General features: G+C 37.7%; 1 protein-coding gene across 2 annotated transcripts; it reads right to left on the bottom strand.

The window, feature by feature from the left end:
* Positions 1–28,447: 28,447 nt before the first annotated feature.
* LOC149932299 (uncharacterized) lies at positions 28,448–70,262 on the bottom strand. 2 transcript variants are annotated; one of them, XM_090155689.1, is made up of 8 exons: positions 70,120–70,262; positions 47,447–47,652; positions 31,620–31,755; positions 30,689–30,822; positions 30,401–30,620; positions 30,203–30,336; positions 29,480–29,711; positions 28,448–29,340 (listed from the first exon to the last, which is right to left on the bottom strand). In XM_090155689.1, the coding sequence occupies exons 1-8, from the start codon at positions 70,154–70,156 to the stop codon at positions 29,252–29,254; spliced, it is 1,188 nt and encodes a 395-aa protein (XP_090011815.1). In that variant the 5' UTR covers positions 70,157–70,262; the 3' UTR covers positions 28,448–29,251. The 2 variants fall into 2 exon arrangements, with proteins under 2 accessions (XP_090011815.1, XP_090011816.1); XM_090155690.1 differs by having other exon boundaries at positions 30,407–30,620.
* Positions 70,263–72,089: the final 1,827 nt, after the last annotated feature.

Below are 72,089 nucleotides of genomic sequence, written 5' to 3'. Positions count from 1 at the left end.
ATGTTGCCCTGGAATAGTTCAGCCAATGCCTAAGAATGAGTTCATAAACTCTTTAGTGGGAGAGAAAACGGATCCACAGCTGAAGCGGGGAGGCAACATTTCAACAATATGGCCAAGGTTATTTTATAAAGATAACTATTTGGCCGAAAATGAGCATTTTCTCAGTCCTCCTGTATATTTAATACAATATCTCAATCACCCTGTCGTTTAACATAACTAACGCACTAAACATTAACAACCAAAGAATAATTCAAAGAAAAATCCATAACCACGCTTGATTAATCACCCTGTCAATTAATTATGAACAATATTTCAATCACCCTATACATTAAATTGATAAGCGTGCTATAACAACCTATGTGTGAATTTTACCAAAATGAGCGCTGTATTAATCACCCTGTAAAATAACTTAATCACCGTGTCCTTTAACATAATACTAATACTTAACAACCGAAGAGTAACTTTAAAACCAAAAAATAATTAAAACGCTTCATTAGGAACAATATTTCAATCACCCTGTATATTAACTTGATAAGCCTAATATAACCATCTAAAAGTCATTTTTACCAAAAGCAGCACTTTCTCAACAACCTATAGTGCGTTAAAAACGATCCTAATCACATTGGCATTCATAAAGTTAAAAATACATTTTTTTGGTATGGTAACAGATTTGTAGCCCGGTGTACCGCCAACAGAGTGCACACCACCGGAGGTCCTCATCATAATGCCCTACGCGGCATCCACAGCCCGGACAGCTGACAGTTGATAATCCTACCGCTGACCGTCTCACCTTCGACGCAAGCCGCTCAACCCGGCGCACAGTGGGGCAAACTGAGCCCAAACCTGGCCAAAAGTCAAAAAAATAAATCACGCGTATGAATTTTATTTTAATTTATAATATTTGTTTATAAACCACCGCACACTTTACCGGTGTTTGATTTTTGACTGCAAAATTATATTCTCCGCCACGCTCCTTAGAAGTAGTAGATTTTTTTTAGAAATTTTAAGTAGGAGTTTTGGCATAGTTTTTGGTATACATTCAGGCTTGATTTAAAAGGTAAAGATATTTTTTTGCAGACTTTATTTCTGGAAATATCAATACCAAGTAGATATCGATATTTTCCAGTTATGAAACTATTATACAAAGCCTCGTAATTCAAATAGTGTGAATTCTGGAAAACGACTTTAAAGGTCTTAAACTAATATATTCCTTTTAGAATTAATGTGACTTTTAGTTATGAATTCAGGTAGATTAAGTTACAATTTTTGATTTAAGTTCATGAATGTTCATTATTTATCACAATATCGATTAAAAAATTTGCCAATATTTGTCTATTTTCTATTTTTTGTACAGATTTTCAAAAGATATGAAATTAAAAAGGCTGTCCAATATAAAAACGATCCATGGCGATAACATCAAAACCGTTTCCTGTGCTAATTTAAAATTTTTGTTGCACTTAACACGTGTTGGGGTCAATTAAAAATGGTAACATCGATGACCTTGAACCGTTTCTTCAAGGTCATTGAAAAATTATCTCGATTACCATTAGATTTAGAAACATACTTGATGATCAACTTGTTTTTCGACTTTCAATTGATCAAATGAATTCGGACCAACATTATTTAGACATGAAATATGATGAGGAACAACTTTCTAATTGGAACGAAGTTTCTAAATTTAACGATTCTCGAGATGATTTTTCAATGACCTTGAAGACATGGTTCAAGATCATCGATGTTATCATTTTTAATTGTCCCCCAACACGTGTTAAGTGTCACAAAAATTTGAAATAAGTACAGGAAATGGTTTTTAAGATATTAATTTTGACCAGGTTTGGGCTCCGTTTGCCCCACTGTGCGGCGGAAGATGCAACAATGGGACGACCAACCCCTCACTTCGCACACAGCAGTGGGAATTGGTAAAGTAATAAACACCCTTTATAAGTAAATGTGCGCTAGTAAAAAATAAACTCCGAAAGTAGCCTTCATCATGTACAGGAATTTAGTCCGACGCAAATTTAAAATTGTCGGCGGCGGCGTTACTCATTTTTACGAGCGTTCAGTGGCAGCGCGCCTCGGCGCCCAACCAACTAGTTTCGGCGGCGGCGTAGGTTATTTCTGTTCAGCGGCGGCGGCGTTTGGCGGCGTAAGCCATAAAAATGCATCGAAGAATGTAAAAAATTTAAATAGTAATTATAAGTAAATACACGCCAGGAAGTAGGAACTGAAACACGCAGTCTTTATTTAAAAGAAATACTAATAAAAACAATACTAGAAATAAAAGTAACCCGAGATTTTAAGCTTTGGAATAATAGAATTGTCTGGTTTTTTGGGAAGAAATTTGAAATATCACGGCGTCGCGCCTAATAAACCACGGCGGCGAAGGCGTGGCACGCCGAAACTGAGGCGTCGGCGTCGGACTCTAATAGCAATATCCAATATATTATTACATAGCATAGCCAACACCTTATCTAGCAATATCCAAGATAACATAACGTAAACGTAGAATAGCCAGCACACTGTATTACAAACGTGTGGTGCCCTAAAAAGTACGCCGTAAGTATCCCACGCCCTGAAGAAGAAAATTTACAAAATTCATGGAGGTTTCCATTGTCAAACATCAAATATTTGGAGACCTATCACGCTTCTATTCTAAATCTTGAATTAAAATATCACATTAGTGCGTACAGAATTTGTGGGGTCCACGAAAATTAAAATTTATTGATGCCACCATAATGTAGTAGCCAGCTGACGAGGACTATTGATATCATTTTCAACAAAATCGAACTTATTTTACGAAAAGTATATCGATTCCAAGCCAAAAATCCAAAAATGGGGAAATGAACCACTTGTAGGTCTCCGACCATCAAAATACACAATGAGTATCGACGACTTGATTTTTTCCATCGATTGACATATCATTGAACTTTATAGACCTAATTGTTAAAGAGTTATGTAAATTTCGGAGTGATAATTGGCCGCATCGGCGGCTACACTGTACGTGAAACTAATACACACAAATCCCTTAGGGAGAAGCTAGAGGGCTGAAGAAGTTCACTTTAGGTTTTTATATATATTTTTGGAATAACCCTTTCTCGCGTTTTCGTACTTTCAATTTGCATTTCTAGAGCTACATTCTAGCGACATAATTATAATTAGAACTAGAGAGGATTGAAGTAACGTGCACGGGCTTGTGTTTTAAAAATAGCTAAAATTAAGTGAAATAACAGGTAATTGTAGCAAACTTGTATTTATTAAGTTTAACGCGAACAAATACTCAAAATTGATGTTAAAAATATGAATATATTCTGTAAGAAAATTAATAATATAAATGTATATAGAATATTTTTAAGTATTAAATAAATCATGTCTATGATTCCGGAGACACAACCACTCATTTGTTCCACCATTAACGCTCTAAAGATTTTTCCTAGCATTCCGGTATATATCAGAAATATAGTCGTTTTTACCTCTCCGAGGGGACAAAGTCCCCTAGGAGGGGTTATACAACGACCGTGTCTGTCTGTGGGTGGGTCTGTGGGTGGGTGGGTCTGTGGGTGGGTCTGTGGGTGGGTCTGTGGGTGGGTCTGTGGGTGTGTCTGTGGGTGGGTCTGTGGGTGTGTCTGTCTGTCAGGACTGCGAACGCGTTCGCATTTTCGGTGCAAAGTGTAATCACTGCGTACGCAGTTTCTCAAAGGGTTGGCAAAACCACCGTGTGACGGTGAGCGTTAACGGATGCATTTGCGGTTTGGTTTGGATGGTGTTTTTTCGCTCACCGTCGTGACGGTTTGGTGTATTACGTTTTTGTAATGTTTATGCGTAGGTTGTGAGTGTTGAATTTGTTGTGTTTGTGTTCTGATGGATGTGCATGTTGAGTCTGTTGTGTTTATATGGGCGTTTTCTCTCCAACTTCTTCTTAATGACTTTGGGACGGACCGAGTGCTGAGTGTAATGCTACCTCTCAACGTTCAATGGCAGGGTTTCCACCAGTTGTACACGGTATTCGTCTTAGTATCAATTTGCGATCGCATCGGGCGGGATTTGAACCCGAGACCTCCTGATTGACAGGCGGACGTTCTACCACAGAACCACCGACACTTGTTACGCCTTATTGAAAATTAGACCTTCAGCTTTATCGGAAGCGTATTTAATAGAGTACGAAATTTTGGTTTAATTGAAATAGAATTGAAATTGAAATTATTATTCTAATTTAGCGTTTCTCTATTGATTAAAAACAAATGCGCCACCCAGGTTTCGAACCCAGACCATTCGGCTTGGCAGTCGAGCGCTCTACCACAGAACCACCGATAGCTGCTTAGATTCACTGAAATTAAGACAGGCATCGTAAGCATAATAGGTAATAAAGTCTTTTTTTATTAATGAATTTATGAAGGCCTAATCTGGTATTTTTTAAAGGTTAAATCTTGTTTTAGCGCAGTCAGCCGAGATTAGAGGGTTAAAGGGTAGACCCTGTGGGTAGTCCACTTTCTTAACGACCTATATATAGTTCTGTTAATTCAAAGGAGATAATTTAACGTTAATTGCTTTAAAAGCTGGCGGTTAGTCAAGTGGCTCTCTGTGCTTTGTTGATGGTAAGGTTTTTGCTTCTTGTAAATACATTTGGTGTGGATATTTGGATATCTACGATTTCTTGGGTGTGCGAGTCATTATATGATATTGGAAATTGGACGGCATTGGTCTTTTTCATGTGGTATGCGTCACAACGTCAACAGGAAGTGAACGAGTCGTCCACTACCAGATATCTACGGTATCTTCATCAAGGGCGAGTGTTGAAATAAAATGAGCGTTAAAGATGCGGCAAGTATTTCGTAAGCGAGTAATTCCAAAAAGCCTCTGTAGATATTTCTTTCATTAAAATTTGCGTCGTATTATATTTAACTGATAAACTTGTTCTGTAAAAGGGTTTAATTCAATTGTGCATTGTTATAGTACGTCTAACGTACTGTTGTAACTACTTAACTTATGATATTCTGAATAAATTAAAATTGGTCGTTTCGTCTCAATTATTTTAATTATAATTAAAATTTTATACCGGGCGGGATAGAAATGGGTTAATATTTTTAACAAATAACTCTAAATTGCGGAGATATATCTTTAAGGGTTATCTCGAGAAATTAATACCACTAGGGACAATTCTACCGAGGAGAGGTATATTTTGGCTTGCCAACTTGTTATCTTTTGTTTTTTGAGATTATTTTTTTCCACGAAAACATCCAGTTTTGGAGGAGACTTTATAGTGTTAACGTCGTGTTGGTTAGCTTATCCGGTTTCATGATAATAACGTCGAAATATCCTGTTTGTTAATGGTAAGGTGTCTCACTGACTATTCCGTCTACGGTCATTTATTGATATACGAGCTGTGGCTTAGTCAAGTGGCTTTCTGTGCTTTGTGATGTTAAGTTTTTCGCTTCCTGTTAATAAATTTTTTATTGGTGTGGATATCGGACATCTACGATTCCTAATGAAGTCATTGATTTCCTGGGTGTGCGAGTCATTATGTGATATTGGAAATTGGACGGTATTGGTCTTTTTCATGTGGTATGTGTCACAAAGTCAACATGAAGTCTACAAGTCGTCCACTACCAGATATCGAATATAGCTATTCAACGGTATCTTCATCAAGGGCGAGTGTTGAAATAAAATGAGCGTTAAAGATGCGGCAAGTATTTCGTAAGCGAGAAAAATACAAATACCCTCTGTAGATATTTCTTTCATTAAAATTTGCTTCGTATTATATTTATCTGATAAACTTGTTCTGTAAATAGGGTTAAATTCAATTGTGAATTGTTTTAGTACGTCTAACTCGCTGCTGTAACTACTTAATTTATATTATTCTGAATAAATTAAACTCGGTTGTTTCGTCTCAATTATTTAAATTAAAATTAAAATTTTATACCGGGCGGGATAGAACTGGGATTACGTTTTTAGGAAACACTCTGAATTGCGGAGATATCTTTAAGGGTCGTCTCGAGAAATTAATACCACTAGGGACCATTCTCCCGAGGAGAGGTATATTTTGGCTTGCCAACTTGTCTTTATCGCGGCTGTGCTGAAATGTGCGACCTTAAGTAAATCACAACGTTTTCATGGAGGTAGGAAACACGGAATTCGGAAAATCCCGATTTCGCTCTGGACGGGGTGGTATTATAGATTACCCTTTTATTATTTCCTTTGTATATACTTTGAATTCTCCAAAGAGGTTGGACAAAAATATTTTTTTTTACTATAGCTGATCTAATATAGATTTTGGTATAATCGCGATCGTGCTAAAATATACAAGAGTTGGGGTGCGCCTTAGACCACGTGACGAAAACAGTCACAAAAATAAATGTTTATGGGCGCGTTCCAGTGCGGGAATAAAACTAAATCACGTGCGCTGATGGGAACTTAAGTTTTTTCATAAAAAGTTCGAGCTGGAGGAATTTTCCAGATTCAATAGTTGGTTTTTATTCCAAAAACGTTAATAAGTAGAGTTTTGAAATTCTAAGAGTATACGTAAGAAGTAGGAAACTACCTAATTTCAAAATTGCAGAAAAATTTCAAAATATTTTAATATTTCCAAAAATGTATGGTTAAATTAGACTGTTATACTTGAAAACGTACTAATAAAGTTGGTTCGGTTGAAAAAGACCGGTTACCCACAAAGAGGTCATGAAAAATAACCAGTTAAAAAGGAAGGCATTAGCCATTTTTAAAAATGTTGAACTTATACTTGATGTGTGCTTAAATTGTAGCTTATCAGCATAAAGCATTTCATTAGTATCGTTAGAGATCAAAGGTTATAATTTTCATTATTGTCAGACAATTCACATAAAAGTTTCAATAATTAGTGATGAGGCCGTACTAGCGTGAATTACTCCGGGAGGGTGAGCTACTATTGAACCACTTCCAGAACTCGTACTAGGAATTAACGAACTATTGGCGGAATTCATAGTTCTACTATTTCTATTTATTCGGCGTGTTTCCCGTGCTAAAGCCTGCGATTGTTTTCTATTATTTATGCACTCTACACAACTAGAGTAATAACCTAAAACAGGATTGTACTTCGAATGATCGACCTTATTACTCATAAAAAAACTCCTAAATTACGATACCAACTTAACCATCAATTAAAACATCTAGGGAACTATAGACAGTCTCCGTACAAGTTTATGACATGCATAGGGAGAGCTATCCCGGCCCCCATTAATGTAACAACTTTTCCGTAGGTCCACTAACTACCTGCAGTGGCCATCAATGCCAAGCGTTATCATTAAGTTAATACTACACACTACAAGGCTTACAACTAAGAGTAGGCGGATAAGGTAAATTTCAAAGGTGTCATACCAAGAGTGGGTTTAAATTACTTAATAAAAATTATTAGTTATTATTCACATAATCAAAATTATAACACTTCATAAAACAATTAATTAAGATACTAAACTTATGGACATTGCTACTATTTATCCGCGAGCATTTCCCCAAAATAACATGCTCATGCACATCCTACCAAAACGTATGTTCTAAAACATTCTCTACTAAAATTACCAATGGATCAACTAAATAAAAAAAAGCGTTCTAAAACGTTTACTACTAAAATTAATCAATGGATCAAATAAATTGGGATGCCAGGGTTTACTGAAAGTTACGAATTTACGGCCAGCGGCCTACAATTAGTCTATGGCGTTTAATACTCATCGGGCTATTCAGTCCTGTTCACTGCGGCGATGATCCATCGAGGTCGTCAGAACATTCGGTGGGTGCGGTGAAGTTTTCAACTTACCGGTTTTGCGTGGTTGCGACTATTTTCGCGGGTAGCGTATGTTTTTGGGGACCATACATGTCTCTCTTTTGGTTCCCGACTTTTTCGGTTTTGTTGTCCAACACTTCTCTGTCTTTTTCTTTTCCGTCATCCGTATAAATATCAAAGAGTGGGAGGATGGGTTTTAACAAACCCCCCAAATTAGAGGGGACCCAATCAAGTTAGGGACGCTGCATCCTGGGTCTTCTTGACCCCACCCTTGACGAGGTGTCACATTTTGCCGTGAGATTCACCAAAAGAACTCGCGCACAACGATTTATTTTCCATTGACACTCAACTTTTGGAATATTGCTATTTCTAAGAATCGTAGAGATACTCGTTTATAACCCTGGCATCGCAACTAATTGTCAGGTTTATACCCGACCCGGCATCCCAAGTAATTTAACAAAAATATATACGTGGTAAAATTAGGGCATGCACACAAAAAAAGATAAGAATAAGAAATAGGTCGGTACAATTTAACTCAAAAGTTCAAAAGTCTATAGTCACCCCTAGAAAATGGGTGAGGGTTATAAACCATTAAGATTGACAGGTAATTGGGCAGGAGTTAAAAAAACTCCCGACCCTTACTCTCGGTATGACCATTGTCCGAAAGAAAATAAAAGAGGGGACGCTTGGCTCGGACCGCCAGAGGCAGCGGTAGGTATTTCCCAAAATCCCATAAGTGGTTTCCAAGAATCTAGGATCGTTTTTAAATTTGGGCTACTATGTGCTAGTGCACGAGCATAGGGGAACTAAAAATATTCGTTACATCTGCAAAACCAGGAGCTTGATGTGTTGGGGCTTCGTCACGTTGGAACCATAGACTTTTGTAGTTGGCTAAAGGGATGTTGCTTAACACGTCCGCTACTTCATTCTGCAAGAGGTCCAAGTAGTTTTGCCCGTTCAGACGTTGTAGCAGCAAAAAAGGACCAACAATCCTATCCCCGAGTAGATCAGCCAAAACGTTGAGCAGGAGTGGGGCACAAGGGGCACATGCCCCGAAACGTATGGTCGTACGTTCAAATCTTTTTATTTTTTACTTTGTTTCAATGGTTCCACCCCCCCCCCTTCCTGACCAAAATCCTGGCTACGCTCCTAACGTTAAGTCAGAATTGCACTTGGAGGAGATGAGGTTGTTTTGGTGTTTGTAGCGGCCATCTCTATAAAAGGAACACTCGTCGGAGACAAAGAGCTGATTGAGAAACTGGTCGTTTGCTTCAGACAATATGCTAAGCCAGTTGCAAAATCACATCCTCGTTCCATACCATCATTAAGAGTTTGATGGAGGGTCGCTCGGAACAAATTTAAGTGGTGAGGGCGAAGAATCCTCCAGACATGGTCCCTTATTGTTAAACCTCTCTTGCGCGGTTAATGCTTGCTTCAGGGTATGCAACAAAGTAAGCTAGTATAGTGTTGTCTGCGGAATCTGGGATTGACATTTCAATTGTTGTTGAAGTCCCGAACGGTTCGGAGAATGGCGTTACAACTTGGTTTTTTGTTAGGATAGCGATTTTGAAACCATTGTGTAACTTCCCTTGACCAAAGAATAATGCGACCATTAAAGAGCGCTCTTGGTATACTTGATTGAAATGAGAGACTGATGACGGTTAACACTAGTGTCACTTTAAATACTAAATTGAAAACCAACCTAGCCATAACGATGTAAAAATTATGTAAATCCGAGTTCTACTTACAATTAGAGTACCCGAGGTGTTTATTGCCGATTTTGTTCAAAGTCGGGCGTAATGTAGACCTATATGAGATATGAAATTTCCCAAAAGGAGATGTTGCACTACCCATTCGATTTGCCATGGCAACCGAAAATGTTTTTGACCACTTAAAACAAAAAATCTCCATTTAAAAAAGCATGGGATTTTCTCGGATTCACAGGGTTTTTCCTTATTTTACCCAAAAATGTTCCGACTTGATGAAATTTATCTAAATGTGGTCCCAATTACCCATTTCGTGATTTTCAAATTTCTTAAAAAGCTTCGTGGTTAGGACCCTGTGAAACCAAGAAAATCCCGTGCTATTTTAAAAGGAGATATTTCTGTTTTAAGTGATCAAAAACCTGTTCAGTTACCATGGCAAATTGAATGGGTAGTGCAACATCTCCTTTTGGGAAATTTCATATCTCATATAGGTCTACATCACGCCTGGCTTTGAACAAAATCGGCAATAAACACCTCGGGTACTCTCCTTGTTAGACCATAAACGGTTTTACAAACTAATAAACGTTATGGCAGCAAACGGAGGTAATATTGAACCTTTGATTTCAAACGAAATGCGTTATGCTGATAAGCTACAAATGGTTCTTTTCAACCGAACTTTATTTGTACTTTGTCTAGTATTCTCTACAACTTTCTTATTGCCAGTTTTCGTCTATCAACTACAGGTCAAAATATACATTTTTTAAAAACATGAAAATATTTTTTAATTTTACTTAAATTTAGAACTTAGATAGTTCCCTACTTCATACGTATACCCTAAAAGATTAAAATTTCAAACTATTATAGTTTTTGAAATAAATTCTTTTTTCCGAGAAAAATCAGACACCTTGTATATATTTATAACGCTACAACGATAAAGCTACGTCTACACTCCTACAAGTTTATCCTACACGTTTTCGAGGGGTAGCTTAACCCGTCTAGTCTAATTGGATAATTAAATAACACATATTACTTTTAAAAACGTATTAATTAATACGACATTAAGCAAAGGTTTCCAAAATAAGTTTTTATTAATTTCGCGCGATTATATTCGAAGCAAAATATAAAATAGATTGTAAGAAAACAGTGTTGTTTCTTCAATTTTGATTTTTATTGATTTAAGTAATTTTACAGGTCTCACACTGTCTTTGAAAGTAAAAATAGTCCACTTTAACGTGACCACCGGATAGAATTCCCCTATTTAACCTCGTATAAAGTTGTTGAATAATTGAAAAGGTGAAAAGGGAAATCAGACCGAAAATTCGAGAAATCTAACGAAATTCGATGATTTTACAAAAGCTGATCAAATTGATTAAATTTCAAAAATAAATACCAAAAAGTAGCAACTGACAGGAGTTTAGACTTTGGTCGAATTTGATTGAGTTGGCACCCCTGCAGTCTTGCTTTGGTATTTTATTCAAGCCTTCGTTAAAGAACTAAACTGAAAAATCAAACAATATAGGAGTTAAATTATGGGCATAAATTTAGATTTGGGAATATAGATAATTATTTTCAAAACAATGTAAACCACATTTCCCAAGGTTTCTTATGTAAATTTTCTTTGGTTTTGTAAAACTAGGAAATGTTTGATCTGAAAAGGGGTAATTTTAACGAGGTTAAAGTGAAATCTCAATTTCACGATCTGGAATCACTGCGTTGAGAATTATCTCTCCAGTTACGACTTGGGCTCGTTAAGAAAGGGTCTCAAGAAACTATTCGACAAAATAAAATTTTGGTCTTCCAAAATAGAATAAGTTTAGCTACGACATTTTTCAGTCGGTTTTGTTAGCTTAAAATGAGGTATCTACCCAAGAGCGCAAACCTAAAAATTAAAACAACTTGAATTTCCATTGGGAACACTTCCTACCCAAATTTTGGAATAAATTCTACGAAATATAATGCGGAAATATTTTAACATATTACGGCTCAGTACATCATACGGTCTATTATAATATAAGAACGAAAGCACCGTGACCCCTGGCGGCGGAACTAGCTTCCGTGAAAGAATATCGAAATTAGACTAGTCGAAATTGAAATGAGAGTGGAAAAACTCGTTTTAGTTCATGTTCAGAAGGGTATTTCTCCAAAACGCGCAAGTGTCATCTGGAACTTTTATCAACAATTTCAAGAACACTGCTAGAGCATATCGCCGATTTGATTTGGGTTGGTGGCGGCGTTTGGCGAAAATCAGCCGGCGGAGACACGGTGCTTAGATTTTTGAAAAAACGTCGCCGGCGTTGATTTTTTTCGGTGGTGGCGGGTTGGCGGCGCGAAGGGATTGGTGTGGTTAGCACTTTCGCCTCGCAGCAAGAGGAGCCGGGTTTGATCCCAGCTTGTGGCACTGGGTGAAAACTCGGAACAACTCCTTCCGCGTTGAGTTTGCAAGTTCTCTCCCCACTGGTTTAAGGGGTTTTCCCCGAGTTCTTCGGTTCCCCTTCCATAAAAACTTGTCGAGGTTAACGGTAATAGTTAGTGTAGGGAGCTGTTGGCTCGATCTCGTGGCATGCAGGGCTTGCCACAACCATCCTACGCATTGTAACCCGGCCACCTGAATTATTGGCTTCAAAAGTCGCTCGATGACTTAGGCCTAAGGTGGTGCCTTGGGTAGTAGCCTAGCTGATTATTATTATTATTATTATTTATGCCCATTTGAAAATAAGAAAAAAAATCCCAAAATGTTTTTGAAAGAAAAATATAAATAAAATAATTTTAAATAATTTAATTAATTTAATTTTAAACAGGGTTCATACAACTATTGGGAAGCCAATTTCTCTGATATTTCCAGTTTTCCCCATGGTTATTTCCCGGAATTTTCTGTCGCAAATCTAATTCCCTGATTTTTCACGGATTTTCCTGTTAAATAACTTAATTTATGTAATTTCAAATAATTTATTTATTTAATTTTAAATGAAATGAAATGAAATGAAATGAAATGAAATGAAATGAAATGAAATGAAATGAAATGAAATTAAATTAAATTAAATTAAATTAAATTAAATGAAATTAAATGAAATTAAATGAAATTAAATAAATTGAGTAAAATGTTGTGAAATAAAGGAACTTGATAATTTAGTAAAAGCCATTTACTAGGAAGAAACAATTGAAACAATACAGCAGGCAAATGAGGAATTGCGTATTGAATGACTTTCTACCGGATGTCATCAGGCAACATATTTTGTATACGAGTAGACAAAGTTAGGTTAAAATTGAAATCTAAAATAGTATATTTGAGAGCGATATTTTCCTGAAGGCAACGCGTAGTCTGGGATTAGCGGAAACTCGGCAGGTATTACAGTCGATCCGTAAATGATTTACGGATAGCAGAAATCGGAACGTAGGACTAAATGGTCGTGGAGATTTAATTTAGAACGTCGAGATCTGTCCAAGACTGACGTGAAATATCCATGAGTAGCGCGATGTATTCATTCAAAAAGCGCAATTCCACTTGAAACTTTATTGAACTGGCTGCGTTTACCGAATGTGTCGTCTCGCTTTGGTCGGAGCTGGGCTTATTTCCCGCGAAAGGGATCCGTGTTTACAGAGAAGGCGATGGAAGTGGTGGGATAGAGCTAATAAGAATCAATGCCGAGCAGCTTTCCGCGGCGTATATTCGCGCTTGAGATAGATAAGATAGGCGAGGAAGCCTTTAATAAAATGCCGGCAGAATTTTAATTAAAACGGATAGAGTACAAAGAGGCGCCGGAGGATTCTTTCTTGGCTAAAACGGCCGATGAAAACTCTAATATTAGCTGGAACAAAGGGAGGCCGACCGCGGAATCTGGCGCGACCATCCGCTTAAGCCGAGGCCCGCGCTAACGTCCTTCCTTCGAAAGAGGAGCTCTCATTCAAACAGACGAAGCGACTATAACAACGCGGATGGAAATTATTTTCGCGGCGGTAAACATTGAAGTGGGTCGATCCAAACGGCACCTAATATAACGTTCAGTGTGTCAGAATTATTGGCTTTCGCGAGATAAGTACCTATACGGAAAGTAACGGCGTTCGTACGGACGAAGACGGTGGCTCGTTCTTTTCCCTTCTTTGTCGTGGCGACTGATTACGTTACGGCTCCGCCCTTTACGGCAAAAACAATGTAGGTAGTGGCATTAGCTTTTATCATCATTTGTTATCAAAGGGCAATTACACCGATTACAACCGCGCCACTGAGACCGGCCTTCCACGTCCGAGATTGAGGACCCCTTTTAACATCAATCCTTGCCTACTAGTTATCGACCCATTTTTATTGGCCCCTAAGCTCCGTTCTTACGTCACTTCGGACCCGGGTCCGCTTCCGATGTCGTCCGTTTTATACATTCCGCCTAGACAAAAGAGAGAAAACCTTGTTCCTTTTCGAAGATCCCGAACGACGATTTTATTGAAAATAAAGTAAACTCTCCTACTATCACGATTCTTTGGCGGATTTTATAGAGGAAAAAGAATCGTTGAACTTGGCGTTTCGAATCCCGAAGGATATAGATGAGTCGCTCTAAGAAATGCCGACAAGAACAGTCGACGGAATTAGTCATAGTTGGCTTTGACAGAAGGTCAAACTAAGTCGTAACGGTCTAATCCCGTCGTGCTCCTAAAGAGTCGATACCGTCTCCGAGAAGGACTCTCTCTCCAGCGGGTGACCTTCTCGGAAAGCTTACCTAGCGAGAATAATAATTACGCTTAACGTTTATCTCTATTTTGACGAGATTCATTTGGTCGATTTTGCGCGCGCCACTCGTAATCTGGGTACATTTCTTGGGTCATTAACGTGGTAACTCTGGCCCACGGCCCATTTACTTCGAATTAGTAGCGGAACCGAGCGTCCTCAGCTGGATCGCGTAAGTTCTCGCTCGTTCGCTTTAAATACCGCTTCTCTCATTTGAGAGAAAAGAAATAACTTGATATAAAATCGCCGTGTACGAGGGTATATCAATAACGGAGAGCTTAATTTGGAAGGATTCAAGAACGCGCCATTCTTATAGCCAGATACAACCCTGACGAGAAACCCTATAGCTAGCTATTGTTCGAAGAAAAACGCAAAAAAAATGATTTATGTATTTTAAATCCCGTAAGCTTTGGGCTCTGGGATGGATAAACTCTCTTTTTATGTAGAAACCGCCATTTGCGCGGCCCGCACTCGGTCGATGGTGCTGCCCCCTGTCTCTCTCTCTCTCCTTTTCTCTTTTCCAGGAAATATCTTTTCCTCGTTAAAAATATCGCCTTTGTATACTCGTCTCGACTTCACTTTCGTCTTCTCGCGTAATTATATCTCGCCTAATAGGCGTAAATGATTTTAATTTTGACGATGTCAGTATAGGCAAATAGCCGAGATAACCCTTTAGCCACAGTTGGCTCGCTTCCCGCGACTTCTTAAAAGCGTGATAAGGCTTATAAAGCGAGAAGAAGAGGCGAGCGTTGCCTTTTGCGTACATTTGTTCGAATCGATGCCCCGCGGAGTAGGTGGGCCGTGTTAGACAAAGCAGAAAGTAATTCGTTTGTGGTAAGACACTTGCCCCTAATCGATGCAATTTTCTGGCTTGTAATTCGATTTGTCCAATGGCGGTTTTCCGCCTCTTAGAGAATGAGGACCCTTAAACAAACTAAAATACAGCCGCTATATGCATACATCGAACGACCCATTTTGCGCTTACGATGAAACACGTATTTTCAATATACCGATGTCAAAGCGATGCCCAAAATTAAAATTGACGTACCAAAAATGTCACACAATCCTAAGGATTTGCCTGTATTAGTCTCACGTACAGTGTAGGCGATGCCGCCGGGTCGCGCATATCTCTTCAACGGTTAGGGCTAGAAGAGTCAATGATATTTCCTTCGAATGTACATACATCGCCATTGATAGCCTTCTTAAAGTTTTAAAATCGGAGCCCTAGAAGTTGGGCATTTGCCCAATTTACTATTTTCGCTGGTTTCGCTTTATGTGGTTGATATTTGATTTAAAATTAAGTCCGATAATGTTAAAAAAATATTATTGGATAGGTAAGGATTCAGCGGACCTACAACTTCGGTTATATCAGTAAATATTAAATTTAAATATAGTTTTCAGGGTAATTTACGGGACCCCAATTTTCGTGTGTTTATATTTTCGCCTAAAAATCTGCATAACGTTCCTTAATTTAAGTCCGACTTTCATGAAAGTTATATTTTTGAATAGCTGTGGTTTCCATATAACCTAGAATTGTAATTACGTTGCTTAAGTTTAATTCTAAGTTAGGTTTTTGGAAATACGCGTGGTTATAAAGACTATACGCGAATTTATCTCTGGCATTTTCCAAGGCCGTTCTAACTTGACCAAAAGTCACAAATAAGTGTGACACTTATCGGAGAAATACGCTATGCTTACAACGTATGACCTGAAGTAACAAATAAGTGTGACACTTATCGGAGTAATACGCTATGCTTACAACGCATGACCAGAAGTAACAAATAAGCTGAATAAGAAATCTTCGATGCTTTCAAAGTATGACTTATAGTAACAAATAAGTGTAAATACAATTAGGTGTGGCCGTGGATATATATTGGTTGTGATACCGGCGTTGCAGGTTGCTGTGATTAGCTCAAACAAACTTAACACATTAGAAGGATTGTGTGTATTCTGACCGTCGTACGTCTTGTTATTATAAAAATAAAGTAATGTATTTTAAAATACGTTTCTGTCATATTAAATAAATCCCAATAAAAGCACCGGATAAAACCCAGATATTAAATGAACATTTTCATTTAAAACAGACGTTTTGTGTTTTACAATTAAAAACCGTCTGTTTTGTGGACGAACATCCAGCAGCTAATCGAAGTACTCTGTGTTCACTGAAAGACCTAATTGCTTCCCAACAAAGATTTCTTCTGGGGATTTTTGAATTTTATATATATATATATATATATTAGCAATTTTCATAATACACGATTTTTAATAGCGAGGTCCTACAGTAAACTTGTGTTGATCGGGGAGTTTTAAATTAGTGTATAGTTTTACATATCGATGAGATAGAAATGACTATCATAACACCTTAAGAAGAGAGGGGTTGGTTCATTCGCTTCTGATTAAGCTCTAGACACGTTCTTTTGTTCTGGGCGTGGGAGGACGCGCGCGTCGCCGGAAAAGTCTCCGCTAATCTCTGGCTTCACGCTGCTCAAACCGAAAACTTTTGTCCGCTTTCAGTTGGTACTATGAAAAGGAGAAAGAATTTTAATTATACAAAATATTGTAAGCGACGCGATGGATGGTTTGCTGGGGCCCTGTCGCGCGCTCTCCGCGCCGGGGCCCGGGCCAAACAAACGCGCGCTCTTATCTCGCCAGCCGTAGTTTCCTTTCAATAAGTCCATTATGTTGCTGGATTTCTAGCTAATTTGTATCCTTAAATAATGATAATAACGGCGCGTCACCGCGGCCAACTGCGAGAGCCTCTTTATGTTCTTCTTACAAAGAAAATTAATTAGACCTACTAAGATTAGTACGAAGCTAAGCTTCGAACCATCCGATATATTTGCAAACTCTTTGAATATTTGAAAATTGTATATTGGTCTAATTAATTTTCACTCTGCCGCTTCATATTTCTATAATCCTTATTCTCTAATCGAATAAGACGCTCGCGCCATCGATCCCTCGACGCCATTCTGCCATCATTATTTTCTAATAAACGAACAAAGGGATTCGGCTGAGGGTCCCCGTATACGCTCACTTTCGCAACAGGTAAATCGACAATTTTGAAAAGGAAGCCGCTTTACCTATCAAAAGTGGCGGAGTTAGGGCCTAATAAGTTGGTACATTTTTGTATTATCTGAAAAGTATCGTAAGTTGCAGTCGAGTCTTTAAATTTTGTAGCTCGTTAAATAATAGGCTAAATTATTAAAATGTTCAATTAGCTAATGAATTTTTACGTTGAATATCTAACTGTGGGTTAAAGGTGAGTGGTAATTTTTTACTTCAGTAAATGAGGAGATGCGTGAAAGAATACGAGTTCAAAATCAGTTTTCGATTTTCGAAACTTTCCCAAAATTTCGCCCGATAGCCAACGAAGAAAAATTCTTTTAATACTTGGAAAAGTACCCGTACAAATGTGAAATTTGTTAATTATCATTAACAAATGTGTATAATATTAATATTTTGATTTATTTTTGTTCAATAAAAAAGATACGTATTAAAAATGTATGACATAAATTTGGCACTAAGCCTTGGCAATAAAAATTATAAAGTTTCAAATAGTTTGAAATAGTTACCATCGTTACAACACCGTGAAATATTCAACCTGTTACTCTTTAACTTTGATCCCAATAACGTTTGAGGATATAAATATAACGTTTTAGTGTAGCTCATACTTTGGAAAATATCTGGATGGGTTTTTAGATAATTAATAGATAATATACGTTCGAGTGGGTTGGCGTACTTGGATAAAATCGAAAATGGCCGGGCAGATTCCTATAAGCGAAATCTAACGCTCTCACGTCCCTCTCTCGTGGCACTGACAACAGCAGGGATACGACTAATGAACCCGCCATCTACGTTCAATATCTTCCATTTCCTTTCGGAGCGACCTTGTATCATCTCGATGCCGTTACTAACGACTAAACGTGTTTTTACCCACCGGAAATACGATCGTGGAATATGAAAAGGGTTGCCACTTTATTTAGGCAAATCGATCACCTCTCCTTCTCTTTCATCCCCTTTAATTAACATCCCGACATCAGACAGAAACGATCTGCCTAGTTTCAACCGGAATTATTGGCCAACGTAATTTTCCTGGCTTTTCCAAATATCAGCTTATTTTCGTTTTTAAAGTTGACCAAAGTCCCAGTGAAGAACGAAAAGACATTTAACTACCAAATACTATAAAATATGCGTCATTTTATGTTAATTCGAATTCTCTACTCACTGGACGGATGACGCGAAAAACCAACGTGATAAACCTATATACGTTAGTACTGACGGGCGCGCGCTGCTGGCACGTGCTACTCCACGCGGGCGCGTAGCCACCACGATTAGCGACGGAACTCGGAGTACGCTAGTTTATTTTTCGAATAAGTTTCTAAGGTGAAGAAAGTCAGATTTTTAAAATTCACTTAAAACAACAGCTTAATATTTCTTAACGCGTTTTCGCCATAAAATTGAGTTTAAAGCTGGTCGCTTCCCCTTTAAATCGGAATTTCGAAGAGGTTTGGGTCCGAGTGCAGTTTTGACTCAATTTTGACGAGGTGAAAACCTGCCCCGAAGACTATAGCTTTCGTACCGATATAGCTCTCGCGTTATACAGAGTGTTTCAAAAGGTTATGCAAAAGTTTTAAAGAGATGTAGGGGAAGAGTTGAGAAGTATGCCTGTTTTGTTCCCATTTTCCTACGATGAGTTAAAAGAGCGCCAGAGAGCTTCGAAGTGAGGTCAACTAGCCCCTGGAAGTAGGCTGCAACAAGCGCAAAACCAAGCAGCAGGGAAATGCGAACATTCAGGTTTGGGTTCGTGTGTAAAAAAGGTAAACAAATCGAGGTAACCAGCGTAAAAAAGTAAACTTAAACAGTATTTAAAGTCCCCGCTGCTTCTATTGGCTAGTAGGCCACACTTTGAAGCTATCTGGCGCTTTTTTCACTCGTCGTAGGAAAATGGGGAAAAAACAGGCATACTTCTCAACTCTTCCCCTACAACTCTTTAAAATTTTTGCGTAACCTTTTGAAACACCCTGTGGTAAAAAATTGGATGACCTTCGAGTTTTTGAAGACTAAGATTAAAAACCGCGTCGTGAGTGATTATCTCGACCATCGTCATTTGAGAGGCGAATTTAGAAGCGCAGTCAAATTCTCGGAAAATAACCGCAATTGTTAAGTCATTGGACAGACAGTCGATTCCGGTCCTGGGTCCCACGTTGGCGGGAAATGAAAGAAAAGGCGCGAGTGAAAGGGGTCCTTCGGCTCTAAAGCGTTTTCCGATGGCCAGAAAGAAGGGCGGAGCTGATTACAAATGGCAATCAGCAGTCGGAGGCACCTAATTCGAAATAAATGGCGCGTTAGAACGAGACTCCCTTTCCTTGATGACTCGCGCTTTTGCCGATGAAGATGTTTAAGCAGAATGGGCCCCGCGCGTATGGCCACACGCGCCACTCTCCACGTTCCTTTTAAACGATCTCCCATCACGAGTAATTTGTGAAAATGATCGTTAGTATTATTGCGGAACCTTTCGTCGCTCCCTTTTGACCCGAAACTTTACTTCCAAGTTTCTTTATTATAATTTGGGTGTCATAAAGCGGCCCTGAATAATTACGCCATGAGGTGAAAGAACAACGTTCCAATTTCACCAAACCGCCCAAACGAAACTCATTTCATCATTAAGCGTATTATCTAACGGAATATAAAGACCATTTAGGGAGCGCTTCTATTTTCTACTACGCCATATGACCGACAGACAACAGTTTGGTGATCCCAAAGTTGAAAAAATAGCTGGGTAAGCGAACCAGACACTATGGGAAACGGGAATTTATTTCAACAGTGAAATGGACTTCGTGATACACTTTATCACTTGGAAAATATAGTCCGAATTGTAGGGCGGCGTTTTGGGCTCACAAATCGACTTGAGTGGGCAAGACAATTTATACATAAAATTTTTCAAAATTTAATTTTTAATATAGGGGGCCCACAATTGAGAAAAATCTCTTCTCGCCGCCCCTGATATCAATCCCCATTTGGAATTTTACCAGTCCGAATTCCGGAGACTAGCGTGGTTTCGTTGACCTTTAAGAAGCGGTTTTGGCGTCTTTTTAAGTAGCTGATTAAAGGGGTTTTCCTCTCGAGTTCTTCGGTTTCCCTTTACCATAAAAACGTGTTGAGGTTAGCGGTAATAGTAAGGGTAGAGAGCGTGGTTGGCTCGCGTGGCATGAAGGGCTTTCCACCACCCTCCAACGCATTGTAACCCGGCCATCTGAATTAAAGACATTAAAAGTCACTAGATGACTTGAGTCTGAGGTGGTGTCTTGGATATCAGCCTAGCTGATTATTATTTTTATTATTATCATCTTTGTATTCGGCAAATTACAAAATTATCTTGACGCTAAAGTCAATACGAACGCGACTTGGTTATCAGCATTTCAAAGAAACCCCGCGCGGTGGATATTGCTTATTGAAACCGAAAAATATTTCTATTTTTTTTCCCCGGACGAAACAAAAACTCTCTCGGCACACGAGCAACGTATCTCTTATACGGCTCAAGACGAATTTCGGGCATCGAAGATCCGTTTGGGGGGAAAATAGAGAAACAGAAAGAGAGAATATCTGTTGGAAAAATTCCATTCGACTTTTTCTGTTTGGAGGGATATCCTCGCGCGTATATAAAGAGAGACCGTGATATATATTCCGGGAAGAGGACAAGACTCGGCCAGTTGTAGAACCTCTATGGACGGCAGATTGAAAGAATGACGGCCAAGAGGTCTCGAATAAACCCGAAGAAAGACCCATCCGCCGAGTCCTGTCGTTGGCAGAGGGACGGGGTCAACTGAAACCCTGTCTCCCGCAAAACTGCGACCAAAAATCAATAAGAAAAAACCATTTGTCCTTCTCTTTCAGGGACCTTTAAGAATTACTTTTATAGAGATCGCCTTCTGCCAGATTTACTATAATCCTTCGCCTCTCCCCAAAGAAATCCTTTTTTCTATCTTCGTTTCTTTCTCCGTCGAACTATTATTTGAAAGTTCTTCCCATGTTCCGTATAATAGCCTCATCTTATAAATAATTATCCGTTTAAGAACGGGTGTCCCGCTCGTAGTTACCACGCGCTCGGCAATAAGAACGAGTTCTCGATTCCTTTCTTTCGCTTTTTAGGAAATTCCAGTTTACATTCTTTCCTCGGAGACGTTTCAACTGATCAACTAAATCTTTTTGACTTACTAAATATTTCCAGCCTAATAGGTGATTATGAAAAATATCGGTGGTCACGTGATTTGGTTAAGTACTACCAAGTTGAAAGTATCAAAATTGGCCCTTTTTGTAAATTCGTCTGGCTAGTTGGGCAAGGGTTAGCGAGATTTCTATAATTTCATTGTTCAATCGAAGGTATTTTTCGTTTTTCGTTTTGAGATAAGTTTGCAAAGTCGTTAAATTAAGGTAATTGATTTATTAAATGAAATATTTTTAAATTCTATCCAAATAGATTTTAATTCATTTTCAGGAATAATGGAAACATGTATGTAAATATAACCTTGTGTCTTCTATTAAAATTGGGCTTGTTTCTTTATCAATACTTGGTCTAGAACTATAAGAAATAAAAAAAATATATAATAAATTTGTTAACTTTATGTATTTTTAATAATTTTAGAAAAATACAAACTTTTCAAACAATCAATCCATGGTTGGTGCTTTTTACTAAACGCGGACGACCGTGGGCCTCGGTAGGTGCAGACGAATTTAAGCAACCGACGCTTTGTCAAAAAATAACCAACTCCCGTGAGCCTCTGCGCGCAATTCTTTTTCATAATCACCTATTATAAATTTTAATCGAATTAAAATTTATATTTTAGCTCGTTCTTTCTTAAAGTTGATCCGAGTTGAGAACATTATAATGTATCAACTTTATTCAGTAATTTATTTTTATAAAAGAAATATGGTACTAAAAAATATTTCGCCAACTGGCCGATTTTGGATTTCCGAGTTTCTCTCATCAAAAAAACATTACTTTGTCCCTGATTTTAAACTACTATTTTTTTTATTCGGCCTTAACAAAATCAGTCGTCTCCAACTATTTTCTTATTTAATCGCGTTTTATTTACCCCTTGATCAACAATAGATCATTCTATAAAATACTACTTATATGGTTATTTACTTTTCTGACGATTTTCTTACCCCCTCCCCACTCTCGTGCCAGGCCAATATTCGACCATGATGTCCTCCAGAAACGTACAATAGACCATTCTATAAAATACTACTTAAGTGGTTATTTACTTTTGTGTATAGAGAGGCAGAAGGTTTGGCCCGATTTTTCATGAACCAGGGCTGCTCAAAAAATGATTATCTGGCAAACCTAGTTGTCTGGATAAATAGTGAATTTTTATCAAAAACCTATTTAATTAACGGTTATAGCTTAAAACAAACCTTTATAAATAGTTGATTAACTATATTACATTGATTTTGTAAATAGTTCAGTTATGGACGTACTATGTTGTGAAATATACTATCTTCACGTAGGCTACCTTAACTATATTTTGGAAATCGACTTTATGGGTGACGCTTCAAAATATACCAACCAAATAGGAATGAGCGTACGCAATAATTTTAAAACCAAATAATAAATAAGTTAGCAAGTCCTACTGAAGTAGCGCTATGTAATTTTTGTCAAAGTGTTTTCCTGATTAGCTAGGAATTTATAGTAAGGTCTAAGTAACTTTAACTTTAAATAGAATCAACCTGTTTTTTTCTAAACGCGTATACGCGTATGTTATACTATATAACGTACATGCGGCTGATGGCTTTATAATAAAGGCCAAAGCGATATACTTGTACGCCGGAATTATATCCATGATTGATATAAGAATAGTGGCGCGGCTATTTCTTCTCGGACTTTTGTTTTAGGGTTAGGAATATAAGCCGAGATTTCGGGTTGCTTTTATTAGTCGAGATTTTTCCATCTAAGATCAGCAACGTTTCGAAATCAATGGATCGGGGATCCGAGGGAAACCCTTTTATGGCAAGCCTCGTAAACCAAACAGGATAATCGAAGTTTAAACAGAGATTTATTTCCCTCGAAAAGATTGGATGTGGACGCGAGATTATATGGGTCTCTCTCTCTCTCTATCTTTGGCCTCGCGAAGAAAGCAAGATGGAAAACATGTCAGAGTTCTTTCGCGTATACGCCAATACGGGGAACCGGGTGCATCTGCATTTCAGCTAGCTCGCGGAAAACGAATCCTATCGAACTCTTTACGACGTGTCTATGCGCCTGCTCTTCAAATATACAGAGTTCAAAGAGTTCATTCTAACGGAAAATAACATTTGGTTATCACCGCCATCTACGTTTATTTATTTATAGATTAAAAAAGAACCCGATCAACATAAATATATCCTTTTCGATTTAAATTCCAAAAGCAAATATTAGTTCGTAATATTTGAATATAAGCTTTTCAAATTAACTAAATTCGGAATATATCAGATATTTATTAATGTATTGCCTTTAGCCATCCTACGAATACCATTTTAGCAGTAAATCAGTCTTAATACCTTAAAATAACACATTCAGTTTTGACATGTATGTAGTTAAACTATTTTCTCGGGGCGTGCTTAAATTCCCAATTTTTCCAAAATTTATATATTACAAAAGGTTGTTTTAGTAATTGTTTACTCGCAACGATTCGGATAGGGCCTCAAGTGTTGCAACGCCCAAATAGCTACTAGCGTAGAAAGATTTAATGTAAAGGTTTACATTTTATCGCCATTCTTATAATAATAATAATTATAATTATTATATTATAATAAAAAGCTAAAGCGATGCGGAAGAATTGAAACTTCACAGATACTGATTAATACGCTACATTAATGTCACTAAAAACAAGACCTTATTTAGGTTACCGACAGGGGCGTAGGAACCGGGAGGGGCAGGGGGGGCAATGCCCCTCCCTAGAATTATGTTTGGAGGGGCAACTAATGTTATTGCCCCCTCCAACGTTTTGGTCAGTTGAAATTTTCAAAAGGCTCAAATTATCTTTTTAAAAGCATATACAGTTTAAAGAACCTCAACTGTGTTTAAATTTCAGTCTTTTCCCACCAATTCACATAGTAGTAAACAGTACACATGCATTCGGAGAAGCTACACCCCATTAAAAATTCAAAACCATTCTCCAGACCACTTTTCGTTTCTCTTTGCCCCCTCCAACTTCTAGAACGTTCCTACGCCCCTGGTTACCGAGTCTGTATAAGTCGATCCGTTTAAAGTAGCAAAATGCACTACCTAGGCCAGACTGAAAATTAATAAAACAAAAGCGCCATCTCTTGGGGACTCACTCTGAAATATCTTTCAAACTGTGTTTCTATTTATGATGAATTCAAACCAACCGTTAACTTCACCTTAAATTAAAGTAAAACGAATTCAATTGAATAGTTAATTGGAAGTTTTTATATAAATAACATTTCCGTAACAAATTGTAGAAATTTTTTCGAAAAATAAACGATTACATTATAATAATAATAATTAGCTAGGCTAATACACAAGGCACCACCTTAGACCCAAGTCATCTAGCGACTTATAATTCCTTTAAACAGGTGGCCGGGTTACAATGCGTAGGAGGGTGGTGGCAAGCCCTTCAGGCCACGCGAGCCCACAGCTCCCTACACTAACTAGTACCGTTAACCTCTACAACTTTTTTATGGAAAGCGGAAACCGAAGAACTCGGGGGGAAAACCCCTTAAACCAGTGGGTAGAGTACTCACAAACCAGTGCCACAAGCTGGGATTGAACCCGGCTCCTCTCGCTGCGAGTCGTGATACAATTTGGAAAAAAATATAGAGAGCGTAGGTAGTAGATCACGCTGAAGGGTAGACTCGTACGTTCTCAATAACAAACCTAAATACGTTCTCGTTCAAAGATATTTTCTATTTAGAAAGGGGAGGGGGGACTTAGGCTTTTACGTGACCTCCGCGCCCCCTTTTTTCCTTCTTCTTTAAGACATTAATGTTCGAGTAAAAAATGTAGCCACTTGAAAAGAGGAAAAAGATGGTTTGGGAAGGAAAAAAAGCGCGAAAGGAAAGGGATAGGAAACCTCGTTGGCGGCTGGCTGGTGTAGTTCAAACCCCTAATGTCGTTTCGATATGAGCTTAGAAAACGAAACTGTTTTTTCTCTCTCTCTGGATTCCGGGCGGCTCGTATTGATCCCTGGAGCGGAGCGGCTAGAAACGACTGATGTTGAAGTTTCGCAACTTCAAGCTAATCCATATATTATCCAGCCCATTTATTTCAATCTTAAAATGCTTAGAGTACACCGACTTTTTCCCGACAAGCCCGCCGTTCCCCAGAGCTCACGCCACCTTTCGGGTTTCTCTCACTATTTAGGGATCTCTTTTCAAACGCGAGTTTCCGCCTCCAATATTACATCCTTTCCCGAGTCCTACTTAGGTAAGCCGAGCCCGTCTTATACGGTTATTTTTCCGCTCCCTCCACCGCTCTCTCAAAGTCCAAAACTATCACGCCAAATGTGTCCTACCTCTCGACGACTCATTCTTCCAAAAAGAGCCACTCGAAACTACCACCAACCTCATTTTTAAATAAATGTACCGTCACGCTTAGACATTTTAGGGGGGCAAAATGACCGTAAAAGTGACCCCGTCCCAAGCTGACGCGACTAGGTTTTTTTGATGCCGATAGGCTCTCGGAAGCGCCGCCCACTTCGAGTCGAAGCCTACCATTAACGATGTCACCAGATTTCTTTTTTATTCTGAAATCGGGGAGATCCATTCCGAATTGAAATGTTATATATTAAGGATTCCATTTAAGAGCCGTCCTCCGATTCTTCGCTTTCTTTTTAACGCGTTCATCACCTTACACGAGCCACTTTTTATTTTTATAGTCGTACAAGACAATGGAGGAGCTCGAAATTATAATGATACGGACTTATGATCTTACGCGTTATAAATCAGCCATTTGAAATCAACGAAAGCTTTAGAAATGGATGAAAAGCTAACTCCGTTGCCATAGTTACACGCTTGCTTAGCGTTACGGAGTTGCCCATTTAGCGTATTCCGAACACGACCTTGCGACATCTGAGGTTGTAATTTCAAAATTTTTACATTATCTTGTTTCACTCCATTTTGAATCGTGTACCTTCTCAAGCTCCAGCTGATTTTTCAAAATAGTTCTTTGAATAAAAATAATTTGGGGGGAATTCTTACTATATTAACTTTCTGAAACTATTACGGATAAGCAAAGATAATATAAAAATCGTACCCTAAATAGATTTGAAATAACTGCCTCGCGCGTAGTCAATAGCGTTTACCCACTTCTTGCCGGAACTCAGAAAAAATAAGTTCCTTAGTTACCACGGTAACCAACTACAGATAAGATCACGGCCAACTTTGATGACGCACTGGCAAGGCCTTTTTAACCTTTCCGTAGGCCTTAGGCTAAAATCTCTCATTTACCAACTTTCCGGACCTTCGTAGGCCCTATTATATGGAATCCTAAAATGTCCGTAGGCCCTAGGCACTTTGCCTAGTCTGCCTTATGGCTAAGCCGGCCATGCGCGCTGGTTGTGCAACAGCGTGTCATCAAAGTTGGCCCTGATAGGACAATACAGTGACCGATGGAGGTCGATTTTTCGGAGGTCACGGGCCGGAAGTGTGTAAGCGCTTTGTTAGAAAACCGTCAATCAGAAAGCTTTCACAATTCAATATTATCTTTGAAATAAGTAAACACACATAAAAAGTATAATTTTTACATTTTACATACTTGGGCGCAGCACGAGGTTGATTTGAGCCGTTACGCCCCGTGTACACATCCGCGATTTGAAAAGTGCCACGAGTCGCCGAACGTACATGTTTCATTATTAGCACGTAGATGGATAATTCACAATTTTAAGCTATATTGAGTAAAGACTATACTTAATACCTACTATCAATGCGCCCTTGGCTTGTAGACGATCTAACTTCTTAGCTGCTGGGCATCTCCATCCACTTTACCAACTAATGTGGTGAAGCACCTTCGTGGTAGCGTATTGTCAATGAAACGCTGCTTTAAGGTTATAAGTGGCCAACTACAACGGTTAGGTGATGTACGCTACAGTTAGCGTTCTTAACCGATCTGTAGCTCGATCTAAAGAGCTCGCTCGTAGCAATTAAAACAGCTAATTGAAAGATAAATTAAAGACACTTATTTTTGTAGAAGAGCAGCGTGGCGAACTAAGAAACTCGTTCTTCCGGCCTTAATAAAAAGAGAGTTACGGTAAAAAGAAGAGAGAGATAGAGAGGCAGTCAGGTCGGGTAATCCAACTTAGATTGTTGTCCGTTGACCCGCATTGGCTGCGAGACCAAGAGTGACATTTCAATAGTGTCTTTCACGACAAAATCGATAACATGGAATCTGGAGAAACTTTTAAATTGGTAAAAATCTAAAACTCGTACACGGAGCTGGCCTTCTTAGGTATAACTCTAGCAGAAATAAAATAAGAAACCCCAAAGAAAAGAGGAAAAAGAATAGAAGAAAGGCGAGCGAGAAGGAGGACCCGGAGTGGAACGACAAGACAAACACTCAAGGTCCTTATGCCCCATACATTTCCATATAGAATGGCCGCGTCTATCGATTCCGGACGCCGCACCACCAACCAGTCACATCTTTCAACTTTGCCAAATACATTTTCAAATATATATATGAACGGCGGAGTATCGAAAGACGAGGACCCTCCACCCCGCGATATTCGCTTCGATGTTAAAGAATAAAATATGAGCCAACTAGCGTTAAAAGTGTGGGTATTAAAAATACAGTAGATATACGCCTATATCAGGTTTTTCGGCTTCTTCGTTTGGTTCCAAAAGCGCGTGGTATACGCTTCTCTATAGTATTCCGTACTCGCATCGAATCAATAATTCTTTTCGGTTAGCGGAGCTGTTACGGGTACGGATATGGCGAGATTACTCTTTACGAGGAATTCTGTACTTTGCGGCCAAATTCGCTCAACTAATCCATTCGAAGATTTACTATCGCGTGATACTGGAGATCGAGGTGAAATTGATATTCGCTCGTGAAATCACCGTGTATATCTTCATACGACCATCGCAAATTAGACTTCCAAAATTAATTTGGAACTGTCATTCTTATAGCCGTATAATTCCCTTTGACGTCATTGCAAACATTTACTGGTAGCACTGGCTTCCCTATAATGTCCGACCCGCCCAAGCTATGACCAAAATAAAATGTGAACAAAACTCGTCAGAAAGAAACCTTTATTTCATCCTTTGGCGTTTTCGTGTAACTCGATAGCATTTCATTAATTTCTTCCCTAAATAACATTTTAAAAGCTACACTTTTTTTAATATTATTATTTGTTTTATTTATATTTGAGATCCGTATATCTTTCTTTATTTAAATTTCATGATAGTGGTAATATTAGGTTTTGTTTTGGAAGGAATTATTATTTTTTTGGTTCACGTTACACGTTTCACGTTCACCAAGAAGGTATTTGGTATATTTTCCATTTTCAGTGCCTATACATACCGTCACAATTTTGCAAATAAATATTTATCGAACCATATTATATATATATATATATCACCATTTGAAAGAGCAAATAGATTATTTTTTACATATTTTTATTTTTAAGTAAACGGTTTTCCAAACATGAATATTCAAATTAATGGTAGTTTTAAACCGAAAATTAGATTATTTAATAATGACAAATTTCAACCGTGATAGAGTCACTTCGTCACGACGTCACGTCAGTTCATCCACAAAATTCTTCCCCCAAAATGGCAGCCTCATCCATATAGGTACGAGTGAGAAGTTTCTCGTAGTTTGAAACGTCACTGTTTAAATCGACGAAATGAACTTTTATATTTTTTACGTAAGCCTGAACCGAGGTTTTAATATAATAGCCTGATTCTCAATCTCGTCGCTCCGTCGCTTTGAAAATCATAATGTTTTTTCAAGAAATGTGAAAGGAAATACGCTATTTAGAGGGCTCAGCTTACATTGTTAATATGACGTCATCGAAACAAAATTGCACGGGACGATTGGAGGTTGTCTCTTATTACTTGTCTTTATTTTATATAACATCTTGTTAATCATTCAATGAATTGCCACGGAGAGAACATCAACAGCAATAGAAACCATTTGATGGTTGAATCAACACAGTGCGTAGCGCCGTTTGTAGCTGAAAAAGAATCGTTTCAAAGATATATCTCGTTCGTTTGACAATCATTATTTGATATTGGTTTAAAGGCTACGTTAAATCGTCTATTGTCGGAGAAACTACGGGCTATCGCGTAAAAGTCATAGAACAATTCGCTTACTGGGTCCCATCTTTTCGTAGATATGTAGCAAGGAACTCTGTTGACTACTTCCCAGAACCATTTCCTCGTTACTCATGTTGATGACTTTGGAAAGCGTGGCCGTGCATTTGAGTCTCATCTCACTGTGATCGAAATGCCAGGGAAGAACTTCGAAACGAAGTCCCAGAACTGATGATTTTTGACCATCTCTGTAGCTAATTGGGGGATAATAGACGTAGTGATCTATAGGCGCCTGTACGCGCGACGAGGGAAGAAAAGAATGAGTGACAATATTGTCGCGCCTGTCTCTTAGAGACGTTACTACCAGGGTTGGACATCACTTGAGTTACGTGACTTTGGCCGATCACAATATTTTCAAGACTTAGAGTCTTTGACTAGTTTAAAATATTTTCATTGATAATATCATCAAATGACGCATTAACTTGAGATAGAGATTCTGAATCAGATCTTGTATGAGGTGCAATGGACTCTCGGGACTTTTGATTGTCTACAAGCATGTTGCGATATTTTTAAAAATAAAATAGGATTGATGAATGATGAATTTATGATACGACATATTCGCCATTATTTATGAATATTTAGGTTAATTTTTCACTAGTCAAATTGACTAGTGAGCCCCCAGATTTCGATTAATTTTAGCATTCAGAGCATTTATTTTAGTAGTCAAATGCCGTGACTAGTGCCTTATGTCCAACCCTGGTTACTACCGACGTTTCACAGTACCTTTTTGTCGTTAAGATACCACTGCAATTCCGCGGGTGGTTTTGACTTTGACGCTGTACAATTTACATTAACTATATCTCCTACTTCGTACCGAGGTAGACCACCGGATATCGTGGGACCATCTACGTCTTCACCTTTTATTTATGGAAGTTCAACAAATTAAAAATCGGCTGGTTAAAGGTAGTGGAATAGAACTACCCTCACTGTATTGGACTCCGTTGGAGACGCCACTGTCTCCAACGATAATCTCTTCGCTACTCATCGAGTAGGCTTCGGATATGACCGCCGTACAGCGCAGTTTCATCATGCCATTGACAAAATGATCCGGTGCCACCTTGAACGTCATTCGAAGGACTGATCCCTCTAGCCTTTCTATCTGACGTATGGGCTCCAAATGGTGTTCCCATCTAGTTTGAGCCTGACAAGGTTCAAATACCTTTTGGTTCACTATTACAGGTGCGGCTTTCAACAAAAATCATATCTTACTCTTTTTCCGTTAATGTACCATTTCAGAGTAGCTGTTGGCTTAGAAGGGCCGGATGTGCACGTTGTATTCACTAAATCTCCCACTAAATATTGAGGAAGGGTTCCCGTAATTAAGGGTCCCTCTTGTGGCAAAACTGAAATAAAAGAATTGACTCTAGTTAGGCCTACCCATTAAGCACGTGCCCGTGGGTGTCAGCTGGCTAAAAATTATGGACGTTTGGTTTCGCGAATGGTCCATTTAAAAACTCGAAAGTGAGAAACATATTCTAAAAATAATCGATAATCTTAATTAAGAGTCTTCATTATATTGTATTGTATATTATAGAATCGTTTATACTGACATAGACACGGAGAAAACTAACAGCTAGATTTGGTTTTCGGAGATTATACCCACTGGACCTTTTGGTGGCCCTCTGAAATTCAATACTGTCAGTTTATGCTCTCTAAAATAAATTTTGATGTCAAATGTGGATTTCCGAATCGATAAAAAGTAAAGTGAAATCAGCGTATAGCGTATTTTCATTCAATTATCGTGAGAAATTTTAGAGAACTACCAGAGGCAGATTAACCATTTCGGCACCTTTAGGCACATAAAAATTTGGCGCCAGCCAAGTACTTAGAATTTGGCTCCCCTAGAAAAATGTCGCCCTATTCACGTGCCTACTCTGCCTAATGGTTAATATGCCCCTGAGAACTACGTAAAACAACTTAAAAGATTTTAGAGCTACGGATGTTAAATGTATCTTTTGTTTAATTTTAAGGTGAAAATGTTTGGGCCTATGATAACGGTCCTTTAAGCTGTGTACGAGTGTAAAATTAAATCGTAAAGATTTAATAAATTTTCAGTACGATTTTTCAGCGTTGATTCTTTTAAATATCGATTATGGCTTACATAGATAAAAAATGCCTGAAAAAAAAAACATCAACTTACCAAAAACTGTTAAATCCTTACTCTCCCGGACTGTTTGGAAAGAGGGAGATTCTGTGGAAACTTCGCATCTGTACTTGCCTTCTGTACTCAGACTCGACGTGCTCAAATAAATATTTCCCAGGTAAGATCTTTGTAACTGAAATTAAAAATGATTGAAATTAGGTTTGCTTTGGCATTTCGTTAGCTTGATTGGCTGATCACATCCCCTACAAAGTGTACACGCTTCCCGCAATAGACGGGTTAAGAAACCACACAAAAAAGTGAACGGGGAAGCTTGTAGGATTGTAGACATAGCTTTATTGTTTATTGCGTAATCTCGGCGCAATATGCCTACTCAGCGTATTATCTTTTGTTACTTTTTTTTAGAAGTGTTAAATCTTTTAAATATATTTAAACTTATGCGAATAATCAATTTTATAGTCGATTTATATTGCACTCTATCGCACCACAGGTTTGAATTCTTCATATACAAAGTAAGAAGGTTACTGTCGGTGATAATCGATATTTTTGAGATGGCTACGATTACTTTTTGTAGGGGACTTTGGAAACATTTGAGGAGGGCTATAGCCCCCAAAAAGGGTCCAACGACGCCACTGCTCCGCGTAAACTACATAGAAAGAAAATTGTTCTGTAAAAGTTATAGAAAGTTTCTGGCAATGCCTGATTCCAGAAAACCTCTGTATATTTTTAAAAAAATCTGTCTGTGGGTTATTCAGAACCATTATGTAAAATTGCATATTTATCAATATTTAAAAAAGCAGACCCATTTCTGTAAATTGTACAGTTGTCATCTGTGCTTTTAGTATATGTATTTTTTACAGAAATAATTATAAATTTACCAGTGTCGTTCTGCATTGAAAACCTAGAACTTTAACAGAAACATTTTACTGTTTTTCACTGAGAGAAAAACACTCGAAATATAACAGAAATTTACTGGCAGTACATGATGCCTGACCATTCCAGAAAGATTTACAGGTAATACTTCTCGTAGAGTTTTAGAAATTAACTGTAAAATGAACCGATATATCCTTATCGCTAATTACTGAAAATTTTCTGCTAATTTTACTATGTATTTTACAGTTTTTCATGGTATTTCATTGCTTTGGTTTGTGTTATGTGTTTTTACCGAAAAACCGATAGTTTTTAAAGCTATTATTTGGCTATATGAGTATAAATGAGCTGGCCATTGTAATTTATTGTGAAATGTTTCACAATGATTGCCTGGCGTTTCGATATTCATCGACCAACTTTTATGCTCGGGCATCAGTCGAAATCCGACGTTCAGATAAATGTCTCAAAGTCAAAATTTGCAATGGACCTCTAATATAGGGCAATATTGTTGTATTTTAGTTCTACTGATACCGGCATTTTCCGACGATAGTCTAAAGGGCGGAACCGGTCTATTATTAGAATGACTAGCTGAAATTTGGACTTTGTAATATTTATACGAACATCGGATTTCGACGGATTCCCGAGTATAAAAGTCGTTTGATGAATATCGAAACGCCATGCAATAATTATGAAGAATTTCATTATAAATCGCAATGGAACACTCACATTTATGGGAAACATAGTTATATATATATATATATGTTTTACATATTGATGAAAATATGTCTAAATATATCCAACTTATAATTCCAAATTGACACAAAATGAAATTATGCTTTATAAAATTATCTTCTCACACGCAACGAGGATGGTGAGATATTTTATTGGTATAAATAATTCAAACCACTTTTGGGAAATATTTTCATTCGTTAAATTATTTTTACGTTGTTGATCTGTAAAATTTTCAGTTTTTCTTAAATAAACAGTTTGTCAGCCAAGCATTTCTGGGACATTATCGGAATAAAACTGCATAGCACAGATTACATAAATAGTCCGGTAATTTTTACAGAAACTGTCAAATTTACAATTTCACTAGTAATATTTACTGACGTGATTTGTATTATATTAAAAACGACTTTATTGCTTTTCTTTTTTACAGAAAGCTATGTACATTTCAGTACTGTAAAAATCAACTGTAGGATGTACCGAAATTTATCTCATCAAAATCTTCACGTAATTTTGGGATACTCTGCGTAATGATAGTGTACTCCACATATTCTTGGGGTACTCCCTAACACGTAATCGAAATAACCAAATTCTAAGTTCCTATTCACACGAACAAACATTTTTGAAAAATATTATTGTGAAAACCAAGTTGCTCCGTGCGAATGGCGAAAAGATTTCCACAATGTGTCGGCGACACTAATAGCTCTTAATAGCACTAATTTGACTCCTCGAGATTCGCTCCAAATCCGTCGCTGACATAATTGATCTCACTCTAATTGACAAAGAAATGGAACATGTTTCGAAAATTCGCGCGTATTAATCCTGAGTTGAAAAGGAACACCCGAAAAATAGTGGACCGAGCGCGTTGGGAGAGCGACCTCAACAATTTTTTAATAAATGAAACACGTGATTATTTATCGGAGCTAATGCGAGCACGCAAATGGAATATGATAAGTTGATCGTGGGATCTTAGAGCAATCGAGAGCAATAAATGGAACACGCGTTTACTGATTGGAGCAAATACGAGCACGCAAATGGAACATGATAAGTTGATCGTGGGATCTTAGAGCAATCGAGAGCAATAAATGGAACACGCGTTTACTGATTGGAGCAAATACGAGCACGCAAATGGAACATGATAAGTTGATCGTGGGATCTTAGAGCAATCGAGAGCAATAAATGGAACACGCGTTTACTGATTGGAGCAAATACGAGCACGCAAATGGAACATGATAAGTTGATCGTGGGATCTTAGAGCAATCGAGAGCAATAAATGGAACACGCGTTTACTGATTGGAGCAAATACGAGCACGCAAATGGAACATGATAAGTTGATCGTGGGATCTTAGAGCAATCGAGAGCAATAAATGGAACACGCGTTTACTGATTGGAGCAAATACGAGCACGCAAATGGAACATGATAAGTTGATCGTGGGATCTTAGAGCAATCGAGAGCAATAAATGGAACACGCGTTTACTGATTGGAGCAAATACGAGCACGCAAATGGAACATGATAAGTTGATCGTGGGATCTTAGAGCAATCGAGAGCAATAAATGGAACACGCGTTTACTGATTGGAGCAAATACGAGCACGCAAATGGAACATGATAAGTTGATCGTGGGATCTTAGAGCAATCGAGAGCAATAAATGGAACACGCGTTTACTGATTGGAGCAAATACGAGCACGCAAATGGAACATGATAAGTTGATCGTGGGATCTTAGAGCAATCGAGAGCAATAAATGGAACACGCGTTTACTGATTGGAGCAAATACGAGCACGCAAATGGAACATGATAAGTTGATCGTGGGATCTTAGAGCAATCGAGAGCAATAAATGGAACACGCGTTTACTGATTGGAGCAAATACGAGCACGCAAATGGAACATGATAAGTTGATCGTGGGATCTTAGAGCAATCGAGAGCAATAAATGGAACACGCGTTTACTGATTGGAGCAAATACGAGCACGCAAATGGAACATGATAAGTTGATCGTGGGATCTTAGAGCAATCGAGAGCAATAAATGGAACACGCGTTTACTGATTGGAGCAAATACGAGCACGCAAATGGAACATGATAAGTTGATCGTGGGATCTTAGAGCAATCGAGAGCAATAAATGGAACACGCGTTTACTGATTGGAGCAAATACGAGCACGCAAATGGAACATGATAAGTTGATCGTGGGATCTTAGAGCAATCGAGAGCAATAAATGGAACACGCGTTTACTGATTGGAGCAAATACGAGCACGCAAATGGAACATGATAAGTTGATCGTGGGATCTTAGAGCAATCGAGAGCAATAAATGGAACACGCGTTTACTGATTGGAGCAAATACGAGCACGCAAATGGAACATGATAAGTTGATCGTGGGATCTTAGAGCAATCGAGAGCAATAAATGGAACACGCGTTTACTGATCGGAGCAAATACGAGCACGCAAATGGAACATGATAAGTTGATCGTGGGATCTCAGAGCAATCGAGAGTAATAAATGGAACACGCCTTAAATGGTTGGAGGAAATATAAGCACGCAAATTGAATATGAAAAGTTGTTTGGGGGAATCTCAGAGCGTTCGGGAACAATAAATGGAACACGCGTTTACTGATCGGAGCCAATCCGAGCACGCAAATGGAATATGAAAAGTTGATTGGGACGATCTCGAGCGCTCGAAAGCAGTCAAATGGAAAACGCTATAGCATTTTTGTTGATGAAATTAAAAAAAAGTCATTTTTTTACTGAGGTTTAGTTTAAAATACTTAAATCTAATAATTTTCGTACACATCCGTTTAATTATACAAAATTAAATGATTATATCAATATTAAACACCTTTAATAATGAAGAGGGTGGTGTTTTTTGAAGAAATATTCGCCGCTTAAATCGCAAAATCTCAGTAACCTTTGGTGGATTGTGCAAACGAAAACGTGATTTACGAACTCGATCGGGACGAAAGCGGTGTTCGCGAACCAATTTGGGCAAAAATGCCGTCTCGCGTGAATAGACCTCGGGTTGAAGATTTTGTGACTTTTAGAGTTCCATGGGTAGAAATCGCTGTTAAAATGGTGGATAAGGGTGAGCGTGTTTTCCTACTTTCTTCGTCGAAATCCCAAGATACTTCTATCCTATATTTGGGGCAATGTCCTAAAGTGGAGACAACTTAGGAGGGACCTTAACAAGGGGCATTTCCTTCTTGACCAGATCCCGACTTCGGATCTCGTAAGTTAGTTCGGCCGCTGATATAAATCAAATTGATAAAAACATGGAGGCTTTAAATCGACTTTTTAAGAGTTTGGCTTTTTATTATCATTATTTAAAGAGCTGAGTGCAATTCGAGGTTCCGCGGTTCTAGGGCGAACGCTACGCTCCTAATTTCTTATTTAGCCGTTCAGCCTTTTTTTCCTTCGCCGGGGCTAAAACGTCCTCTTTTTGGAAACAATTCTACGCTTAGAGTGAAGTGTTTTTCAGCGCAAAAGAAACAAGGCTGATTGTAAGTGGCAGGCAAGGGTCTGTGTCTAATTCGAGGGAAATGGCGCGGTAAAAGCAGCTGCGCGTGTGCCTGGCTTGATGACCGGGAGAGTGGCCCGACCCCCGCGTACCCGACCATCCTTCGCCGCGACCGACCGCTCTCTACGGCCGAGAATAAAACTCGCGAGCAGCCACGAAAGAACGTCTTCGAGAACACTTCTCATTAAATTAATGAAGTTAAATGAATAGAAGCGGAAAAAACCCGAATCATCTAAAACTGAAGATCTTTCTCCGCGTTTATTGGGGTTTGCTTGATCTTCGGGCGTGCTCGTTGGCCCACTCGATCGTCCATTTGTCAGTAAATCTATTCCCCGTGTGACCTTGCCTAATTACTCGAGTCCAATCCACGCTCGAAGTTATGTAGGCGCGTTCTAAATCAAGCTATACTTTCCGAAAGTATATTATTAAGTTTTGGAGGTCGTATAACTAAAAATACTCCTTCCAACTGTTCGACTTCGTCCTACCTCAACCTTTTATAATGCCCCTAATTAATTTAATTAAGAGCCCGGACGAGTTTCGCTAATTTTTTTGATCCCGGGGAGGGGGAAATCGACCAGCAACGCCCCTTAGACCGAATAAATTAAAACGTACCCGCATTAAAAATAAACTTGTTAATGTTAATTACCAATTAATTAGCTCGCAGCCTGCCTACGGTTTTTGGCGTTGGTTAAATCGATAAAGGTACGCGCGGCGTTGGAAACCAATATCGGGTTTTGACGAGTCGAGCCCCGAAGCGAAAACTTCAAATTGGAAATATATTCGCGTCTAATTTATACGCGAGGGCTTTTACGTACCCTACATTACTAATAATAGAGAGGTTAAGCCCCTAGCGTTATAAACGGGAACTGCTTGGCTTAAAACGGTGCTTTGTCATCTACCGTTGTTGGTAGGGCAGTCGAAACATTCTGAAGTTGCCGCTAAGCCTTCTCCGGGGCTTTGCTTAACCTCTTTATCTCGAAGATGCGTTAAACTAATCTTTAGAAAAACAGCTATTTGTATCGCCGTGAGCGATATTTTGCTATGGTTCCAATTACATTTAAAGTGTTGGTTGCACGAAATTTTAGCTATGGCTAATTAATGGTTCATTAGAAAGAGCAAAAAATTTATAGCAAGTACAGAAAATTTCATCAAAATCGGTTAAGTGGTCTTTGAATTATTATAAAAAGAAGTCGAAATGGTGGAAATCGAGTTTTTCGGCGATTTTCCAGACTTCTAAAATTCTTTTCGGCACCCATGACGTCAGAAAATGCGAAGCGTATCTATCATTGGCTAATTGTCTGTAATACATTTCTTTACATCTGGGATTAAAAGCGGGTTGATTTAACACCCAGGAAAAAGTCCTACGCGGTAGTAATTGAAATAGGCATACACAAGCCTACGTAGTAGAAAACGATATGAAACCGAAGGCTCCTTGTAAATTCTAGCGCGCGCGTAAAAACAATATTTTTTATTTCGATAATAAGCCTAATATTATGATTAAAAACCTCTGGTTTGAAAACTTCTACAAGTAAACAGAATCCCTCAACTTCAGTTCCTTCTATTTTCGGAATAAAACTGCAGCTTTGATTTGCCCCAAATTGCTCGTGCTACGGAGGAGAGAAATTTGCCGAAAATTTCAGGATTTTGGGGAGCGAAAAAGGTCAGTTTCGGACTCAAAGTTAATACACTTAGGCTTGGAAATTGGTTTCGACAATGACATTTTTGGAAAGAGAACGTCCTGGGCTTCAAAACCAGCCCGCATTCATTCGTTTTTATTACTATTGATTTTTCGTACAACTAACACTTTAAGTACTTTATACTTTATAAAAATATACCTAGAAATGATATTAATCGCGAGCCCCCTTAAATTTATCATTACACCACAACAAAAATTAAAAGAAATTGAAATGCCATAAAAATCCACTTTGGAATAGGAAATAAAATGACATTATTTTCTAATTAAGTCTCAACTTATTAGGACCAGACACTAGATGCGTATTGAATAATGAAACGACTACAATTCCGTCATAAATGTTTTGGTCCAGATAGATATTTTAAGCTTTAATGTTTGTTGCTGGTCCTTAAAATGTCCTTAACAAATCTGGATATGGAAACCACCAGGTAAGTCAACAAAGGTGGGAATTGAAGGGGAGCCGGAGTTTTCACCGTTGTAAATAATATTCAAAACTTTGTCAAAACTGCATTAACACAAATCTGAAATATAATGCAAAAATGTATTAATTTATGTTTTGGGAGAATGACGTCATGTTGAGACGGCACGAAAGGGGGGAAGGAAAAACGTCACCAGCGTGTGCTACAATCGCGTCTTAAAACATAGGTTTCAGGAAACCAATGAAGGGGAATGGGGAGCAACGCTAGAAATAGTCTAATAACAATAATAATAATAATCAGTTAAGCTAATACCCAAGGTACCACCTATAGGTCCAAGTCATCTAGCGACTTTTAATCCCTAATAAATCAGGTGGTCGGGTAATAATGCCTCATTCTCATTAAGTTTAAACAAATACATTCGTTTTTTGTCTAATATTACGACAATTTTATCACAATTCATTTGATAGATATTAAATTAAAAAAAACTAATTTTTATTTCTTTTATTTGCAACTCTTTGAGTACATAATGGTTTATCTGTCAGTTGCTTATCGCCTATAAAACCCACGATAGTCTGGATTTTACAAATGTAACATTAAAGGAACCACCTATGGACTGCATAGTTTTTCACTCGAAGACCTATTTGGTCCGAGTTTCGCGTCTTTTTGTTTGCTCGAAGACCTATTGGTACGAGCTATTTGTAAGTTTTTAATTTTCTTCAAATTTGTTGAGAGTTTAGCTTTTTTATCCCTTTTCATAATGGACTAACCTACTTATTCGCTAATATTTACATATGTTATTTTTTCTCCCAGCTAAAGCGTATAAAATAGGCATTACTCAGCGGAAATTAAAATCCGATTATCTAACTGCAAATTCGTTTTATATTCGATTAACCGCATTTCGATCGTATGAAATTGGAACAATGAAACTCGTCAAACGAGCTAAACTCGCTCTACGCCTTCGATCTAACTAAAACGTCAAGGTAATTGGTATTTGCGTATAATAACTCATCCGATAGAGATATAAATCGACCAGTAACTCTGGATAGACGAAGAAGGCCTTTAAGCCGCGCTAGTTGAAGCTCAAGACAAATATTATCTCTGGCTAGTTGTGACGTAATATTTCTTCACTCATCACGGCCACTTGGCGGCCATAGTGCTAAAAATCTAAGAGCTGAATAATGCGAAGCTAAGGAGTTTGGTGGCGAAAATGAGAGAAGGGGGAAGATAGAACTATTGATTCTCGGGCTATCGGAGCGCGTTAGAAAAGGTCTTTACAAGTTCCTCGGGGCAAACTTCCGACCCCGCGCCAGCATTATTCATTTTGCTCTTTAGACCAACCATTTCCATTCCATAACTTAGGCCAGCCACGAGCCTTAGATATACGGCTCAGGGACCAATCTTAAGAGCACCAATACCACCGAAGGAAAATAAGCTTTTCTACCACTCCGCCGGCATACTTCCGAGTTCACCAAAATTATCTTCGAATAACCAATATATTTATATACATATGGAACTTCAAATATGGAATGAAACAGCTGCGGCTTTACTAAACTTATTATTATTCCGAATTCCTGCACGTGGAGAGAAATGACTAAAAAAGTTTATAATATATTGGTAGCCAAGTGATTTATTTATATAAATTTAATTAAATTTTTAATACCTTCATTTTAAAGTGCAGGGTGCTTTTCATAAGTGTGGCTTAATTTTAAGGACGTGTTCTTGAGTGTAAATGTTTAAAAAACCGTATCCCTCAAACGAACCACTTTTGAAACACCCTTCGTTAGATATATTGTTTAATGTTTGCAATCTTAACGAAAACATTATTATACACCCCACAGAATTAGCACCAGGTTTTAATTTAAATAGATTTCTTCGTTTAAAAATTAATATTTAAATTTCCCATTCCGGGTAAATGTTTTTTGTAACCATACTTCGTAAATAAATCCAAAAGTGTTATATCATTTCGAAAGCAAACTAGCTACAGACAATCTGGCGGCCTTTAGCGGGCTTACATCACTCCGGCCACCATCTGGCGGGGTCTTTTAGATCAATTGAATAAAAATAAGACGCTAAACGGAGGGAGTTCGAGTTCCATATTTCAAAAACGCGTCCGTCCCACCCTCGCCCGGCCCGATATCAAATCGGAAACGATTCAGCGGGAGATTCGCGGTCGCCTCCAGTTCAATTGGCCCGAGTTCTCGAGATTGCGGGAGAGGAGTTTTATACAGAGAAATACGTATAACACACCGGTCACAGATCGAAGAGGAGCGACCGAAAAAAGATAAAATAAAATATGATTGTATATCTACGGAGAGAGAGAGAGCGGCGGAGCAGGTGTGGCAGTCGAAATCTTTACGTTGCACTCGGCGTAATAAGGCACCGCGGCCACTTATCCGTGCATCTCCGATTTCAATGAACTAAATATCTTTCTGTCTTGGGGGGGAGCGGTGATTCCGGGCGCGTCACTGCTAATCGGCCCTACGTGTAACGTAGCAGGTGTTTTACGGGGAAAAGGCGAGTCCGCTCCTCGCTGGGGAGAGTATGATACGTAATGCGCTTAGGAAGTAGCTTCTCTCCTCTCGCCGCCGCGCTGGCCCGATGTCGGTGGCGCACCTGAGAAATCGATTGCCCAAGACGGGTGAAGCGGAGCCCCCCTCCCCTCCGAAGTTTGGAGATTAATCTGGAGGTGTAATAACCTGGGCGAGCCTCGTAACTCGCGGTTTTTGGCCGGGCAATTTGGTGGCGAGCTACCCTACCGCCGATATGGCCTCCGTTCGTATTCGCGGGAAGCGAGATAAGGAGTGCTATCCGAATGAGGAAAGCAGAGCCGCGATGTTCGTCACTCTCTCGTCACTCTCCGTGGGAGTCTACTAGAATGAAACTTTCACGTGATTTATGTTTGATTACCGAAGAGAGACGCCAACTATAAAATCCGCTATAAAAACTTACCTCGTCTTCAATTCAATTAGACCCAATTCCAAATGAAGGGCTTATATAACATTGCCTTCCTCTTTTCTCGCGTTTTATACATTAGGATTTAGTCTAACAGTCTGAAAGGATGTCTAGAAAACGTACTTACCTAATATTAATACGTAACAAGTTGCTTCGAAGCAAAATGGACTTTTGAGATCAAATAATAATAAAACAATCAGCCTAGATAAAGAATGAAGTCTAAGGTTTAAAAAAGGGAAAATCAACGAATGTACAGGATTTTCACTGTGTTTTAATAAACGTTGGAAGAAAAACTATTTTTAGGTATTTCAAAAAACTGAAATTTTGAAGAGGTTGAAGAAAAATTGTAAAATAATTAAAACGATAACTTTGAAACTACGTGGGTTCTTTTTTCATAAATAAATTATAATTGAAGCTTCAAATGCTCTTTCGAAAAACAAAAAATTAATTTAACTTAAGTCAAGTTCAGAATTATGGTATCGAAATGTGGGTGCCACCATTTTGAACAAAACATGACTAGAAACACTGCTTTTATGGTAGTATATTTTCTGTGCACGCAGCTTGAGCAAGAAAAATACTATTACTTTCTTCATTTTGTATTTTCTTAATTGGCAGCCTTGACTTATTTTTATAAGGCTTAGATAATTAATATTTCAAAATACGGAGAAAATATGAGTGTAGTTATAAAAATAAATTTAATATAAATTCAATAATTAATCATCAATACAAATATAGATGTTGCTCCAATAATCAACAGCTTAATTAAAAAACGGTACAATATTGTTGAACTTATGAAGAAATTAAATATAATATAATTTAATATAAATTTAATTAGTTCTCTTCACTAAATATAGATAATCTTCCAATCATAAAAAATTTTAATGAAAAAAGAAAAAAAACACGGAAAAGCCAATCCAGCCAGCCAGTCAATCTTGGTTAAATCTATTACTTTTATTTAAAAAATAAAAAAATATTGAATGAACGCGATCTATTAATATATACGTTCCCAAAAGATATAGTCATTTGACCAAACGTATATAATACCTCTCTAGTGAAATAAGTATCCATCTAAGACGAAACATGTACCTTCACAATCACGAGGCAGTGTATGATATAAAAGCATATTTCACTGTCTAGAAATATTTTTAATAGATATATTTATCTTCTCGATTTAATTTGTTTTAGAAAATCAATATGGCGGATTTCAACCCTAAGCAATTTTTCTTCAAAAAACACACTTTGAAAAATCGGAAGGAGCCTGCAAAGGTACACGATTCAACCATATAAAATTAGCAATATAGACGTTGTTTCGAGCCATTGCCGCCATTTTCCCTCACCATGTCCAGCATTATTCGGGGGGATTTTGGAAAATTCCTACCGTGTTCATCCTACACGAAGGGCCGTGTTACTGACTAGGCAATATAGGCAATTGTCTAAAACGCCTGCCGTTTCCTTACAACAAAAATGCTAGATTCTTTAGGGGTTAGAAGACTTTGCCTAGGGCCCGCAAAACTGATAACGCCGCTTTGCCTACAGGCTTCTTCAAAAGTGCCTTCTCTCTTTTGAATTTGAAGGGACCAGAAGGTTGGACCAGATTTTGAATCTTACATTTATTGGTTAAATTTTCAAAATAAACTTTTATAGACAAAGAAATAATGATATCTCTGTTATAATTTATAATAATTTTATATTTATATGAAAAAAATACTCAATTCACCTTATACGAAAAATCAACCCAAAAACATTAAGTGATACTTTTCTTGCTGTTACTAGATTCAAATAAACTCATAATCAGCTAGGCTAATACTCAAGACCCCACCTTAATGCCTTTAAATCTGGTAGCCGAGTTACAACGCGTATTAGGGTGGTGGCAAGCCCGTCATGCAACGCGAACCAACAGCTCCCTATAGTCACTATTACCGTTAACCTCAACAAATTTCTATGACAAGGGAAAACTGAAGAACTCCGGGGAAAACCAGATATTATTCTACCTACTTTTGGCGCGAAACAAAGGCTACAGAAAGACAAATACTTCTCTCTACGGGAGGTATTATTTACTTCTGGTGAGACTTTAAAAAGTCATAATTACGAAAGTAGTTGTAGGAACTCTATTACCTTTTTTATCCGCTCAAAAAAGATGAAATACGTTAGCTTTTCGAAAATAACGATAAAAGCGGCGATATCGCTTTATCAAATAAGATATTATTCATATTTGAAGATTTCGTCTAGCCGTCTTTACAATCTATCTCGAAATGTATCGATATATTTTTCATTTTTCTTTAAAAATGATTTTAGTCGGCGCAGCGGCCATTAATTTTATTTTGAGACAGTCATTGATTTTCATTTTATATTTCGACACCGCCGGCGTGTGAGACCGACATTTTATGTCGTCTGCTGAGAGGAGAAGGCTCCGGAAGAAACTTTTGTATTAACAAAATTGGAGATCTAATCTAGCTTCGTAAAAGCGACGTAAAACGGACAAAAAGAATTAAAATAAATAGCGTTCGATTTTTCAAAGAGCATTATTTTGCCAAAATAATTACCGGTTCTTTTGATTTTTAAATAACAAATGTCAAAAAATAAGAAGCGATTTTTCATCGTTTAGTGGCGGTACTCGCGGTGCGCGAATCTAATCATGAAAAATATGACAATCCTACTCCGATTTTCCGCGTCTTACGACAGATGTGATTTTTTATTTTAAAATGTATTTCAGTTTATTATAGACTTTCTTACCATTGCAACCTTCACTATGTCCGCCATTGTCCCTCCCCTAGCAGAAATTGTAGACGCTGATTTCGCAAAATTCCTCCCATCTTCCTACAGCCATCTCGTAGATGCGAAAGTTTGACCAGATTTTAATTTTATTCATCTATCATTTACTTGTGAGAATTGTAAAACAAACTTTTGTAAACTATGAAATATTGATATTTATATCTTGCCTTAATTTTTATTTTAGAACACAGTGTGAAAAAACACCTTAGCTATGTAGGAAAATTCGGCTTCCTGACTGCGAATTTGGAATTCAATAGTATTTATTTTGATGTGACAAAATGCAAAGGAAATATACTGCTCACCTATAAATACCAAGCTAGTCATGATTACAAAATAACGAAAAAAAATCCAAAAACCTACTACTACGACTACAACTAATACTGTCGATCTGGCGGTTGTCCTAGTCATTTTTACCTCTCCGAGGGAACTTTGTACCCTAGGAGGAGTTATAAAACCACCGTGTCTGTTTGTGGGTCTGTCTGTAAGGCCTGCGAACGCGTTCGCATTTTCGGGGCAAAGCGTAATCACTGCGTACCCAGTTTCTTAGAATCAGGGAAAAGGTTTTTCCAAAAGCGCCCTCTTTTTGTCATTGGGTGTAGTATAATTTTTTAATCGGCCGGGATTCGAACCCGAGCCCTCTTGAACGAAAGGTGAGCGTTCTACCGCAGAACCACGGATACAGTTAAGCTTCACTGAAAATTAAAAACTCTTCCGAGGAGAGGTATATTTTGGCTTGACAACTTGTTATTATTTATGATGTGAGTAAACTTTAAAATCAAGAGGGTGACCTTAAACCTACCGTATACGAGATTAATTATACGGGGCGATAAATTTAATAATAGGGGTACAGGCGGCTATATTCTGGTCGGAGGCTAACGCGCGAAATAAGGAAGTTTTCCATAACAGGCATTTCCATTACTTAGAGATCGGCGGGAGGGAGGGGATGTCTTTTCTTTCGGGTACGCCGTAGATCGCAAATTGCTAAAGCTAGTGGCTCCCCTTCTTTCTGATCATCTTTTTCTTATCCAAGCTCTTCTGGCGCGCGCCGGGGTCTCTCCGGAGGAGGCTACCGGACCACTATATACAATCCATATTTTCGCTCGCAATGTTTTGGCAGCGTAACGTTCAGGTGTTTGGCTATATATAATTCGTGCCGCTGCCACTGACAATCTAGCCCGCGTTGATCGATGACGTCACGTTTATAGGACATGCCTCGAGTTATGAATTGCTCGCCAGAAGTGCCACGGACCCGAAATTTATTGCCACCGCTCGACTCTCGCGCGCCGTGTCCCGAGAAAATACCTTCTTCGCGAGGTATCAACAACGAAAAGAAGAAAGGGGCCCTCTCGAGGCTCGTCTCTCGAGTTGGCGTGTCGTTCCAGGGTGGCCGCGAAGCCCGTTCCAGGCAAATGCTTTGAGAGAATGGCTGCCTGATAGAGCCGTCGAAAGATTGGCTTAATGTGTTAAGCAATTAAGTGAGCGGACCACTCAGCCCCAGAAACTAAGATAGATGGCAAAGTAGCAGACCGTGTATTTTTCAAATTTATCCGAGAAGAAACTACTTTTTTTTTAAGAATATCGCGTATACCTGGGCCCCTAGCTTGGCCGATCACCGCGATAGATTTTATAAATCTATGTGGTTTTCAGTAGACTAAAGAGGTGATTGAATCATTTTCATATTTTAGTGACATCGGCTGACGAATGAACTTCCGAGTATTGGGGCTCCGATCTCAGACCCGCTTAAATTCATTGAATAAAAATGGAAAAATGGTCCGCTACTGACGAAATTTTTATAAACCATAATTTTATTTACATTGGTTATTCCACGATATATTACCTTTCCAGGAAGAAAGGGAAGTTTCGGGATGAACAATCTTTTTAATTTTTAAGTTGGTTAAGAGATGTTCTGATGTATTCAATTTTAAATTAATTCAATCGAATTAAACTTGTATCAATACATTACATTTAACGTCAAACTCAATCTGCCGTCTATGCAACTAAGATGTCTTTAAAATTGTAATCAATTTGGGACTGAACATTTCGCAAAGAAAACAGTGTAATAATAATCAGCTAAGCTAATACCCAAGGAACCCCACAGGCCTAAGTACACTAGTGACTTGTGTAGCCAATTAGCGGTGGCCGGGTTATATAGCGTAGGCCGGTGGTGACGAGTCCTTGAAGCCACGCGAGCCAACAGCTCGCTACACTTACTATTACCGTTAAAATCATCAAGTTCTTATAGAAAGGGGAAACCGATGAGCTCACGTGAAAACCCCTCTAACCAGCAGGGAAATAACTTATAAACTCAACGCGGAAGTGGTTCCGAGTGTTCACCCAGCGCCACAAGCTGGGATCGAATCCGGCTCCTCTGGCTGCGAGGCGAGAGTGCTAACCACTTCCGACCCCTCACTATTAAAAGGAGTTTATCAAGTTATAAGTATTTAGCTGTCGTTTTGTCGTAGACGAATCCAAGCAGACGGACTACGTCACGTAAATAAATACGCACGTACGTTTGGAGAAGTAAAGACGAAACTCAATGGACGCGGAAAAACGTACGACAACCAATGAAAAATAACAGGAATAAAAATAACCTTTAAATTTTTTAATTAAGTGACAAGTCAAGACAGTCGCAACCACAAGTCGGACTCCCTTTTGATTTACCGCCCCCTTATTTACATATTTTTAATTTTGAACGGTGCCATCTGCGATAGACGGCGTGAAAGGTTCTCCCATTTTGATGAACTCCCGTTATTATAAATCATTTGATGTTTTACTCTTTTTCAGTTTAAAATATGCAAAGTATAAGGAAGTGAATTAGGACGAACCAATTCCATCAGAGCCGTAAAAATATTTATCGTTGGTCTCCCTACAGATAGAGGATCCATCTATCTATGGTAAAAAGAAAGATGAAAGAGAAATGGACTTACATCGACGACGACGCCTTTGAGTGTATATTTCTGAGCGGGAGGTTTGTCCGTCGGGAGGTATCGATAAAATTCGACGTTGTTTTTATACCACTTGACCGAGTAGAGCGAGTCCCCTTCCAAGTTGTAAGTGCAGTTGAGCCAAAAGGGGTTCCCCAATATCACCGCCGTCGGCACGTCGATCCGGATCAAGCGCAATCCCGAGATACCTAAAAACACACCAAACAAATATTGAAGATGACCGACAGCGAAAAAAAGAAGTCATTTACCACTTATACGCGCCGTGCTACTAGGATCTATTAGTCTACCGCGTTTCTCTTAATCTATTTAGCAGCGGTACAGAGTTCAACAGACCTGATCGCTCATTTTTCCGAAAAATAAAATACGCTACGTAGACGATCCCGCGTTCGAGACTTCGCGACGGAATACAGGGTGTTTCATTTTCTAGATCGGGCCATTTCTCAAAAATTTTAAATGGTAGAATTCTTAACTTTTAATGGATAATAATTCGCCAGTTTCAGTAATGTAAAGGTATTTTCAAATACTACAAGTAGAGCTTTTATTTTATCGCAATTGACGGCTTTTAAAATTCATTTTGCGCGTGGAAATACCTCTACATGTTATGATCAAAAAAGCACGCAAAGAAGCCTGTGTGCCCAAGACATGTACCCGTAGTGTCGCGCGCTAAAACGTCATTTCAAAATCCGTCAATTGCGCGTGACTAATTTTATGAACGCGCTGCCTTATTCGGTGCAAATGTTTTGAAACCGATAGATGGCGGTAATGTTATTGAAACTGGCAAATTGAAAATTAAATTTAGATTTTATAAATAGGTTATTATTCGTATAAAACGAATAAATTAGGCTACTTGCGTGTATCGTACATAATAAACAATTAAAGATTTATTATTCAGATTTTATATTTCAGTAAAAAAAATTATTATTCCTTTGCTAGGTACCGTAGACCAATAGTTTCAATTTGAAGAGCAAATCAACTTAAGCCTAAGAAAACCGAAAAAGCTAAATCTATTCCTTTTGGATTGAGACAACCTTTAGGTACACTGATTAAATGGTTGATACAATAATATATTTATTTATTCAAAGGTAGAATGGTTTTATTGCTCCCCTCATGCTGGAAGAGTCAGCCGTTAACAAAATCAAATCAGCCCGGCGATTGAAGTTCGCGCCGGTGACGATTTTCTTACCCACTCTCGTGCCAGGCCAATATTCGACCATGATGTCCTCCAGAAACGTACAATAGACCATTCTATAAAATACTACTTAAGTGGTTATTTACTTTTGTGTATAGAGAGGCAGAAGGTTTAGCCCGATTTTATCATGAACCAGGGAGGCTCGAAATCGGATTATCTGGCAAACCTGCCAGCATAGTTGTCTGGATAAATATAGATTTGTGATCAAAATCCTACTCATTTAACGGTTATAGTTTTATACAAACCATGATAAATAGTTAATTAATTATATCACATTGATTTTCAAAATAGTTTAGTTATGGACTTAATATATTTTGAAATATACTATCTTCACGTAGGCTACCTTAACTATATTTTGGAAATCGACTTTATGGGTGACGTTTCAGAAAATAGCAATAAAATTGGAATGAGCGTAAGCAGAATTGTTAAAACCAAAGTATAAATAAGTTAGCAAGTCCTACTGAAGTAGCGCCATGTCATTGTGAAAATGTTTGGCCTGTTTAGCTAGGAATTTATAGAAAGGTCTATAGGGGTTCTTTATTATTGTGTAGATATTTTGGAATTTCCCTAACGGTACTATATTTTTTCTTGCGTAGAATATTTTATTTTATAAATTTCGTCTTAAGTATAAGAAAATATTTTCATTAAAATGTTTTTCTTCTGATATTCAGAAAATAAGGGAAAACTCCCGACTTTACGAATGAATAATAATAATAATATTAATATTATTAGTATTATGAATATAGTTATCATTAAACGTCGAGTGTCCACTATGACGACACTCTTATATAATGAAGTGTTTTTAATCAATATCTCAAAATAGGAAATTTAAAAACTAAAATTTAAATAGTCTTGGATAAAAGGCAGTCGAAAGTAGCTCTAAAAATTTAAATGAAAAACTTAGTACTATCAAATCGAATCAACTAGTTGAGTCTGAAAGGATGGACACGGTCTGAAAATGCCTTTACTTGAGCACCTCGCAGAGAGGTATAATTCCAATTTGTATGGAGAAATACGGAGTGTCTCGAGGCGGGATGGGGATGGTCGATTTAAAACCTCCGAAAGCCTGGTAATAACTTATAGCGCGATGAAACTATCCCGCGAAAGAACAGTAGAATAAAATGAGAGGGAGGTGGGGTGGAGGAGTGGAGGTAGTTGAAAAGGTTCCTTTTCTTTGTAAATCCTGATTTGATCCAACTTTAAGCCCCGGTCGGAATGGAAAAGACGAATTTTCGGCGGCTCCCCGAAATCAACGATAAGCATTCTTGAGAAAGGAAGACGATGTAGTCCCAAGCGGCGGCCGCCGACGTCGCTTCTTCTCTTTCCGTTCTCTAGCTAGTCTGGAGGTTCGATTTACAAAATAGCACTAAAACAGCGAATAGGCGCGTAAAAATCCCTCCGCTCTATTACGGGGCATTGTCTTGGGTGCGGTTCCTCGGAGAACAGGCTGACCCAGCGGACGCCGGACGCAAAATGTTCTCGCGCATTGATATAAAAATAGAAAGGGCGCGCTTATTTCAGCGCCGCGGCATTAACGGCAATGTTCTCAATTTTGCAAAGTAAACAGGCTTTTGTGTGTCGCTGGCCGGATTAAATCATTTTCGGGCCCATTCCATTTATACGAATTCGGCTGTGTTTATTCGAACACAATGCCGCTCGAACGAGAGCTGAATTATTCACGATAAATTCCCCTTTGCCGAATTTTCTCCGAGATCACTCCTATAAACGGATGATTATTTTATCGTATTATAGCCGCGGCCATTCCAAATTTAGGTTAACCAAAGATTGTTGCTAGGCCTATATACGCTATTTACTCCACATATTAATACGCAATAAATACATTGTTCGCCAGTTTCAAACTTGGCTCGATTTTTATTTCAAATTTAATACCAGGGCCCTCTCTATAATGCAATGCCATGTAATTTAATGTAATGTAAAGCTATGCGATGGAATGCGATGCGAGACGATGCGGTGTGAGGCGAGGCGAGGCGATGCGATGCTATGTAATGCTATGTAACGTTACGTAATGTTATGTTATGTTATGTATTGTTATGTAATGTTATGTAATGTTATGTTAGGTAATGTAATGTAATGTTATGTTACGTTATGCAATTTAATGCAATATAATTTTATGTTACGTTATGCAATTTAATGCAATATAATTTTCTGTTAGGTAATGTAATGTAATGTTATGCAATGTTATGTAATTTTATGTTATGTAATGCAATGTTATGTAATGAAATGTTATGTAATGTTATGTAATGCAATTTAATACAATGTAATTTTATGTTATGTAATGTTATGTAATTTTATGTAATATAATGTAATTTTATGTAATATAATGTAATTTTATGTAATATAATGTAATTTTATGTAATATAATGTAATTTTATGTAATATAATGTAATTTTATGTAATATAATGTAATTTTATGTAATATAATGTAATGTTATGTAATGTTATGTAATTTTATGTAATGTTATGTTATGTTATGTTATGCAAAGCTATGTAATGTTATGTAACGTTATGCAAAGCTATATGTAATGATATGTGATATAATGATATGCAAAGCTATGTAATTTAATGTAATGTAATGTAATGTAATGTTTATCTAAATCCAGGAGCAGAAGAACGTAGTTGGCATAGGATAGAGAAATTCAGAGAATGTATATCTCTCAAAACCACTCGTATGAAACGTGTTCACTACTTCTCTCATTCAATTTTCTGCTCTTTCATTCGCTCAATATCGGATTGATAACAGCTAAAGCTCTCTCACGCTGAGCTCAATAAAAATATAATACCTTTCGTTCGTATTAACAAATAGCTAATTGAACATGGAAAACTAATACAGTTCTTTAATTATACTGAAAACTTATTTGAGTCATATTACCTATTTCAACAAAAAATATATAAATACAAATCCCAAATAATATAAAATTCCCAAAAATCCACTTAAAAGTGTATAATTTTAAAGAAACATAATACGCTCCTCTCAGTTTGTAGAGGGTTTAAGAGTAAAATGATAACTCCGTTCTCCTCTCGCTCCATCGATTATTAGATGAAATAAGGTACGCTCACTTTCAGATAGTGAGGGAAACGGGAAACATACCACTCTTCCGCTCATTTAACCAAACTAAAATTTGAATTCTCGATAATCTCATTAATAGATAAATATAGAGGCAGAACCTCTCTTCGTCTCTCAATCGTTTGAAATTACCGGCTCATTCTGCCTCCAAACGCTCCCACTTGTTCTAAATTGAGCGTAACGCGCCCATCGCTGGCCGTTCCCGCTACTGGTGGCGCTGAAATTTTCACTTTCCTCGAATTAGGGTTGCCGTGGTTCGGTTCGGTTCCGGTTCTTGAAGGAGCCGGAACCGAACCGAGAACCGACTAAGTGGAACCAGCCGGAACCGACTAAGTGGAACCAGCCGGAACCGAACCGAGAACCGACTAAGTGGAACCAGCACCGTACCGAGAACCGACTAAGTGGAACCGGAACCGAATCGATCAAGACAAATTGGAACCCGAACCGAAAAATAGTAGGAACCGAACCGAGAACCGAAACAAAAATTAGGGAGAAAACTATAAAGCTATTTTCGTTTATTTCCACATATTTGGAAGTAGCATAGAGCACGCGGCGAAATAAAAACCAATAGTTTGGACAAAACGAAATTAAGTGTTTTCTAAATACAACGGTTTTTCCTTCCAATTGAGACAATAGACATAATAGTCCTTGCCACTTGTCACCGTTGTCAGTTGATTTATTCTTTTTCGCGGCTTTTTCAAAAGTAATGGTATTCGAAAAGTATTCGGTTTTTTCGGTTCGGTCCGGTTCTCCTTCGGTTCCGGTTCGGTATGGGTTCCATGTAGAACCGAACCGGAACCGAAGGAGAACCGGACCGAACCGAAAAAACCGAATACTTTTCAAATACCATTACTTTTGAAAAAGCCGCGAAAAAGAATAAATCAACCACCGAATTTCGGTTCGATTCCGGTTCTAAACGGCAACACTATCTCGAATAGGGTTCAATTCCGCTTCATTTTCTAATTTTAATTCGTGTAAATTCAAAATTACTTACCTAGAGCGGAGCCAACCGAAATGGCTTCGAAGTTCATAGAAAATATCGAATACTTATGGCGCGTGGGCACTCCCAATATCGGCGAAACGAATTTAGCGGAGTCACTTCTCGGGACGAGCTAAAAGTGAATATTGCTTTTCGAAGAAAAAGCGAGCGTCGGGAAGATTAAGAAGAACGGCCGCTATTTTATATTCCGTGTAAAAGCCACTCGAATATTGCTTCCATAATTTTGGAACTGTTAGGCACGTAGCGCGAGGCCCTTTATAGCGGCGCGGCGTACGAGTGGGAGGAGGCCACGACGATTGGTCAAGAGCCCAATATTTCACGAATAAGTGTTATTGCTCTCCAAAGGAATTAACGGGCTTTACCCGAAACACAAAGGTGGAAAACTGGGCCCAAACTCCGTCCGCCGGTTTCTCTCCTCTCATATTTGCGTGAAAAATATAACCGGGATAAGTCGGTCGGCGGTCGTCTCGCCCTCCCGACGACCAACTTGAAAAGTGTTTTGATAAACACTTCCATTAAAATGGTGATAGGGGATCTACGAGAACGTCATAAAAGGCAATTTAACGCTTTTACCGCCGCCTACCGGCCAGCGAGAGAGCGAAGAGAGTTAATTTAGGAGACGTACAGTGGCCACTGACTTTATGGCTTATAAGCGGAGCGGCCGCCACCTCATTTTTGCACCTTCGCCATCGTCATCCTTCGCTACAAAATATAAACTCGAATCGATCGAGTCCGCGCGTTTATATATTTATGTCATTTTAGGAGACCAAAGAGCGAGGATCTCGTCGCCTACGCCTTATAAATAAGGATATATACTATTTGCCGCATTCGGAATCGTAAGGAAGATTCCTTATCCGCTGATGGATCGTATACTCTCTCTCCTTTGAATAGTACGCGACGCGCTATTCTACGATATTGCGGTTCTATTTAATCAAAACGACGTCGAGATACGCTTCGAATATATTTCGAGGCGATTTAGCTTTTACAAATTTTTACAATTAGCGCGCTACATTTGAATATTAAATTGGGTAATTAATATATACATAATTGGTGTTTATTCCGGAGTTAAGAGTCCTATTTAAGGGAACCTATACGTTAATAACGATTGTTTAAAATTAAATGAACTGCGCGCGATAAGTGAGTTAGCCCTCGCTTCTAATTAAAACCCTCTTTCGCCAGCCAATTTCAAAGCGAATTTATTCTTCCTATATAAAATTCTAAATATATTTTTCGGGACGAAATTTGGCGCGAACGAATTTTGGCCCTCCTTGTAAAATTTCTAATGGCGAAGAGTCCATTCATTTGGGTTTACGGCTGACGCTTAATTTTTCGAGTAACGTACGACTTGTCTTATCAAGTTAAATAGTCCGTACAACTGTTAAAACGGGGTAATATTTTTAACGGCCGCTTATAAAGCTTCGTTAATCTACAAAGTAGCGCGCCGGACACGTATACTCAAAACTCGAAAGCACGCGCGACTGAAGCTTAAAATTTCCGCTCAAACATGGCCGCGTTGAGCCGAGCAAATTTCTTTATGGCGACATTTATTTCGGCGCGCGATGCCGCGTAAAAAAGCCCCCCAAAAGGGACGGACGCGGCTGGCGTCGTCGGTTAGGCGGCGGTATTTTTAAAAAGCGTCCACGGTTGCCAGGACAAAGGCCTTAGTTAGATACGTGATATACTTTTCCGTGTTTACGAAATATCTGAGAGAGAGTGCATCATTAGTTTTCTAAAGCTTAAATATAAACAAAGCGAGGAGCGATACTTTGTAGTTGTTTTTGCGGATTAAAAGACTCTTCTGGATATGTCCGGAACTTTTCCATTATCCTCGTAAGCCCGGGCTTAAATTTATCCGGCCCGCGATATTTATACTGCAGCCGCGTATACGACTGACTCGACGACGGCGGCCGCCCCAGATTAAGGCCCGTAGCTGCGGGGAAACAATAGGACCAGCCAAAGATTATTTTAAAAGGCGGCAAGACGATAGGCGGCCTGCGTTTCGGCTTACACCCTGGCACCCTCCTCACACCGAGATCCTTTATTTAGGCCACTCCATCTCAATTTTTCTTTAATTCCCGGAGGGTACTTTAAGAAGGATTATCAAGAGGACTCCTGTCCCGCTCGCTTTGTAACTGATAAAAATTGCAATTTACCTCGTGTATATATTCCCGCGTGAGATTTCACGCTCGTTGCTGACAATGGGATTTTCTAATAAATACATTTTTCGAACTTATTACGGTTCTATAAGTTTCTTCCAAATTCAACGTTTGATTTATGAGGGTTTCGAACGCTACTGCTACGCGCCAAATAAATGGTCATACACGACTTATACATTTACTTTGCATTTCTCGCCGATTTTATAATTTTTTGCGATTTCATTACGCTTCCATGTTAAAGATTGGGAGTTGAATTAAAATTACTATTAGTTATTAAGGAGCTAACTTAATCTACAATGGTTTTTTTAATAAATAAATATGGTTCTCGTGTGATGTCAGAATCTTCGTAACGAAGTGCTAGTGTCGTTTCATCCTGCTCTTCCTTTGATCTATGGCCACCGAAGCGTTATTTATGGAAGACCCCGAACAATTTTAAAGATTATCCTCCGCAACAAACCACAAAGCAACACCGAAAATGTCAAATTCCACAGGGAAAGCGTTCGATATTGGAAGCCCTTAGAGCCGAATGAAACTTTAGAGGTTATATTCCTTTTAACCAAATTTCTCCAAGTTCACTTATTTCATAAAGTTTCTCATACGGCGATGTATTTGCTAACGTTCGTTCTATCGGAGAATATCAAATTCCCGAGGAAATTCCAAACACACACACACACACACACATATATATATATATATATATATATCCATAAGGCAGAGAGAGTGAGAGAGACGTAGCGGAAATATTCATACCGTTATAGTGTATTCATAGCTCATGAAAATGGAGACATTTGAGTCGGAGTCACGGCTTGTTACGCCCCTATATACAGTGGACGCCCATGCTGAAGAACCTGCAGAATTTGTCACGTTCTTCACGAAACTGGTCTAGTTCCACGTAAAATAATAATCAGCTAGGCTAATACCCAAGACACCACCCTAGGCCTAAGTCATCGAGCGACTTTTAAAGCCTTTAATTCAGGTGGCCGGGTTACAATGCGTAGGAGGGTGCTGGCAAGCCCTGCAAACCACGCGAACCAACAGCTCCCTACACTCACTATTACAGTTAACCTCAACAAGTTTTTATGGAAGAGGAAACCGAAGATCTCGGGGGAAAACCCCTTAAACCAGTGGGGAGAGAACTTGCAAACTCAACGCGGAAGGAGTTGTTCGAGTTTTCACCCAGTACCACAAGCTGGGATCGAACCCGGCTCCTCGTGCTGCGAGGCGAAAGTGCTAACCACTCCGCCACCCCACGTATTTAGACGGTTAAAAATGAGCGTAGAATGCGAATGAGCTTTTTTTCGAGATAAGGCTTAAGGTCTGGTCGACTGATTTAAAATCTTCTTTCGAGTTCATCTTCATTGGATTTCTTGTTAAAACTTAGAAGAAGGCTAAGAAAAAATTACCCGAAGAGCCTCGACTTTATAGTAAAATGTCTCGTGTTTGAGCTCTCTTATTGGTCAATAAAACGCCGTATAATGTGATAGAAACGTGTCTTTATAGTCTCTGGTGATTTACATACAACGCGGATTTATGGCCATTTTACTGGAAAACATGGAATAATTCAAAAGAAACAAAATATAGCGAGAGATATTTTTATTTTTTGAAACATTCGCGGAGAGATCCTTTTAATGCTATCTCTAAATCACTTTGGAAGCTTATAGTTGCGCGTTCGAGTCGACGGACTACTTACGGGAAAACCTGAATATAAATCTTCTAACTGCCCCCATAGATCTCCTAGCGCCTATAAACTGCATTTTCCGACCATCAATAACGGCAATAATAAAGAAAGTAGAATGCGCTGCCACCTGGAGAACATTTTTGAAAGCTTCCCCGGGAAATATCGCTTGAGAATTTTGTAAAAAAAACAAACCGAATTATTGTTTAAAAACAGTCAATGGCAAGTTTTCTCTCGACGTCATTACACGAACGGTCAGTTTCCTGGTCAAACTTTTAAGTTTGTGTCCGTTATCTTACTCGTACGATGCAAAAGCCAATCTCGACCTTCAAATTGGTGCTCAAGACCTACAAATTTTTTATCTCGAAAGTATACTTAAAAATTATAATAATAAATAATTAATATAGTTAAGGCGATCACGACCTTCGAAATAGCTATTTATTAAATTTGAAATTCGATTTGACGAGATAAATACAAAAACGTCCACTGAAACTCGCCTAAAGGCAACGTAGCGATGTCCACCGTCTGAAATTTCCAAATCCTCCCAGTTCGAGTGCTTCGATCTCGCGGTTCCAATCGGAAGCTTTCGTTTTAAGCGATAATCTAGCTGGTAAGAATCGATAAGCGTGCCGCTGCTATGAATATACTGACTTGTTGGTCAGCCTGTACGTTCCTATAACATTGACCTGAAACATATTTCGTCTGGTCGGTGGCGGGGGAAGAAGCGTTTCGCTATTTCATAAATAACAATTTGTTTCCTTTTCGCTCGCACAATCCATTACAGGAGTTATTCCCCGCCGAAAAAAAGTCAAAGAAAAGAGAAAAATTACATAGTGTTGGAGGTTGGATCTCGCCCTATATATCGCGGGGTGCCAGTCCACTGGCTTCGGGAAACTTTAAACGCTGACTGGGAGGGAGGGGCGGGGGTTATTTTAGAAGCATTTTCTCTCGGAATTTTCGTGATCCAACAGGAATTTAATAATTTTTGGGGCCTATCTCGCTTTCCATCATTTTCACAAATTACTTAGAAAATTAGTCGACGAAAGCGAGTGGCCGACCGTGGAGCTCCGCTATTGTGAAAGTACACATTCGATACCAGTCACTCAATGGATGTCCACACCGTCGCTGTTTATTAAGCGCTATACACTCTTAAAGTGGTCCCGATCAATAGCAGCGTCTCCAACGTCGTCGTTCAGAAGTTACAACGGGTTTGCTCTCCCGTTACTCGGTATATGCATATTCCATCAGCGTCAATTAGTTGGAACGACTAATTGAGGCGAATTAATGGCTTCGCCACCTTTTTGCTTAACTAATATTTCGTAGATTCGCGTTGTAGATAAAATGGGGCGCCTCAAACAAAAAATACGACGTTTCTAAAGCCGGGTTTTCATGGACGCTTGTAGCTTGAAAAAGAAAAGATTGAGATTTTTCCATTTTGTGGGAAGGGTATACTTTATTTTATATTTCGCGCTCAAGCTGCAAGGAAAGCGCTTCGCGTTTTCAAGATGCAAGATATTTCTAGCGTGCCGTTTGAGCTGGCGGCTTCCGCGTTAAATAAATATGGCGGCTCCGAATCGCGGACGTCTTTTGATTAAGAAAAAAATGTTATTACTTAAACTTTTAGTAATTATTAAGGCCAAAAACAATAAAAGAAGGTGTAAAACAAAACGATGGTAGGTGCACCCTATTTACATAATTTTGCTCAACTCTATAAATGCAACATTCACTGCATCTCTGTCTCGGTGTTCTTTTAATTTTCGGTTCCAAATTATTGGGTTATCCTTTACATGGCTTATAAAATTGTTCTTCACTTCTATTTCCCTTTGTTGTTTTCTCTTCTTTTTCTATTTATTTTTGTTGCTTTTTGGTTAATTTGGTTGTGGTTGAACTCATTGTTATTTGTTTCGAACAGCGTACAATAGTGTGATAAGCCTCGGTACCAACACTAGCACATACTACATAACCATTGGCTGGCTGAAGTCACATGGACCGACGTCACGCGCGAAATTTTCGCTTGGGCGTAAAAATATCTAGTTGGTTTTGATCGGCGCTAGAAGCGTGTTCCAATCTATTTTCACACGCGCACGCTCCAAGTGCAAAACACAAGCGTTCTTGAAAACAGAAGCGATTGCAGCGTGAGCGCGAACTTTAAACTATTTCTTGCTCAAGCCAAACTTTTTCAAGCTAAAAGCGTCCATGAAAACCCGGCTTAAAGCGTAAAAATGGTGTTTATCACGGCCATAGTTCTTAATTTTGTTGAAATTGTTTGTAACCAACCTCGGTTACGTTAACCAATAATTCAGAAAGTAGAATTTATAATAATAATAATAATAATACTTTTTTATTTTGGAACAATAATTGGGTTATTTACAGTTTGTAAGGCCTAAGTCGACATAGCGACTTTTATGCCACACACAGTCGTAAGTTTTAATTTGCTTTGTAGGTTTTTTTTTTAATAATTATACAATAACTACCTATGTTACATGTTTAAAAGATAAAATACAAAAGTTTATATAAAAAGAGGAAATAATGAACTTGGAGAAAAAATCAAATAAAAAATTATAAACATTTCAAAATATATTTATTTATAGTTAGGGATAATGACAATGGCTGAATTTTTCTTTTCTTTTTATAAATCGTCTACACATGACCATTCTCCCGACAGTAGAAATAAACTCATTCTTGGACGCTCATGATATGAAAAAAATAATATGAATTTGAAACTAAATTGTTTTGGTATTATACCAAATATAATTTTGCTCCGCATTTATAAAAGATGTCCATTTCTACTCTAGCTAATCTCGTAAAAGAACTCGTATTGAAAATTAATACATAAAGCTGATACTTTTGAATTTAGGATTTAATATTTTATATTGCCTACTCAAAATATTTTGTTATGATACAAACTTTCGCAAAAATTGTACACTTTTTTATTATATTTTTAAAATTGTATTATTTGCTTTATGGAAATTATTTTTCAGAGCGTATTTGATACTTAAACATTATTATTACATAATCAACTAGGCTATTAATAATCAGCTAGGCTAATACCCAAAGCACCCCCTTAGGCCCAATTCATCTAGCGACTTTTAATTCTTTAATTAAATGACTTTAATTGGTGATATAGGCTTCGAGCATAGGATATATAGCGAAATCTGCCTTCATATCCGTAATATCCGTCAACTAAATATGTGAAGAAAAAGCATGTTTTTCGGTTGAACTTTCAGCTGTTGTGCATATAAAATTTTGATCGAGCAGACAGCTTTCATATATTCAATTTAAAACTCGGTCGGTAGGCGGCGATATTTATGACCAAATTTTAAACTACGCACGAAGCCTATGGCGTTTTGTGAATAATGACGTCAACTACAACTTGAGAAATAAACAAAGTTAATAATTTCGTCATATACTAATTTAGTGAAAGCTACTTTGGATGGTTGAAAATTTTGATATAGCATTAACAAAGTGACTAATATTCAACTTTCAATTACTTTTCTATTAACACCTTTTCAATCGTCAAGATGTAATTTTCAATTTCATTTAGAAATCTTTAATAGTAGAAATTTTAAAAAATATCACGTCTTAATACATGTACTTAATTTTGTTAAATTCAAAAATATCACATCGTAATATCTTTCGCTATTAAAAATTAATTTCTGTTCTTTTATGGGTTTTCTGGAAGTGCGGAGCAAAACTATGTATTTCTATGATTTATCTTTTTATAGAAATGAAAAATTTAAGAATTTTTTTTGAGCTTACAATCCAGCCAACACTGCACTTACGTTAAGAAACGTTTCGGTAGTCCTATCACTTTGTTTTGGATTATTAATTCGTTTCTTTCCTTTGTAAATATTTTATTCGTGAATCTTTTAAAAATCCAAACATATAAACCCTCATTTTTTAGAACGTAACTAGACTTTTCAGTTAACATAGATCCAACTAGTGTCCAACGTGAGAAGCTTTCTTAACTGGTAGATTGTCGTCTTGCACAGTGGTTTTTAACCTGTATTTTCCGCGGAACCCTTGGCTATCAGAATCAAAATCCGTGTAATCCAGGAAATTTTAGGAATTAACCAATTTTTGAAAGCCAAAACGCCCAGATTTCAAATATATGACTTTTTGAATTATACAGAAATAAATTATTATTTATAATAATAATACTTATATTTATTTATAATTAAAGCTGCAGAATTTTCAATTTATTAATCAAAATATCAGAAATATGAAGTAGAATAGATTAGATTAGAAATTTGTTTTTTGGTTTTTTAAACTTTTTGTATTTTTTTTTTAATTTTCTCCGCGATATACAGATTGCACACCACTCTAGCATACAATTTCCAATGTCTACTTACCAGACAAAACTACAACAGTTAAAAGAGCTTCTCACGTTGGCCACTAGGTGGCCTTATGTTAGCTTTAAAGGCTAATTCCTAACTTCAGCAATAGAAATAAAAGCGTAGCTCTTCCAGCTTTTTTGGCCAAAAGACGAAGATCCAGTTAATCATTAGAGCAAAATAAATAAAAAATACTTAAGGAACTTTTGGGTTCACTATTTCTTTAAGAATAACTAATTCCCAAACCTTCATTATTTATTTAAAACGTAATATTTCCCTTCCACAATAGAAAATAAAAAGAGTACAATTTTTGGAATTAGAAGCGAGCGTCTTGGAAAAATACCTTCATAAATTTATCACGAGGAGCCTAGTCCCTTATTCAGACTTTCTGTATTTCACTTTTGTGCAACAAAAGCCGTCGCAGTTTATGACAAAATTCTGAGTGACTTATAAATACTCAACGCTCTTTTTAAAGACGGTAAAAAAGAAAAGCACTTTTAAGTCAATTTTCTTCAGTTTGGATCTAATTTAGCGAAATGGGATTCCACGGTCACTGGTGCTAACAGAATGGTTTCTCGTTATTGCAATGCTACCATACAGTAGCAGCGGTCCACTAAAAAACATAAGCAAGCCGCTTTGAGCAGAGTTAAAACCCATAGAAACTATTTGACCCGCAGTACCTCAAATTTCAACAGTGTGGAAGTCAGCCGTCTTGCAAAATGGCCGCCATTTTTTAATCACGTTTAACTCGAAAATTTACGGAACAAAATCCACAAATGAGGTGTACGATTTCATGTTTATCTCAAAGCCAAAAATGCGGTGTTACCAGACGATCAACTTCAATCCCTGTAATTCTCACCTTGAAATACTTTTAGTCAGTTGGCAAAACGAGTAACACGGCGAAAAATTAAGGTTATGATGATCTTATTATATAAGATAAAGCGGTTCTTCCCCGAGTTCTTAGGTTTCCTTTTCCCATAAAACTTGTAGAGGTTAACGGTAATAATACGTATAGGAAGCTGTTGGCTCGCGTGGCATGATGGGCTTGCCACCACCCTCCTACGCATTGTAACCCGGCTACCCGTTTAAAGGCATTAAAAGTCGCTTGATGACTTGGGCCTTAGGACTGGTGGTGTCTTACATAATTTTTTGTTAGGAGAATCCGCAAATACATATCACCAAGTGATTCGAAAAAATAAATAAATGAATTAATAAGAAGTCGAAATATAAAATGTTGATCTTACGTCAAAGGTCAGAGCCTTTTTTGTTTAGTATTCGCAAGCACGACTTTCACTGCGCGCCAGAAAATTAGAAATTCCTGGAGATTCTAGCACGCGCTCCAAAAGTCTTGTAAAAATATGAAACAGTGACGTAAGAGCTACATTCAAACAAGGAGGTCGCGTTACTTTTTAAAAAGATCTACAGGGATTTGGCAATACGACGTCAAAGTACGTCAGATACGCTTTTTCCTACAGATAAAAAAATGTATCAAAATGGCTAAAGCTACGAAGCGCTATTACCCTATTGGCCAAAACAAGACTTTTCTCCTCAAACAGAGCCCTTTCAGTACAGCCCTGACCTGACATAGTTCAGTCAAAGACGGTGGCCTAGCCGTAAGAGAAATTTCCCCATAGAGAAATCTTTCGTGGGCTCATTTCTAGAACTAGCGCGCAGTCATGTATCAATGTTTTTTATTAAACTTTAAACCCGGCCGTATTTCTTAATACAATACGACGGCCGTTTCAAATAACACGTACGTTTTAAATATATCGTTCCATTTGCTCTTGCACGGAAGAAACTCGACTGGAATAGACTTCTTTTATAGACGTTCTAGCTTCCTCCGAAAGAATCTCTTTATGTTTTTAATATTTTTTGGTTGATGTAAGGATGGGTGCACGCACGCGGCAGGCGCCATCTATCGTAGCTCACCGCGGGGTCCCTTTCATCCGTGGCCGGGATGACGGGTCGCGTGCCCAAACCCACCAGCCGCGGATGCAAACGGCTACGAGAACAGACGCGTACTGTTTACTGGCTTTCTCGCTGCGGAAAAAGTAATTTGAAAGTTTGCGGGCTGCCGTGCCGACTCGGGGGGGGCGGGGGGCGATATAACTCCTAATAGAAAGTTAAATTGGAACGAGCCTTTTCGGTCAACGTCTTCCGATCCCTATATAGTCTTAATTGAATTTTTAAACATACGCATTCGATACAAATCGGTGCCCCTTTTCGATACGGTTTAAAAATACAATTAATTTATACTATCAGAGTACGGCCCTGGCCCACCCTTTATAAATAAACAGTCGAAAATAGTACTAAATAAATGATTAGTTTTCTATACACGCTCACGGAATTTTAATGTAAAAGATTTTATCTGGTTAATAAATAAAATTGTAGACTCCAAAAAGCTAGCGGGTATCTCATTCGGAGATTAAGTAAGACCTTGTAGACTGACGACGTGAGTTAGCTCGGTGGAGCGTCAACGAAGCACCGTTAAAACCTCTACGGTGATGTGCTTAATCTTTCTTTCCTACGAGGTGATTTTGTTGTTTATCCCGCGTTTAATATCTCAAGGGTTTCGCTAAACTGTAATTTAGTTTTCTGTAATGTTCAATTTTCACAGATTTATTATTTATAAAATAATACAAGCTTTATATAATAATAATAAGAATAATTAAAACCAATATATTTTGGGAATACTAGAATAGCATAATTATATTGAAACCCCAACCTAACCTAATCTTATGTACCTAAAAATTAATCTTACCAAACCTAAGTTAATCCATCCAAATATCTAGGTTACAAACTGTATACACTAACCTAGGCTACAAACTTTATACACTAACTAACCTAACTAAACCTAAATATACCTAACCTAACCCAAATTAGTCTAACTTAAACCAACCTAACCTAGGCTTTAAATTGTAAAAAAAAACTAACTAACTTAACCTAAGCTAACCGCAATGGAACTAAACCAACAAACGAAACCCAACATAATCCAACTTAACCAAACCTAAGCTAACCGAATTGAACTAAACCAACCAAACGAAACCCAACATAATGCAACTTAACGTAACCCAAGATAACCTAATCCAAACTAAGCCATCTTAATATAATTTAATCCGACTTAACTATTCCTAACCTAACTTACCTTCACTGAAAATAACCCAAATTAGCCTAACTAAAGCCATCCTAACCTAGGCTAAAAAAAAAGTAAAAATTAACTAACTGAACCTAACCTAACCTAATCTCACTGAAACTTAACCAAATTAGACTAATTAAACCCAACCTAACATAGGCTATAAATTGTAAAACTAACTAACTAAACCTAACCTAATTTAACCAAACCAACCAAACTCCATTCAACATAATCCAACCTAACCCAAACTAACCTATACAATATAATCTATAGCTTGACGTAACCTAGTCTAGCCCAACTAAATTTAAACTCACGTAACCCAACCTAGCGTAACTTGTCCTTACTAAACCTAATTTAACCTAACCAACCTAACCTAACTCAACCTAACCCAATATAATCAAACTTAATCCAAGATAACTAACCTAACCCGACCCAGCTAAGACAAATATATATATGGTCTGTGTGAGGTCGTCGGAAATATGATTAAAAAAATACTTTCCGATTTACACGAAAACTATTAGAATATCCCCCAATAAAACAATTAAAACTATTTTTTAGGAAAAGATTTAAAATGAAACTTCTAATTGACCAAACGACAAATTCGGACACATGAAACCCATTAATTTTTATTTTCGGACACATGAAACCCATTAATTTTTATTTTCGGACACATGAAACCCATTAATTTTTATTTTCGGACACTTGAAACCCATTAATTTTTATTTTCGGACACATGAAACCCATTAATTTTTATTTTCGGACACATGAAACCCATTAATTTTTATTTTCGGACACATGAAATTAAAACCTTTGAAACACCATTTAGAGAAATGTGACTGTGCCGCTGACATCAAGCCTTATTATTCGATTTCTGTGGTAATATGTTATACAGGGTGTTAACTAAATCATGATACAGGGTCAATAACTCAACATGTTTTTTAGCGAGGAATTGAATTTTCAGGACACAGAACGTGCAGGGGTCACTTGACAACGGAAATTTCCATGACCTTGTTTTCAAGGTCATTCAAAATTTATCTCGAGAACCATTTGTTATCAATTGGTTATCGAGATAAACTTTGAAATACCTTGAACCATGAGTTAAAGGTCATCCGAATTTGTAAATTCTGAAGACCCCCTACCAGATAAGTATGTGACTGTCTAGCAATTTATGATACTCTAGCATAAGTACTTTTCGAGTTATTAGCCCTTCAACCTGGTTTCAGGTATATTATTTTCATCACGACCTTCCTGTTTTGTTTAAATTCCTTCGACTTGTTAATGGTCAAATTAGGTGGAATCAAAGCTATTTAGATTTAAAATGCGACGGGAAACAGTGGAACACTTTTCTAACTGAAACCAACTTTGTATCTCTAATGGCTCTCGAAATAAAATTTTAATTACTTTGAAGACATGGTTCAAGGTTATGGAAATTTCCATTGTCTAGTGACCCCCTGCACGTTCTATGTGTCATGAAAATTTCAAATTCTTATCTAAAACGCATTTTGAGTTATATCGTTTTTAGTTAGCACCATGTATACGAATGGGTGACAGATAATCGGGTCTGTAAGTTTATTTCAGAAACGAAGTTTACTTTTGATTTACAAATCATTAAAGTTTATCCATAGTTCAAAATATCTCTTTATCTCTACTACAATTTAATTTTCCCTAAGATTATCAGTTGTAATTGAAGAGCGTACGTTTAGACATAGAACCTCACGTTTTGGGAGCGGATAAAATATCCCTATTAGAAAATGTACCTCATGCCCAATGGAATTACACAGTTAAGGGAATGGATTTTGAAAGTGCTCACTCTTTTGATTTAGTTTCTAAAAAAATATATGTTGTTGCCATTGCGACGAACTATCGAAACCAACCACCCTATCCCTTCCTTCATTAAAAATGTAAAAGCGAATGACCACTAGCTAATGAACCGCTGATCTGGTGCATGTGTTGAATTCAGACACAAAACTCAAACCATACAACTTCAGGAAACATTAGTATACAGAATTTAAATCAGAACTTTCAATGGAGTGTTTTTATCCATTTGTTCGAAGACTAATACCAGTTTAATCAAATCTCCAAAAAATTAAAGGCATTAAATGAACGAAAAATTGTTGGTTTCATTATTTTTCAATTTGCCACTTCAAAATAATTTGGCAATATTTCCTTGGCATTAACTCGAGTACAAGCTCGAATCAAAATATTATTCTATAGTTCCTCTCTCGAAAACATTAAAAACTATCCGTATCAAGAACTAAAAAAGATTTAAAGTTTAAATATATTTGTTGAGGATGTTTCAAAAATCGTATCAGTTCGAGACGAAAACCAAACAAACGCATGCCACAAAAATACTCTTTCGATCAATTGTATCAATTGACGGTCAAATGGTTGTACTCAAGCTGTCTTGCCCTTTCGCGAAATATTGATTATCTGTAGTAATTAAAACAATTAATTTGCTCTAAAATATCGATTAGCCACATGGATCTCAAACTCAGATTAAAAGTTATCTTAGCTTCAAGCCTGATTACGTTATGGAACAAATCATCAAATAAAATAAGCAACGAGGTCTGACGTCAGCTGCATTTGAAATTTAACCTCGAGCTAATCGGTTAAGTGGAATTTGACTGAACTTTTAAGGCTTTTGGCCACCATTTTCCAAGGTGGTGGAAGTTAAATAATAATATCATAAGTGTATAATATTGTTACATAAGCGTGACACTTTATATTCTTCACACGCAAAAGTTTTACTGACAAGGAGAGTACCCGAGGTGTTTATTGCCGATTTTGTTCAAAGTCGGGCGTAATGTAGACCTATATGAGATATGAAATTTCCCAAAAGGAGACGTTGCACTACCCATTCGTTTTGCTATAGCAACCGAAAATGTTTTTGATCACTTAAAACAATAAAATCTCCATTTAAAAAAGCATGGGATTTTCTCGGTTTCACAGGGTCCTAGCTACGAAAATTTTGAAAAATTTTGAAAATCACGAAATGTGTAATTTGGACCACATTTAGGTAAATTTCATCAAGTTTGGGTAAATTGAAACATTTTTAGGGTAAATTTGTAACAAATTTTGGGTAAAATAAGGGAAAAATCTTATTTTGGTTGTAAGTGGTCAAAAAGATTTTCGGTTGCCATGGCAAATCGAATGGGTAGTGCAACGTCTCCTTTTGGGAAATTGCATATCTCATATAGGTCCACATTACGGCTGACTTTGAACTAAATTGGCAATAAACACCTCGGGTACTCTCCTTGTGAGAGCTATTCACGAGACAGACTGCATAACGGGCTTCGTCGTCGTTTTGCGTCCGCTTGCTAATGCGTCACACGTAGCTTTGCCAGCGCCTCGCTAGGAGGAGATTTTCTTCTTGTGATGACGTCACTTTGTTACTAGCTCTCAGTAAAATATTCCCCAAAGTGACATACTTACGGAACAATATTATAGACTTATGATAATATCTATCACGTAAATTGTATTTCTGTGCTACGACGAATCATAACGTCTCACAGATCTTGTAAATATGAGTAACCAAAGTTCCTTTATATTTACACTCAGCTTCCGGTTTTGATTGCGAGCTTCTGGTCAAAGTAACACTAGTACTTAATATTGTTATTTTAAACCTCATTTCGTATTCATTAGATAGATCTAGAGTTACGTGTAATTTTATTGATTTTGGCCATTATTCCATAAATAAGAGAACCTGGTAGACGTGAAACACATTTTTTTTGTTTCTATCAATATACGTTTTCGTTTTGAAAATTTACTTAGTAATATAAATTTTTAAATATGCAATATCAAAAAAAAATACGTTTTTCTTTGAAAACACCCCAAATTTTCCAATTAACATTTACCTTTAACTGTCCTTTAAAATTAAAGTGGACCTTTTGTAATGTTACTAAAAACAATATACGTTTAATATACGTGAAATTTCAAAAAGATTTGTTTCTAAATATTAGCATATAATATGAACTTGATTGCTCCTTTTCGTTTTAATAATTTACGTAGTAATACGAATTTTATAAATATACAATATAATCAAAAATATTCTAGGAAAATAATGAATTTCTAAATTATTATTTATGACATTTCATTAATATGTAGATGATAGTTTAATCTAGCATATAAGGTTAAAGTGTCCGCCCTTTATACTACTGGTATCAAAAGAATCGGCTAATGTACGCCAAAGGTTTTTTAAAAAGGTTTTATTTTGAAATATTACCATATAATATGTTCATGCCGCTTTCCGTAAAAAAACAGAGAATTTATTTTAATTTCGGTATAAATTTGCGTAAAGGATTCCAATTTTGAAAAGACACATGAAATTGTTCCATCCGTGGAGTACTTTGAAGCGAGACTCAATTTCAAATCAAAATATAATGCCAACAATCTTGAACTTTTTGATATTTTTAGATTTTTTTTTAAATTATAAAACCATTCGCTGATGTGACAATCGTAATATCATATTATCGTAAAATTCACGCTAGGTAGCGTAACCTTCGATTTCGATATATGACAGCCAAATCCGCGACGATTTTTTTTAGGGATATGTAATAATACGAATCTATATTTCAAATAGTAACATCGTGAATCTCTCTTATGGAATGGTCGCGACGCGCTTGTTTTTCGTTGGTTGAGTAATTTTCATCGGCCGTAGCGTTTAGTTACGAGGAGTTGGAGCGTGATCAAGCCGATCGGCTTTCCTGGCTCTCCCTCTTTTACAAATGATAAATGAATCCAAAGGCCCAAATTTTACACAAGTAAAAGGCAATATCCCTTCTGGCGTAGCTATGGAAAATTCTCCTCATTTTGAGGAATGGTTTCGATTTTCCTTTAATATCCTTCATTTTCTGATTTTCGCGTATACTCTCGACTAATTCGGTTCCCCTCCCCCCCCCCCTTTTCATCCATTCCTCCGGCATTTAAATGGTTTCAGCCCCAAAGTTGACTTTCCCTGTCTCCTTCCATCACTACTTCTTGTTCGAGTTTCAAAACTCGGCGTAAGCCTTCAAAATCTATTAATTCACTGTACTGGATGCTCATTTCCTAAAATGAATTATCGCTTTCCAGAAATTACTTTTATTTGATTATTCGTAAACATATTCCTTTGTAGATTAATTATTATTAATCTAGGTTTTTTTTTACATTGTGACCACACAGCTACAATCCATGGATTAAAATGAAACGAGAGAGACAATTTTTGGGGTATTTAAACAAATTTTCACACTTTAACCTTGCTAATATCGTTAATGGTGATATTCTGATGATTGGTATTTTTTGCGCGCTCCGCCTCTTAAATTACCCTGAAATTAGGGGAGAGTCAGGAAAGGTATCATTGGCCCGATTCGAAAAACGTCATTTGACGTAAAAAACATTCGAGCACGTCCAAAAATGTACTTATTAACGTGAACACCGCTAAGATTTCTTGTTTGTTAAATTAAATAGAAATGGTAACTGAATACAACCAAATAACATCGATATTAACAGTCTACTTATCTATAATTTATCTATTGCTTTATAATTTACACACCAAATAGCTCGTTTTTAACAATTAAATTAAATATTTAACTTTGAATTCTAAATTATATCACCCCATATGTTGTCTCCCTTCTGAAATCTATTTTAAAATAAATTTATGATTTCATAATTACCATGTGCAAAAATCAGTTTAATATTTATATATCACTATCGTGACATGTTCTAAAAAGACATTTTTCTTCTAACGAAACCGAAGTTTGAAAACTAAGTTAATATTTTCCTAGTCGATCGTTCTAATTGTAGAAGGCGATTTGAAAAGCGATTGTAAGTTGGAGATAAAAACGGGCACTCTTTCCTTCGGGGTCGGGGATGAGGAGAGGAGATTCATATTTCGGCGACCCGACGTTACGGAATTTTATTACAGTCGCCAGATCGGAGAGATCTTTTCGGGCTTCCGAAAAAAAAGGGGGAAAACTTGTCGAATAAATTGAGGAGGAGGTAGAGCCGCGGAAAAAGGGAATATATATTCTCTCTCTGACTATTTCTCGACCAAATCGGAAACCAATTTTGGAAGTATAAAAAAGAGGAAATTTTTTTTGACGTACCTTTGATAAGAGCGATCAAAAGTAAAAAAACAGTCATGACACGGCATGTTTTTTCGTCTAGAACCGCCAGCAGAAAGCGAGTTTTTTAGCCCGATCTACGCGAAAGCAAGTTGCTTTTGATCCGAAGACGAGCTTCATAAGTCACTGACTGCGGCGGCGAACTCAACTCGGCGCGCTCGCTTCTCGGCCGAACTCTCTCTTTCTCTTCCGCCAGTGTACTAGAGCGAAGAGCGCCCTCCAGTAGCCAAATCTAGAACTAGTTGACGCCCGGAGAAAAAAAACCGGCAGTCGGCTAGAAGGGGCTGTCGCGGCTTCGAAGCCAGAAAGAAAAGAGAGAACGCGCTTTTGGGGAGAAACTAGCGTACGTTTTCGTTGTCGAGGCCACTCGTTACGACGCAACCATTTTTAAGATAGATATTCTCTCTCTTAAGGTTCTCTTTTATTTTACATAATCGTCCCGTTTGGGCGCGCTCTGCCAGTTGGAGATTCGCCACTGTTTCGTCCGCTTCCTTCAGCCCCACACGCGCTCTGCCCAGCGATAACTACGTTAAATATTACGCTTTCGCGGGTAAAATATAGAGTTCTCTCTTCCTTCGCCCCGAAACTATAGTCCATAACTAACTGGGGGGCATCTGGTCCGGCGCTGAGATACGGTGACCATCCGCTCCAAATTGATAATATAGCCCCGCCGTCTTCTAAGAAATTAACGACGCTAAATATACTTAATGCGATAATTTTTCCCGTTCTTTAAAAAAGTAACTTGGAAAATTGACCGTAAATTATAGCTTCATTTTTGTTCTATCTCCAAACAAACAAATCTGCAAAATAGATAAACTTAAAAGCGCCTCATTAAACCCCTCAAATTTTTTAATGAGTTTAATTTAATGTTTAATTTTTAGAGTATTGCATTAATTACTCTAGAATTCAATTTAATTCGCTATTTCATTCTATCAGGAATCCATACCTCTACTTGGAATGCTTATCGCGGCAGATTTTCGTCTCGATGTGGCTGTCGGTTTTTTCACGTCACTATGTTAACTTAACAAACAACAACGTGAGAGGGGAACGCGCGCAGAGGGGACTTTTTCTCGTAGGCGGGGCCAAAGCCGTCAGAGTTATCTTACCATACGCGATAGAGGTAGGCATTCCTGGTTCTATTAAATGTTACAGCCCTGGATCACTTTTAATAATATAAATTAAATTTTATATTATTTGAAGAAGGACCCATTTATAATATTAGTATTAGTAAATAAAATATACTAATTTTCAATGTAAGTTAATTTAATTATACTATTATGGTGCATATTTTACAAAGGAAACTAAATTTAAAAGGGGTGGAGTTTTTAAAATTTTTACTATTCGTTTCGAGGGGTTATTGAAAAAGATAATTTTGGCTGTTACGTGATACGCGAACGGCCTCCAACTACGAGGTCCAGAGACAGCTGAAAGTTTTAGGAAAACAGTCGAAACTTTTGTAATAAACGACAATTGACATGGAGAAAACCTGTAATTTTATTAGTAAAATCGCCATACTTTAGCAGAATATGCCATCAACTTAGAATACGAGATTTTAAACGAAGTCAAAATAAATTAAATGAAAGTGTGCGTGTTTTTCATTGAAAAGGCGAACCACAGCAAAGAAAAATGATCTAAAATTAAAAAAATATAATATTTCTATATTTTACCATAATCGTATCACGAAGGAGATATAACCTTTCATTTTTAAAAATGTGCTACTGCCCACAACTTATTCAATATTACCCCTAGAACGGCAACGATTGACACAAAATTCAATCATCTTCGGAACATCTGGTACTTTATCTCCAAATCTTTTCTTCAATTATTGGCCAAATTAAAGTTTCGGAAAAATAAAAAATTGGAACATACATTACTTTTCAAGGGTTATTATTCTTAACTATATAAGCGGTTATGTTTTTCGTATGGATTCGATAAAATGAGATGAAAATGCC

Source organism: Leiobunum rupestre, chromosome 8 (assembly GCF_980474605.1).
Source record: "Leiobunum rupestre chromosome 8, qqLeiRupe1.1.hap1, whole genome shotgun sequence".
Lineage (NCBI taxonomy): Eukaryota > Metazoa > Arthropoda > Arachnida > Opiliones > Sclerosomatidae > Leiobunum > Leiobunum rupestre.
Note: the sequence above shows the minus strand (reverse complement) of the source record. Positions and strands in the feature narration are given on the sequence as shown.

Coding starts and splice junctions, on each gene's coding strand:
- LOC149932299 (XM_090155689.1), bottom strand. CDS start 70,156: ATGACTGTTTTTTTACTTTTGATCGCTCTTATCAAAG. Junction 30,337..30,400: donor CGGAGTCCAATACAGTGAGG/GTAGTTCTATTC, acceptor CATAAATAAAAG/GTGAAGACGTAGATGGTCCC. Junction 29,712..30,202: donor GGTATCTTAACGACAAAAAG/GTACTGTGAAAC, acceptor TCGCGCGTACAG/GCGCCTATAGATCACTACGT.